Source organism: Malus sylvestris, chromosome 15 (genome assembly GCF_916048215.2).
Source record: "Malus sylvestris chromosome 15, drMalSylv7.2, whole genome shotgun sequence".
Classification (NCBI taxonomy): Eukaryota; Viridiplantae; Streptophyta; class Magnoliopsida; order Rosales; family Rosaceae; genus Malus; species Malus sylvestris.
Window position 1 is genome coordinate 53,928,216 of NC_062274.1, and position 72,089 is coordinate 54,000,304.

Here is a 72,089-nt window from a genome sequence, read left to right on the forward strand (position 1 = left end):
AAGTCACTCTTGAGGAGGGTTGACCGAAGGAGTTTGAGGATTGGGAAGATAATTGGGTGTGGCTCTGTAGTCATTTTCAGGAGCCCGGCTATGTGGTACATTTTTTTTATATTAAGTCTAAAAGTATTATACGTTTCTTACTAATGTTTATTGTTTTTATTATATTGCATTTAATTAGAACTAATACGTTCATTTTTTGTATAACAAAAGAAGGCGAAAGCCAACAAGATCAATCGGGGGAAGAAGACTCTTCTCCACCATTCGGGTTTGAGGCCCTTTTCATATAGGATGGAGGCACGGCGGTAGGTAATAATAAAGCTTTTCATATTCAATTTTTAATCTGATTTTTTTTGTACCAACATTTTTTTTTTATCTTGCTCTATTTGGGGGGGTTCAAAATTCCCGGAGATCGATGTCTTTGGAGACGTTTATGTTCGACCCGGGGATGAGTTGGCCGAGTCATTTCAAGTAAGTATTCTTCAATTGTAATTATTATCTTACGCATTCAAGTATCATGGTCATTATTTGAATGTTATTATTAATATTTCATGTTATATTACATAGGCGACGATGATGGCGAATAGGCCGTTGGTTCTTTAGAAGTCCGCCTCTTGACTTCCACCCGAGACTCCGCTCGAGTCTGTGGATCCCTCTGAGGTTGTGGGGTTTCAGATTGTTACAGAGACCTTGGATCAGACTCTTGGGTGGAGGCTTGGGACGTATTGTAGGGGGATGGGGAATGCCCAGCAACGAAAACCTAGAGCCTCTTCCTCATTGTAGTTGAAGGGCAAGGTGACAACTTTGACAGCAGAGGTGGCCAGCCTTAGGATTGAGCTCACCTTGTATAAGAGCCAGACGTCATTGATCGTACATGCCCTGAGTCAGTCCGGCATTCGTCTTCCGGATCTTCATTGCCCGTCGACGTCTAAGCCCCTCCAACCCGAGCATGCCCAGAACTCTGCCCCTTCGACCTCTGAGCCAGTCCCTACCCTCGAGACCTTATTGCCCCAAGATTTCCAGCCGCCTCCTAATGATGACCACGTCGATTATTCCACATTCTTTTCTTAGTTTTTTACTCTCTTACATTTTAAACATTTTCCTTGTACACACATTTTATATTTATTTTAAATAAATTTTTAATATTTTTCTTTTTGCACGATGAACGTCTTTGTCTCGCATAATTCTAGCGACTAACCAGATTTCATTGTCCCATGTATGTATCCTGGCATTTTGTGCGACGAAGGCCAAATCATCGCATCTTTTTCTTTGTGACCAATATATTATTCGTCACGCAAAGTCTTTCTTCACGATCTTTGCACGACAGATTCTATGTGACGGATTCTGCGCAATGCGGTTTCTGTCATGCAGATGTTTGTGCAATGGAAATACACTTTGTGCGACCAACTTGTTTCCTCGTGCTAATAGTTAAACGTAGTAGTGTTAATAAAGAGCTTAATAATTAATCATTTTGACCCCTTCACAATATTCGTAAGATTCACACTATTCTTTGCCTTTGTGTTTGGAATCAAGAATAAGAAGGGGGGGGGGGAATTGGGTGAGATATAGTAAGTTATACAAAGCCAAACTAAGTAAGCTAATGTTAAGTTAGCAGGTTGGAAGGGGAAACTTTTATCAATGGCAGGCAGAGTTCAGCTAACTCAATCAATTTTTCTGAGCATGCTTTTGCATAGCTTTTTTGTTTACCAATGGCATTTTCCTTGTTGAAGTCTCTTTTGTGCTATGCTTGTAACTTCTTTTGGTCAGGTGAAGTGATGACAAAATAGATTGTAACAGCTTCTTAGTCTCAAGTTTGTGCATCGAAAAAGGAGAGTTGTTTGGGCTCACGATATCTTCCCTCTCAAAATGATACGTCTCTTTTAAAGCTTGGATGGATTGTTCTCATCTCTGATTCTCCATGAAGCGTCTATTCAAGAGCGGTTTCAGCTACATGGTCATTTTTGCTCTTCTAGCTACAAGATATCATCTATATGGCCTAGCGTAAACTCCATTCTCCATATTTTGTTTCAAAATTATCCTTGGGTGATTGAGAATGGACATAGTATCTCTCTTTGGGTTGATAAGTGGTTGGGTGTGCTTACACTAGTCGAAAAAAAATCATTTGTGCACTTTATGCGACGGAGAAAAAATCATCACGCAATAGTGTTTTGCGTGATGAAACTAAGCCACTGTTGCACATAGCGAGACAGAAGGTTTTGTCGCGCAAATGAGCATTGCATGATGAATAAACCACCCCGTCACGCTTGGCAAAAACTGGGGGTAAGCCCTTTATTGGCATCAAACAATGCGCGACGAACAAGTGTCAACATTTACGCCAGACGGTCAGTTTTCTAAGTCAGAGGAATCAATGCTTTTGAATTAGAGGAATCAATACAATATTTAGTGCAGGGTTTTGCGTGACGAAGCTTAAGGTCCCCAAACTTCCTTTAAATATGCAATTTTGTTGTCCCTATTCTTCACAATTCATTTTGGAAATGCTTTACTTTTTTCCGGATTACAATTCTAGCTGTTATTTGAATTTAAGTACGATGGTGGCACTTGGGCTATCGAAGGACTTGTTTTTTAATGTCAAAAGTTCAAATACCAAAACTTTTTTATTGAATTGGACGAAATGAGATACAACTAGGTAACCATAATAGTTTTTTTCAAACAATGAAACCAAACCAAAACCGTTTAAAACCAAACCGAACCGAACCAAATGGTTTGATTTTATTTCGGTTTTAGCCTCAAAACCACACCGAACCAAACCGCAAAAACTTGCGGTTTTGGTTTTGGTTTCACTTAAAACTGCACCAAACCGAACCGCACCCACCCCTAGAATCGAGGGTGAATTTTTTGGAAAGGGTCATACATACTAAATTTTGTGTTTTGTATAAAGTACATATTTTGCTTTACTATTTTAAATTTATATTTTGTTGGTAGACACAAAAAAGAAGAGAGTTGTGCCCCGCGTCTGATATACTTTTGGTGGGAGCCGCTACCAAATCACTTCCGAAGAATTTAATGGAGTTCAGAAGTTGGATATGCGCACCAGGTTTACGTGCAACATTGGGGTATTAATGTTTGACAAGTGTGGTGTGGATTGAGAGTCTTGGAGAGCCGTCCCTGAGGAGAAAGACGCACTTGATTGATGAGTTAGAAGTACATGTTAATTAATTAGTTAAATAATAATTATGTTCGTTAAATTAATATATTAGTGAGATTTATAATTTATTAGTTTTTGCATTACGGACATTGACAAAAGTGACCAAATCTAATGAAGTGCATTGACAACATATTCAAGTTCTCTTTCTGGGAGTGGAAGTTTGATGCTGAACATGAGACAGAACTGCACCAAATACCTGAACCACAATGGCAGAATATAATTGTTGTTTTTTATTTTATTTTATGATTAATTAAATAATGACATTTAAAAAAAATAATGACATTTGACTTTTAATTTTTTATTTATGAACGGTACTTTTTAATATGCCCTTAATATTTTGTTGAATGAAATAAAGTTGTAATAAATGATTATATTAATTAAATATGCATGAATGCTTTAATTTAAAATTTTGTTGATTTATTTTGGTTCGGTTTCTTAATGTCTTTATTAAATATTTATGTGGTTTAAAATGAATAAATTAATGAATGAAAAATAAATATTTTTAAATAAGGAAAAAAAAACAAAATTAATTGTTGTGCGACGAAATTCAATCGGCCATTCAAAACCGGTTTGCGCGACAAATGTCGAATTTTGTCGTTATAATAGCATGACGAAGAAACGAAATAGTCGCGCAAAGGTTATCTGAAAACATGAGGAATGATCATCGAGTTGGCGCAGTGCCAAAATGTGGGAATGCATATGTTTTACGCAGCTACATGTTCGTCGCACAAGGTTGAGGTAAAAATGCGGTAAAGGAGCACATATTTGGCGCTAAGGATGACCTTTTAATTTAGTTTCTCAAACGTAGAGAGACAGAAACTACAAATTCATTGCAACTCTGCATCTCTACTCCCTCAGCTCATTGTCTCTCCTCTCCCTTAGCTCACCGCCTCTTGTTCTCCCACTACTCATCACCTATATCATTTGGCAAGCAATTTTTTTTTGAATATTTTTTTAATGAAACTAACAAACATAAATTTGTTGTGTATAAGGTTTTTTTTTTATACAACTATCATTGAGGAATGAATTAGGAGGTATATTTTCTTCAACTATTTCATTAACATTAATTGTAGTTAATTTATTTTTTTTAGCATTTATGTGATATATTTATTTGTATGCAAACATTTTTGTACGAGTTGTATAAAAAATGTTTTTTTTGTCATGAAAACTTATATTCTCGTTTAAGAATTAGTTTGATTTCGCGCATGGATGCGAAAGCACGACTGCGGTCCAATTAATCCTTGAATGGTCCCATTATTTAGACAGTTTGGGAATGCATAATTATGTGTTGTAGTTTGCGGTGCACGGATTAGATTTTGATAGTGAGAAATTTGGTAGCATGTCTTTGTGTTCTTCAAGTGCTACGACTGTAATTAGTACGTACGTGCTGCACTTGAAGAACTACAGGGATATGCTGCCAAATTTTCGGACGTCGAAATCTGATATGATAGAGTCGTAAAATACGACACATAGGTGTGCATCCCTAATTGGGATATGACCCTTACCGGAGGCATAAAGTGACATGTTATAATTGTTATTTTATTTTTTTAGTAGGCGATACAGTGGATACAAAATCTAACAAATGTGCAGACGAATACCTAGATGAAATAAATCTATTTATTGATTTCGCAATGGCACACGACCTAGGGTTACATGGTGTCTGTGTAGGAAATGTAACAATTCAGTGGTTGAGTATTATGAAAATGTTCAATACCATTTAGTAAGACATGGTATGATAGAGACGTATACTACTTAGAATCATCATGGGGAATGATTGGTACATGCTTCATCTTCATACGTGACCCGATCAGTTGTCAAATCTTATGTGGATCCAAACAAACAAATTAGGGATATCTTAGATGATGCTTTTCCAAACTCCTTGACAAATTTGGATTAGGAAGGGGGATATGACGTCTCCCCAATCATGGATAATGGAGCATTCGAAAATTATGAAAAACCATTAAAAAATGCCAAACAAAAATTATACCCCTATTTGCAATGACTTTTCGGTACTAACAACTATTGTGGAGTTGATGCATGACAAAATAAACTTTCGTATGCTGAACTAGTGCTTTGATTATTTTTTTGGTACTTTTCTAGATGATGCTTCCAAAGGACAATTGCTTGCCTAAAGATCATAAAAATGTGAAGAAGGTGTTGAATGGTGTGGAATTGGTCTATGAAAAAATTCACGTGTGCAAAAATAATTGTATATTGTTCTATAAGGAGAATAAAGTGCTTGATCAATGCCTTGTATGCAAAGAGTCGAGGTTTAAAATGACAGCTCAAAATAAAACGATGAAGATTTCAAAAAAAAGTTATGCGTTATCTTCCACTAAAGCCTAGGCTTCAACATTTGTATATGTTGACACATACTGCTAGCAACATGAGATGGCATAAGGACAGACGGGTAAATGACGATTTGATAAGGCATCCTGCTGATGGCGAGGCATGGAAATATTTTGATTGGTTGTACCCCGATTTTGCTCAAGAGGCGCATACGTAGGATTGGGACTTGCCACATATGGATTTAATATGTTCGGTGTTCTAAACCAAAATCGTAACATTTGGCCAATCTTTGTAATTTCGTATAATTTGCTGCCTTGGAAATGCATGAAGAAATAATATATGATGATGACTATGTTGATAACTGAGGATCCGAGTAAATTTATCAATGTTTATTTGCGGCTGTTGGTCGATGAGTTGAAAGATTTATAGGAAAACGAAGTTTTGACATATGTTAAAGCAACTGGGCAGATGTTCACCTTATGAGCAACAATGATGTGGACTATAAATGATTTTCCCACATATGCTATGATGTTCGGGTGGAGTATTAAGGGTTCTTTAGCATGCCTAGTTTGCAAGGAGGATGCAACGTCTTCTTGGAATGCGGGGAAAGTTTGTTACCAAGGGCATCATATATGGTTGCTGTGGAACCACGAGTGGTGATAGAATGAGACATCATTCTTCAATGAAACATAGATTCAACCAAGACATAGAGAATGGTCCGGAGATAATATTTTGGCATGGTTGAATCGTTTGGAATTTGGTTCGTTTGGCAAATTGGTAATTAAGACCAGACCAGACACCCATATAAATTGGACACACAAGAGTATGTTGTTGAGTTATCGTACTGGTCTAAATTAAAACTGCGTCACAACCTCGGTGTTATGCATGTTAAGAAGAACGTGATTGATACACTGGTTGGAACCATATTAAACGTTGAGGATAAAAATGAAAGACACGATCAAAGCTCGCATCGATTTAGAGCGAATGGGAAGAGAGCCACGTTTATGGATGACGAAGGAAGGTGAGATAGCCAGAAAGGGTCTATCATCTTTTGCGGTAAAACTAGAAAAACGGAAAGAATTTTTAAACTTTTTATCCTTCGTAAAGTTTTCAGATGGGTATGTTTCAAATATTGGCCGATGAGCAAACATCGACAGTAGCAAATTTTTTGGATTGAAGAGTCACGATTGTCATGTCATATTGCAACGCCTGCTCCCGGTTGGTATTCGATACCTCTTACTAGAAGATGTGGTGAAGCTGATTATGTTGTTGGCGAGAATTTTTTTCTCAATTATCTTCTAGGAGTTGCGAAAGTCCAATGTTCAATAGTTACACGCTGACATTGTCGAATTCCTATGCAAGTTTGAACAAATATTTCCTCCATCTTTCTTTACAAGCATGATTCACTTGATGATTCACTTGCCAGGCCCGTCAGTTATCGATTGAAGTTTGCAATAGAAAGGTATAATATCCTTAGTCATTTATTAATTATAGATCGATTGATGATTTAACTTATCTGAATCATAACAATTTTATTTTTGCAGACTACTTGGTGAGTTAAAGAAAAGTGTAAAGAATAGGGTGAAGCTTGAATGAAAATTTTTGTGCTATGTACCTACAAGATGCTGAGATGACGTTCAATCGACCATAGTGCAATAATGACGGTGGTGTGCGAAAGGAAAAACTTTTGGTTTTTGCCCAAATAGCAGGTGAACCAGTACGAGGTTATTCGTTCATCGAAAGGGACATGCAGGTAGCCTATTGGTTTGTACTTAATAATCGTGACAAGATAATGGAGTACCTGGACGAGCATGAAGAGTTGATGAAGTGGGAACATCCTTTGCATTTATATGCTGTGAAGTACCGTGAATTGTTTCCTCGTTGGTTTCATGAACAAGTAAGTTGTTTAGGTTTTTCTTTAAGGTTATTTTGAAAAATATAATACCATGTCACTTTTTTTTTTTAAATTTTGGTAAAACCAACATGTTGAATGTTTGTTATAAATTAGTTGAAGAAATTGACGGAAACCAATTCCCCATGTACACTGAGGAATTATACAATTTGGCTATCGAACTCTAAGTGTGGAACTGTAGTCAGGATGTCATGTAAACGACATAAAGTAGGAGTTAATTACGATGACAAGCTGTGTACTCAAAACAGCAGGGGACATGTACCAGGAACGGGGATATTGTAGACATTGATTTCTATGGCAAACTAATAAGTGTTGTGCAATTGCTTTACAAGATCGTTGCCAAGTCATCATTTTTAAGTGTCATTGGTTCGATATAGACCTTTGTAGGAATGAGAGTGTTCAGCGGGACAATGATTTACTGTCGGTGAACACTAACCGATGTTGGTATAGTGAAGACCTGTATATTTTGACAACGATGGCTAACCAAATTTTCTACATCGATGACCCAAAGGTTGAGAGGAGATGGAAAGTTCTTTAGAAGATTGATCTTAGAAAGGTGTATGATATTTCAGACTGAGATCCAGCTGACGATGACGATGATGACAACTTTGCTGACCAACTCCTCGAAACTTCGACATAAATTGGTGCAGAAACACTTCGGCAACACAATTTACCAAAATTTGGGTTCTTCAAAATTGGTGCAGAAACACTTCTCAAGGTTCTTCAAAATTTACCAAAATTTGGGTGGGTTTTAGAAAATTGTTTAAATAAGCATGACGGATGTTGACTTTACACGACAAACACCTTCCTCGGGTAAAGTGTATCGTATTAAGAGTTACAGAGGGCTTCTCTTTCTCTCATTTTCCAGAAACTCTCACTTCCTCTTGAACTCACCTCCCTCCCTCAAACTCACCTCTCTCTCTCAACTCTCTCTCCCCCTCGAACTCTCTCTCACCTCTCTAAGCGCAAAATTTGTGTTATGTTAATTGTGGATTAATTAGGTATTTAGGGAATTAGGCGTTGGGGGTTAAGGATTTTGTCAATTTGGGGATTTGGGGTTTTTGTCAATTTAGAGATTTAGGGATTTTTTAAATTGGGGGTTTAGGGATTTTAGAAATTGGGGATTTTGGCAATTTGGGGATTAAGGCTCGGGGTGGGGATTAGGGATGGGTGGTGGGGGGCAGTGGTGTGGGGTGGGGGTTGGGTAGGGTTTAGTTTGTTAATTTTCTTAATTTTTTGCAAATTACGTTTAATTTGGAAAAATTTCAATTTGTTACTATGTTAACATTTTAAATTACTTCAGTTTCTTAATTTGTTAACTTTATAATTTTGCGGTTAACTTGATAATTTTTTGTTTTAATTTTGTAACTTTAGGGTTTATTTGATAATGTTAGGATTAACATATTAGTGTTAGGATTATTTTATATTTTTAGGATTATATATAACATTAGGGTTTACGGTTAATTTTATAAGTTGGATTAAGTATTACTTATTAGGATTAATTTGTTAAATTAGTTTCCTTTGTTAATATGCTAACTTTTAAATCCTAGGTTTAGCATTTTAGTTTAATTTGCTAGTTTTAGGATTAAGATTTTAGTTGTAGGTATAATTTTAGTGCTAATCTTATAATTTTAGGGTTGATTTTATAAGTAACGGGTTAATTTTATAAGTTTAGTGTTAAATTCATAATTTTAGGGTTCAATTTTTAAAATTTATTTTAAATGTTTGTCATTCAATTAGTTTTTGTAGATTTCGCAGTTGATTAGGCAGCATCGGTCAGTAAGTAGGTCCCCTCCGACACCTCGCCCATCTACTACTACTGCTGCCAACACTCCACCGGCACTTGCCCTGACATCGAGGTCTTCGTCACCTCCGCCCAAGCCCCCGATGCCTTCTATGTTGGAGTCATCGGCTTCTTCAGTGACTCATCCATTAGTGAGCGTTTGTTGGTCTCATTGACAGCCCTGGAGTGGCGAGGAGCAAGAGGAGTCTACAATAGCTTCCACCGAAGATGGAGAGGGATTTGAGATAGGTCCTAACTATTTAGTTTCAACTATTAAATTTAATCATTTTTATTGGTTTGATATGTGAATTGTTCCCTTTATGTGTGAATTGTTGTTGTCTTATTGTTTGAAGGTTTTGGGAAATGTTATACTTTTAAAGGAATTTCTGGCCAATTTTTCGTAGATTATTTAGTTTGTTCTAACACTCACTTATTTGCTTTTGCAGCTCGTAAAAACACTAGGGGCCATGCAGACTCATAGGCACGGCACACGCGCACCACATAAGAGCTGATCAAGATCACGTGGGATGGATGACATCGGGTGGCTAACAACAAAGAAGCAGCACAACTGCTTGGTGGGTGACATTGGCTTTGTTGTGTGTCACCACTGCCCAATGCAGCGGGAGTCTTGGAGAGCCGTAAGGATAAAGACCAAGGCCTCCGTTCTTCATGAGTTATTGGTACCGATTGTAGATTTTTGTTATTAAATTTTTAATAAAGTAGTGATAATTAATAAATTTTAACTTCATTAATATTTTTCCTATTTGCAGCATCACTATGATCTCTAGGATCTCGATGTGAATCAATCCAAGTACATACAAGAGTTTTTCACAGGTCGATTCACTCAATGGAAGAGCGACCTCCAAAAGCATTTCGAGACATAGGAGGATCTTGTTGTCGCTCTACAATAGGGGTGCCCCATGGAGTTGCTGAAACACCTTGAAGATTGGGTGTGGCTCTACACTCATTTTCAGGACGAAAAATACCTCATAAGTGAATTATATATATTATTTTATGTTAATAATATTTTATTAATAATTTAATATGTTTATTAATTTATTTGAATAATTTGTAAATAATATCGAGACTAAAATGGTTTGTTTCTTTTTAACAGAAAAGATACATGGCCAACGTAATAAATAGGTTGAAGAAGAAACTTCTCCACCACTTCGGCTTTGGCTTTTGACGCTTCTCCTATAGGATGGAGGAGCTACGTCAAGTAAACACATTTATTAAAAAAAATTATTAGATTTACTCTCTATTATAGAACTAATAAAAATTTTGTTCTTGTTTTTTAATTCAGACATGGTCGAAGTTTCCTGAGGTTGATACGTTCAAGGAGGTGTATGTGTGGACTGGGGATGAGTTGACGAAGGAGGTCCATGTAAGTTTTTGTAATTCTTAAATTTATAATTATTATTCATTTTAAATAAATGTTATACAAGTACTAATTAACGTGTTTTTTATAATTACAAGCTACTATGGTGGAGAAGAGCCAGACTGTCCTTAAGGAGTTAGCTTCCCAGCTCCCCCCTGACACCCCAATTGAGGAGGTGTCTTTTCCTCCCCTAAGATGCAAGTCTTCATATCATGACAGACACCTTGTACCAGAAAACTCCGTCCTAGGCTAGGGAAGGTGTATTAGGGCATATAAAATGCCCGTCATAGTAAGATGGGAGCCTCTTCTTCCACCTCAACCTCGGGATAGGTCACATCTTTGACAGAGCAAGTAACGGAACTCCAGTAGCAGGTGACGGCCCAAAATGACCACCTTGCAACCCATATTGCCAACATCGCCACCCAGAATGCTTATATTGCTGCCCAGGAGTCTAGGATGGCCAAAATCATCTCCACGCTTTAGATGTCTGGCTTCAACATCCCTGCCGCTACACACCTCTTACTCATACACCTTCAACCTCCCAGGCCCTTGACCTAACACAACCGACCGATGGACTTGATAGTGTTGATTTCGTTTTGTAGTTTTTTTTTATTTATTTTTTTTAACATTCGTACTTAATTTTTTTTCCTTGTTGTACGTACATTTTCATAGTTATTTGAAATTAAATTGTTTTTGTTATCAATTAATGTGTAAACATGAAAATTCTGTAAGGAATGAAACGAGAACATGTGTACAAAGTAGATTTGTATTAATGAATTTGTAGGGTTACAATCTCTGTTTACAATTTTACTCTGATTCAGTCTTCAAATTTGATGTAGATGGTTGATTGTTGATCCAAGGGTCGCGATGACTTGATCTCGGATGAACGGTTAAACGATTGCTTTAAATTTTGAGCTTGAAACAATGTGTGGATGGTCTTCACCTCAGGTTTAGGGATGTGGCAAAGGTAGATTTGATGTAGGAATTTGTTGATTCAAGAGTCATGGCGACTTGATCTTGAATCGAACGTCGTTACACGTTTTGAGCTTGCAACTTGAAGGCATCGATACAAGTGCTTGTTGATTCTTCAAGGGAGTGCTTCAGCTTCGGTCAAATGAAAGCTTTAGCTTTGGTTATGCATTCTTCGAAGAGAGCTTTGGCAGCGTATTAGTCTTCAAAGATTTGGCAGAGGTTCTCCTTTTCTGAGAATTTTAGCCTTGAATGTAGAAATTGTCAACCCTTTGTTTGTCCTGGGACCTCATATTTATAAACTTCCAATGCCATGCCTTTGGGTGGATTTGGCTTTAATTTGTGTCTTGATTCGTCCATGGGAGAATTTAGGCATGTTTTGTGTCTTGTTTTCAATCACTTTCCCTTGCTTGGCCGAATTATAGGGCTTTCTTGCCTATTTTGTGAGCAATCTTCAATTCTTGCTTGTTTTTGTGAAGATGCTTTAGCTTTCTTTCTGGTTTAGGGAGCAATTTGGGCCCTTTGCTGACTTTAGGAGATTTCTTCCCCTTTGCCGCATTTTAGAAATGTTTTTGGGCTTCCTTTGCTTGATTTGTGCCACATGTCATTGATGACTTGTCCATTTGTGATGAGTCATATGCCACGTGGAGCCTTGTGATGTATCATTTGCATACAACGAAATTTACATGTCTACAAATACCCCCACTTCATGGCGTGTTGTAGGCATGTGCTTATCACATGTAGGAAACTTGTTTTGAAGTCTTGCAACAATCTGCATATAAAAATGCAAACACAAAAAATAAAAAAATAAAAAAAATAAAAAAACCTAACTCTTTCCGAACGAAACAAATTTGTCGAGCCAAATACGTTTTTATTGCCTCTAATTTTTCCCTATGAAATATTCGTCAAACAATGAATTTAAAGAAAAAAAAAGATACAATACATGCTCAACCAATGTATTTACCATTCAAAGTGTTTAGATATTTGTAAAAATTCAAAATTAAAACAATATTTGGGGGTCAATCCCTAAACCATTTAGGATTTAAGGTTTAATCTAATTATGATAATTTAAAAAGCTACAATAAATACAATATTAAAGAAATTTATTTAATTATATTAAAATAAAATATTCTTACAATTGTATGTAAAAAAATGTTAAACTAACTACAACTACTAAGGTGGCTGGTGGAATGGCGGTTAAAGGTCGCTCGGAAGATCGGGAAGGTGAATGTCAGAGGCTAACATTGGTTGGGCTATCCCAGCAATGTACTGCAAAAGGCCCTTCTTTCGTTGGTAGACGGCTACTTCCTTAGCTTCTTCTTATTGGCGCTTTTTTTTTCTCGGTAGCACATGACTGCTAGCTCAATCTCCAACTACTATAGTCTTGAAGATGTCTCGCTTGTAGTATGACAACTGGATGAAGAAGATCCCCCGAGGTCTCGTACCCTACTCGCCCTTAAACCTTGGAGTTCTTTGCCTTTCCGTTGCCTAACCCTGTCCATCAACAACTTTAGAGAGACCTTAGGATCAGGTGTTAGTTCGTCAATTGGCGTGTTTGGTTGCTTTTAGCAGAGGTTGGCGAGTGTTAGAACCAAATTCACATACCTTCGTGAGCGGTGGTTAAGCGCAAATCCGAGCAACCTACAAAATAGTGAAACAACTGTGAACAAGCCTAGGACCCGGGGAGGGGGTGTACCAACCAAAGGTTCTCCGACGATTAACTTAGTGAATGATTTTAGACTCAAGCAATAGGCAAGAGAATTCAAGTGGTTAGATTGCATTACTATATATGAACCCTAGATGTGTGTATTTAAATCGTGGAAGGGAAACCTTTTTAGGATAGAATCCTTGTTCTAAGCCGGGAGAATCCTAGAGGATATCTTAAAGTAGATATTGCATGCTTTTAGGAGTTGTGACTACTTGCAGCGCAACCAACTACTTGGTTGTAGGAACTCAAAGACTTATAGGATCTGATTGTATTTATATTCAGATCAGATCACATGTCTTGCGAAACAATCATGGTCATCTAGCAGAGTCACTAGAACTCTGCCTAGTGCCCCGGAGTAGAGTTATAGTGGCACATCTACTCCATCTAGTACATCTCTACTTGGAGCTAGTGAGTACATGACCAAACTTCTTAGGTAACTATATTCGGATCAGTTTTACTCCTGGCCTGGAAAATCATGGTCCCATAACGAAGAACTCGACATTTTTCTGCGACATAGAAGCCTAAAAAAAAAAAGAGAAACCAATTAAGATTATTGATCATAATTTCAAAATTTGTAAGCTTAATGAATTTTGAAATTAAAACTTTGAACGGAATACTTACATAAATGACCGCACAACCACTCTCACTTGTCAATCTCTCCTTAAACTTCGAGGGTGGATCTGTATGAGCTTTAGCAGGAGCATAAGTCTTGTAGTATATATGCAGCTCGTACTTTCACTCTCCGCTTAGCCCACAATCGGTTTATGTACTCTTTCGTACTTAGGTACTCTATATTAATGGAGAAGTTGGTCTGAAATAGAAAGAAAATAAAAACCAAGTGTAACAGTTAAAAAAAAAACATAATAAGTAATAGTTCAAATATCATAAATTAAAATTTCACTGAAATCTTTCTCATCATATCGTCATGCACCTGAGGGAGAGCTTCTTCCATGAGGGGTTGAGCATGGGGCACTTGGTGCAGATGGTGGCACCCATGTCATGAGTCAACAAGCTGCTGACCTTTTTGCTTGCTTGCTGATGAAGTGGGCTGTAATCGACAACGATCCTGTTTCGCGATAAGCGGGTGATCCGGTTGGAGGCCAAGCCTATATAGATCCTCCATACTTTGGTCTTCTTCCTGAGTAGGAGTTCTCTATCTCCCTACGATCGCATGGCCGCTAAATCGGCCTCCGCAACGTCAATAGGGTGGGATGGGAATACCATAGGCTCATGTCGTCTACAATTGTAAACACGCCTGATGGATCGAGGCACCCACGATGCATCAGATGTACCAAGGCCGGCTGCCAACTCGGCAGTGGCTGTTAGGTATCTGTAGTCGAGTCAATCTAACCCGAAGCGAAGGTAGAGCGGCGACCATTGGTGATCAATTGTGATGGCATCTATGAAGACGAAACATAATAATTTGTACAATGTTCACATATTTCCAACAAATTTCTCAAATTTTACAAATTTCCTACAATTTTCACAAATTTCACAAATTTCCTATAATTTCACATTTGTACATTTTTTTTTTACAAATTTCCCTATTTTCAAACAAATTTCTCAAATTTCTACAATTTTCAAATTTCCCTATTTTCCTATAAATTTGTACAAATTTTACAAATTTTCCAATTTTTGTATAATTTTTACAAATATCCCTATTTCCAACAAATTTCATATAAATTTCACAAATCCTAAAACTCTACCATTAGTCCTACAAGTTTCACAAGTTCCTACATTTTTTTTTTACAAATTTCACATAAATTGCTCAAGTTTCTACATTTTTTTTTTACAAATTTCCCTATTTTCCTACACAAATTTCCATGTTTTCATATAAATTTCACAAATCATAAAATCCTACTTTTAATCCTACAATCTTAAAATTTCACAAATCTTAATTTCACATTCTTAATTTCACCTAATTTCGCAAATCCTATAAATTATCTTACAAATATTAAAATTACAAACAAAAGGGAGAGAGGGGACTTAAAGTTTTCAGAGAAAGGACGGAAGGACAGAGAGCAAAAGGTTTCTCGAGGTGGAGGAAGGACGGGGTGGAGCTGGATGCTGGCAGAGAGAGAGAATGAGTAGAGAGCATGGAAGAAAATGCTGATAATATCGGCGAAATATCGCCGATATTATCGGTTTTTTGGGACATGGATATTTTAATTGGTATCCGAATGGTTTTCGTCCAAATATCGCGATATTATCGATAATATCGCGATATTTTGGAAATATCGCGATATTTTTTTGAACGGTGCAATCAGACTCCGAGCTGAACGTCAGAGAAGAACGCCGGAGACGGTGTGCCTATTCCCTAGCCGATTTCGTCCCAAAAACCTTGCAAAAACACGATTTTTAACTTCAATTTCACATATAAACTTCAAATTTCACGCATGCAAGAGGTAATAAACAATTCAACATATGTGATGTCGGTTTAGGGTTTAGGGTTTCAATGGAATCTCACCTGAAAACTTGTTTTCTTCGAGTCGAAGACGAACCAAATGACTGAGCCAACTCCTTGCTCAGCGGCGCACCGCCACAGACGACTGAACCAACTCTGACTTCGCCAGAGCCACGATCAACGGCGGTGACACCCAGATATCGAGAGGGATTCGAGATTGTCGGACTGAGGAGCAGAAGGTCGTGGTGTGTGTGTAGGGGAAGGGAGAAAAGAGATCGAGAGATCTGTGTATGTGTGTGTGTGTGTGTGGGAGAAGGGAGAAGAGAGATCGGAGAAGGGAGAAGAAAGATCGAGAGATCTCTGTGTGTGTGTGTGTGTGTGGGAGAAGGGAGAAGAGAGATCGGAGAAGGGAGAAGAGAGATCGGAGAATGGAGAAGAGAGATCGAGAGATCTCTGTGTGTGTGTGTATGTTTGGGAGAAGGGAGAAGAGGGATCGAAGATATCTGTGTGTGTGTATGTGTTTGGGAGAAGGGAGAAGAGAGACCGGAGATCTCTGTGTGTGTGTGTGTGTGGGAGAAGGGAGAAGAGAGATCGAGAAGGATCGAGAGAGAGAGAGACTGAGGTCGTGGTCTGCGTGTGTGATGTTTGTGTGCGTGCGTTGTGTGCGTGTGTGGTTGCGTGCGTTGTGTCATTTGTGTGTGTGTGTGTGGGTTCCTCCTGTCAGGAGGACACATGACTCACTCAGTATTCCCGACAAGTTTTACAATTATTTTGACAATTGACAGACTCACTCAGTATTCCCGACAAGTTTTACAATTATTTTGGCAATTTCATACCACTTTTACAATTATAATTTGTATTCTTTTCAGACCATGGATGGTGGTTTCATTCAAAACCGTGTGCCGATATTGTTTTAAAAGGTGGAGTATCAGAGCCATTGTGATATTCTTTCAAAGCTGCATACTTTCAAAAGGTCGAGTATCATAGCCATTCAGAGCCTTTTCGATTATTTTATTTCCCTTACCCCTTTCAAAGTCATTCCAGATCCATTCCAGAGCTTGAACACAAAGGGTTCCATATTTAAAGTAAGTTTACAAACTTATATTTATATTCTTATAATTTATACAACAACAAAAAAATTTGTGTGAACTCGTATGTTAATTTTTTTAAGTAATTAATACTTGCATGTTAGTTTTTGTAAGTAATTAAGTAATGTTAACAATTACATGTTAATTTTTTTAAGTAATTAATACTTGCATGTTAGTTTTTGTAAGTAATTAAGTAATGTTAACAATTACATGTTAATTTTTTTAAGTAATTAATACTTGCATGTTAGTTTTTGTAAGTAATTAATTAATGTTAACAATTACATGTTAATTTTTTTAAGTAATTAATACTTGCATGTTAGTTTTTGTAAGTAATTAATTAATGTTAACAATTACATGTTAATTTTTTTAAGTAATTAATACTTGCATGTTAGTTTTTGTAAGTAATTAAGTAATGTTAACAATTACATGTTAATTTTTTTTAAGTAATTAATACTTGCATGTTAGTTTTTGTAAGTAATTAAGTAATGTTAACAATTACATGTTAATTTTTTTAAGTAATTAATACTTGCATGTTAGTTTTGTAAGTAATTAATTAATGTTAACAATTACATGTTAATTTTTTTAAGTAATTAATACTTGCATGTTAGTTTTTGTAAGTAATTAATTAATGTTAATAATTACATGTTAATTTTTTTTAAGTAATTAAGTAATGTTGTATAATTATTCCCTAGGATAATTTTAATATGTTTAATGTTATTTATTATTTTATTTCCCTTACCATTTTCAAAGCCATTCCAGATCCATTCCAAAGCTTGAACACAAAGGGTTCCATATTTAAGGTAAGTTTACAAACTTATATTTATATTATTGTAATTTATACAACAACAAATAAATTTGTGTGGACTCGTATGTTAATTTTTTTAAGTAATTAATACTTGCATGTTAATTTTTGTAAGTAATTAAGTAATGTTAACAATTACATGTTAATTTTTTTAAGTAATTAAATAATGTTGTATAATTATTCCCTAGGATAATTTTAATATGTTTAATGTTATTTATTATTTTATTTCCCTTACCATTTTCAAAGCCATTCCAGCTCCATTCCAAAGCTTGAACACAAAGGGTTCCATATTTAAGGTAAGTTTACAAACTTATATTTATATTATTGTAATTTATACAACAACAAATAAATTTGTGTGGACTCGTATGTTAATTTTTTTAAGTAATTAATACTTGCATGTTAATTTTTGTAAGTAGTTAAGTAATGTTAACAATTACATGTTAATTTTTTTAAGTAATTAAGTAATGTTGTATAATTATTCCCTAGGATAATTTTAATATGTTTCATGTTATTTATTATTTTATTAATATTAGGTTTTATTATCAAATAGGATAATTATTCATTAATATTAGGTTTTTTTATTATCAAATTGGATTATTATTCATTAAATTAGATTATTATCAAATTGGATTATTATTCATTAAATTGGATTATTCATTAAATTGGCTTATTATCAAATTGGACTATTCATTAAATTGGATTATTATTAAATTAGATTATTATCAAATTGGATTATTATTCATCACTATGTTTTATATTAGGATTATTTTTTTATCAAATAGGATTTTTATTCATTAATATTAGGTTTTTTTTATTATCAAATTGGATTATTCATTAAATTGGATTATTATTAAAGTGGATTATTATTAAATTGGATTATTATCAAAAAGGAATTTTATTCATCACTATGTTTTATATTAGGATTATTTTCATGAAACATAATTATCATCATTTATAGTAGGATTATTTATATTAGGATTATTATCAAAAAGGAATATTATTCATCATTTATATTAGGATTATTTTTTTTATCAAATTGGATTATTATTCATTAATATTAGGTTTTATTATTCCATATTATTTTTTTAATTACTTAAATTTTTACAATCATTTTCTTTACTTCATATTTAATTATTCTGTAGAATAACTTTATTATTTAGGTTCTCTTATATAACCGTCATCACTACTATATTTTTTGGCCAAAAAATATTTGTCTAATTTTCCTGAAAAATAAATGTAGGTACATTTACGATGTCCAGTGGAGCTACTAAACGTGATCCAGCTTGGGAACATGGATACCCAATAGACGGAAACAAACATGGCACAATTTGCAAATATTGTGGTCGGGTAATGAAGAGTGGCGGAGTGACACGACTTAAGTACCATCTTAGTGGATTAGATCCAGCAAAAAATGTCCAACGATGCGATAATGTCCCCCCAGAAGTGAAGGCATTCATCAGCACATTATTAAAAAATAAAAAACAGCAGAAGGAAAAGATAACACAGGGAATGGAAAATATTCGAGCTGGGCTACGGGGAGAAGTCTATGGCCAAGAGCTTGACAGTGATGATGATGACGATGAGGACGAATGTGATGATGACATGGGACCTAAAGAACGACGCAGTTTGAAACAAGCATTACGTGCCTCCAAACAGTCAGCATGGGAAAGAGAACACCTTCATAAAATTCCTAATAGAGAACAAGGTTCCGGGACAAGTGGTGGTGCACAAATGAGACGGGGAGGCAGTCTTAGAGAATCACAACCAACACCACCAATAGCCCCAAGTTTATATAAGTCATCCAAAGCATGTCAAAAGAGTGTTTGGAGTTATTTCACTGGAGGTAATGTGAAGGAGGGAATGAGGCGTCTAATTAGCAAGTTCTTTATCTATGAAAATGTCCCTGCTGTGAAGGCATCATCACATCATTTCAAAAATATGGTAGTGGGATGTCAACAGGCCGGTGTTGGAGTACAACCTCCCACTCCCTATGAGATAAGAAACAAATATTTGGATATGGAGTATAAAGACATTGGCGAGTATGTTAACAAGTTGAGGTCAAAGTGGGAAACTAATGGTTGCACAATCATGTGTGACGGATGGACCGGCCCGACCAGATTGTCTATCATCAACTTCATGGTATACTCCAAGGGAAAGACAATTTTTTTGAAGTCTGTTGATGCTTCAGACCATATAAAGAATTACAAGTATATTTACAAATTATTGAGGGATGTAATCATGGAGGTGAGAGAGTATAATGTTGTCCAAGTCGTGACCGACAACGGTTCTGCATTTGTCAAAGCTGGAAAAAAGTTAATGAAGCATCATAATGTGTTTTGGACATCATGTGCAGCACATTGTATTGATCTCATGTTTGAGGCAATGGGGAAGAGAGAGAATGTTGCTACTGTGGTCAAAAGAGCTAGAACGATCACAAATTATATTTACAATCACGGTTGGTTGTTGGCAAAGATGCGTGAATTTTACAAAGGAGAAATTATTCGTCCAGCTACCACTCGATTCGCCACCAACTATATTGCATTAGACAGCATACTCAAGAAGAAAGCAGGGTTGAAGCAACTATTCACTAGTGACGATTGGGCCAACCACAATTTGAGCCGCTCAAATACAGGTCGTATGGTGGAAAGTATAGTGCTTGATCATGCATTTTGGACTCAATCAGAACATGTGTGCCAAGTGTTTGAACCTCTTTACAAAGTTTTACGGATCGTTGACACAGAGGTGTATCCTACTATGGGGGCAGTATATGAGTTGATGCGTGTAGTGAAGGATGAATTGGAAAGAAAACATGGTGCAAGGTGGGTCATAAAGATAATTGAAGACCGATGGTATAAAACATTATACCACGATTTGCATGCAGCAGGTATAAATTATGTCATAATTTGCAATTCGTTTCTTTAGTTGCATAAGTATTATTTCTCTTATTAGAGTATGTGTTTCTTTGAACAACATATTATTTGAATCCCCGATACCAATACAAACCCGGTGTTGGAGATGATGGTAACCTTATACGTGCTGTACATAATGTATACTTTAAATTAGACCCTGCATCACCAGCAGTTGGCCAATTTGGAAATGAGGTAGACAATTACTTAAATTATAATAATTACTTTGTTGGATTAAACTAACACGATTTATTGAATTCAGCTAACATGGTTTAAAAATGCAAGAAGAACTTTTGGAGAACCAACATCAGTTGCTGCTCGAACAAATATGTCTCCTAGTGAGTATAAACATATTTCACTCTAAGTTTATAATAGAATTTGTTGGAGTTATTAGGCTTATCAACATTGTTTTTCATTGTAGCTGAATGGTGGATCATGTATGGGACCGATGCACCAACTGTGAGAAAGTTAGCAATCAAAGTATTATCACAAACAGCTTCCTCATCTGCTTGTGAAAGAAATTGGAGCACATTTGCACTCATACACACAAAGCAAAGAAATAAGTTGGCTCATAGTAGCTTGGAAAAATTAGTTTATTGCTACTACAACATGAAGCTTCAAATTCGAGATAAGGAAGCAGAAATAGATCATGTCGACCGTGGGGACCCACTAGATGTGTTTGATATTGTTGGTGAAGATGATGATACAGAGGGTAACCAACTTTTTCAATGGATTAGACCTCTTCATTTAGATGATGATGAAGGCAACCCAGCTCCCAAAGTTGCTGAAGAAGCAAGTAATGAAGGGATAAATGTAGAAAGAGTATTAGAGGAGGAGGTGGGATCTAGCAGCGCTGACTCTTTGGAAGAACTTTTGCGCCCAAGACCAAGAAACACTGGAATTCCACCTTCTTCCAATCCTACACAACCACAACATCGTGCTGATACTAATGATAGCTCTAGTACAAGATCAGGAGACGCACCTACCACCGGAGGTGGGAATGATGAAGGACATAGTGGAGCTGGAGGTAGTGGTGGTGGATATGGAAACTATTATGGACCACCACCTCCCGGATATATGAGCCCCTTCACTGGTGAGGCAAACTTCACGCATGCAACACAGGATGATGACCATGGCAGTAGGCGGCCAGGACCAGGAATTAGTGCCATAGGGAAAGACTATACTCGCAGAGAAAGAGGCAAGGGGATTTTGTCAAGTCAAGAAGATGACTCGTTATCTAGAACTTCAGACTCTGTTGAATTGGGAAGTAGTAACTATGGTTATACTCGTAACCAACCATTTCCCTACCTTTCATATCCCATTCCTGTTGGGATGGAATCGAGCGACTCATGGAAACAATCCCAGACTCAATCTTCAAATGATTTTTCTTATGGACAACCTCAACCAATCTCGGATCCATATGGGTGGCATGTTAACAATTACATGCAAAACTATTTTGGGGATTTATCATTTGATAACTACTCTTCACAATACACTCATTCTACACGTAGAGATGATGAAGATAGTGAAAAATTTGAACCTCATAGAAACTCTATGTGGTACTAAAGTGTAAAATATTGTACTAATTCATTATATATAAATGATTATGGTGTATTTAGACTTATTTCATTAATTACTACATATTTTCTACACTTACAATGTTTGTCAGCTCGCTATATAATCAACTTGATAATGTTAAATCCATCATGCAATGCATTTATTTCCAATTTTTTGTGATAAACTAATATATAATTGACTAAATAAACATCCTACAAAGTTTCAATAAAAATTTCCAAGTTTTTCTTACAATTTCCGTGGTTTCCATGTAATTTTTATCGATATCGATATTTTACCGATATTTCCATCGATATTTCCGTGTTTTCGGACTACCGATATTTTCGATATTACCGATATTTTCTTCCTTGGTAGAGAGAGAGAGCAGAGAGAGAAGAGAGAGCTCAGCGCCACGCGAAGAGGAAGAAAAGGAAGACTCTTAGTGTTATAACATGACACGTGTCCATAACCTTAAAATTTGGTCGGGCAAACTAGGATAGCTAGCCGGGCAAAGGTCAATTAAACATGTCAACTTAGTTTAATTTTTGACGAAAAAATTGGTGGAATAAAGTTTGGCTGACGAATTTGAATTTTTGGTAAAAAGCAAGGTGAAATTTTTACGTCATCCTTCTGAATTAGATCCTTTGGCATATTTAACTTAACTCACAAATATGTCTTCATTCTCCTTGTATTGAACTTCAATTTTCACATATCCTTAAGTTCAAATGCCTCACTGAGATTTTGAATAACTATGTGCACTTTGGAAGAATTGAAACATGTCAACGTAATATCATCAACATACAGTAATAGCACTATCATATCATCACCATCATGTTTGTCAAATAGACTAGAATCTGATTGAGAAGCTTGAAATCCAAGAGAAGGCAAATGACTAGTAAACTAGGAATTCCAAGCCTTTAGTACTTATTTAAGTCCATAAGAGTGATTTGACCAACTTACACTCGTGATTTGGATGTTGAACAATGATAAGATCCTGAGGTTGCCTCATATAAACCTTTTCTTATAATTCACCATGTAAGAAGCATATGTGAAGATTCTAGAGAGACAGAGGACATCGGCATCAACATCGTCCTTCAACTCACATACTACCACATGCACAACTACTTGAATATTAGAGTGCGCAAAGAATGAGATTACATGATAATAAAAATATTATTAAACTAAGGCTACAAAACCCCAAGATGCTACATTGTGAATGACTTCCTACTATAGAGTTACAAAATACCATATATATAAAAAACTAACCCAACCCTAATAGGCAAGGAAACAAAACTCTAATACTAACGGGCTAAGCCCAAAATACCAAACATTAAAATAAATCTAAATAATAATATTTTCCAATACCTCTTGTCAAACTCATGGTGGTACACGACATGAGTTTCCCAACAGACGATGTGGATGCAAGCTTTGTTATGCTAACTTCTGATGCCAATTCCTATACAGAATTCCATCGGTGCAAAGTGCAAGACTCTAAATTCCTGTGCTAGTGCCAATGTCAATGCTAGTGCCAATATCAATGCCAATACCAACGTCAATGTTAATACCAATACTAATGCCAATGCCAATTTCCGAACAAACAAACAAAAAATCCAACTTACCATATTCACAACATCACTCAAGTGGTCACCAATCCAAGCACTCGAGTGATCATTTGTTCAACAGAACTCTTGCATACGCAACAAATGGTCCAACAAAACAATCCTCCTCACAGGTCAACAAATTTACTTTTCCCTTTTGTATTTGTCCTTTTTTTTCTTTTCTTTTTACCTGGGGTCTTCTCCTCATCACATAATACAATGCAGCAATCAATTCCATTTCAAATTGCAGAACAATTGGCACGGATACGGTGCGATTATTGCGGACGGGTGCAGAAAACGGATAGGGTGCTGATGAGACGGTGCGGTGTAGATGAAGGTGGTGTCAAGTAGGCCTGTAAATGGGTCGGGTTTATTGGGTTTGGGTCGTGTTTAACCCGACCCGTTAAGCTAACGGGTCACCCAAACCCAACTTGTTAAGCTAATAGGTCACCCAAACCCAACCCGTTACTGTTTTTTTTTTTTTAATTTTTTACACATTTCATCCAGTCAATATGTTTTCCTCACATTACTTCAACTATCACAAATTCAATATCAGTTAAAAAAAAATAGTACTAAATAAATAACTGCTACTAGGAAAGTCAACTCATGTGTGCAAAACTTATTTTAAGTATATGCTACTATATTTTACCACCACACGCTAAAAACAAGGGGTTCCCTAATGCCGAGTACTAAACACATATGAGCAAGAGGCGTTTTAACAAACAACTCCTCTGTGATCATACAGAATCTGGACTTCTACAAAACTCAAATAGAAGAAGCACTGCATTTTAACTATTAGATTATGGGTCCATTCCCAACCGACCAACTGGAGAACAAGTGCATGGCACGGTAAATACTTACATGACCGGGAGGGATGTGTTTTCCTCACCCAGACAATGTACGTGCGGCAATCATTTACAGCGTATTCATCAAAGGTTAAATGAGGATTGAACTCACAACAAACAACTTAGAGGCCTCAGAATTATATCCTGATTACAAGTACACTCCCATTGATAAGTTCCTTGATATTTGCTTGGTTGATCCTCCCAAGCCAAAATTAGCAGCATTCTAATTAGCAAACTTGGTAGATCCTACAATGTACTTTGTTGCCATTTTCCAACTGCAATAATAAAGAACACAACAATAAGGAAAATGGAGAAATGTTGAACGAGAATAGCCATTTTCCAACTACACTTCACTCATCACCTATATAGCCTTTAACACATTGTGCCTTAGCTTAACAAGATAGTATTACATGCAGATTACGTAGAAAAATGTCTTTAAAAGAACAAGTTAAAAAACATACCATACTTAATCAAGACCAATGTGCATGACATTAGTAGCAAATATTCAATCTATATATTAAAAATTCTGACCATATCTTGTATCTGCTTGGAAAGAAAGCCAATACATTGGTCATTTAAAGCTTACTTTTCTAACATGAAAACCATAAGAATCACCATACACCTTGTGATTGACATGTAATGATAGGAATCATCGTTGAAACATCACATAAGGCAAACAAAACTGGTTTGATGAGATGACCCCTCCCTCATATTTGATGTTCGCGCCAACAAACTCCAGACTAAATTTTAATAAGGGATCAGAAATGCTAAACGTTTGGAGTCTCGAAACATCTTCTATCTCCAACTAATTTAATCTCATAGCAAAAAAAATTCCTCTTCTTAGCAGTGCCTAGGTGACTATATTACTAAGCAAATAGTCCTCCGTTAAACATAATCGGTTCTCTAAAATTTATCGATGAAAGGAAAAATTTATCAATTGAGTCAGCAGCTGGCTGTCAGCTTACCTGCTCTATATATAGTATAGAGGTTCTAAAAGAACCTCAGATGGGGCTGTCGGAAACTCACATTTATACGTATTCATCATTTTTAGACCACGGTTTTGTAAGCCAACTTAAATCTAGAGACAGAGATATCACAATAGAGAAAATATGTTTTCTGCTAAAAAAGTGATAACGAGATCATGACAGTCATTCAAAATAAAATATACATAAGAAAGGAATATGTTCAAATTGAGATGCATGAAAATGAATAAAAAGTTTAGAGAAATTGAGATCGTCAACCATACAGCCCCTCGCGCTACTTGTCAAGTAAAAGAAATCCTTCCTGCTTGCAGCTGCATTCGACAATGATTGGGAATCATAATGTCATAAAGACCTGATGATTCCAGTAGTTGGTTCGTTGATTCCTACTCTCGTTGTATTACTCTCTTGGTTATATTTCTATTACATATTCATATGCACAAACAGGCAGGGAAACAATATCCCTCTTAAATCTTATTGACACTTGACTTCCAAACTCAACTGCATCCTATCTCAACTGTTGGATTTACCCAAAAAATGCAGAGACCTAATCAATCCAAGAAAGTCCTGCGATTTACCCAAAAATGCAGAGACCTAATCAATGCAAAAGCAACAGACACAATGCAAAAATAACAACCCAATTCCAATCCAAAAACCAACCAAAACACAGCAAACTCAATACTTTTAATTTCATGGGGGTGAATTAACAGCTCCAATTTACCCAAAAATAGAAATTTTAATTGGAGAATATACAAATGAACAAATTTTACACAAAACCCATGAACAAAAAGCAAAACCCAATATCCAAAACACAACAACAAAAAAAAAACCTGAAAAGGGTCGAATCTAATCTGCAGAGACCACCTAAAATCAAGCACAAGTAAAATCTGAGAAAAAAAAAATGAGTCTAATCTGCAGAAACGAAAAGTAATCGAAATGAAAGAAAAGGTGGAAGGGAATCAGAGCTTACCAGAGAGAGAGTGGTGGAGTTCAGTAAAAATTTTGAGGGAAGAAGATGAAGGAGATAACCAGAGCACAGTGATCTCTCAGTCTCAAAGAGCTAACGAACGGCGTGCGAGGCAGTTTGAGGGAAGAAGATGAGGGAGATAACCGGAGCACAGCGATCTCTCAGTCTCAGAGAACTAACGAACGGCGTGCGAAGCAGTGACTAGCAATTAGCGAGAGAGCTAGGAACATGAGGGTTTTGTAAACTATTGAAATTACACATAAGTCCTTACTAACGGATGTTAAAGGGTGGCTAACGGGTTTCGCGGGTTCACCTAAACTGACCCGTTATTTAATGGGTGATTAACGGGTTGACCCGTTAACCACCCGACCCGTTTATCACCCACCCAAATACTAATTTTAACGGGTCGGGTTAACGAGTTGGGTTGAAAATGCAAGCCCTAGTGTCAAGGCAGGTGGGAGATGTAGATTCAACAGGTGCAGATTTAGATGGCGATGCTGGTGCAGGTCAGCTGGGTTCATGGTTCAAGGTGGTGGTGGGGTTGGTGATGTGACTTGCTGCTATGATGTTGGTGCAGATGTGCCGGGGGGATCTCGGCTTTAAGGCGGAAGAGACTAATCCAAGCCCAAAAAGAAACCAATAAGAAACAATTTTGATGAACCTAACTAGAACCATAAGAGATAACAGAGGCGATAGACAAACAGATATCAAACAAGCAGATTAAATCCCGAAGGCGATAGACAAACGGATATCAAACAAGCCGATTAAATGCCAAATGATCAAACCTGCTCTGATACCAAGTTGAATATCAGAGTGCGCAACGAACGAGATTACATGATAATAAAATTATTATTAAACTAACGAGAATGCCGAAACGGCTACAAAACCCCAAGAGGTTACATTGTGAATGATTTCCTACTATAGAGTTACAAAATACCATATATATAAAAAACTAACGCAACCCTAATAGACAAGGAAACGAAACTCTAATACAAATGAGCTAAACCCAAAATACCAAACATTAAAATAAATCTAAATAATAATATTTTCCAACACAACTACATGTGCGGGAGTTTATTACAAATTGCCCAATGGTATTAAAACTAAAATCATTCTGACGTATTTCTTTTGATTAACTATATTTTCAGAGAAGCTAACATGACCACATATGGTTTTGGTAATTTGGCACATATCTATGGCCAATTTTGTATTTGGATTGATATTCCTACTTCCAGGTTACATTTTGACAAGTTCGGACATATCTATAGAGAAAATCCTCATTGTAAGTATTTTTTTTTCCTTCAAAAAGGAAAAAAAAGATGAACTTTAACGAAAAACTCATGGTACTATTTATTTTAACGAAAACCACATTTTTACACTAAAAAGTAAGTCATGATATTATTCACTTTATCCTTTATTTTGTCCTTATCATTAAAACTCAATGTTTTCAAACCCTTTTCATTAGTTTTCCTTTAAAAAAAAAAAAAAGCGAATAAAGAAAATGAGGAAAAAAAAAAAAGGTGTGGAATGTTACTAGTGAGGGTGCACGTCGATCGCATAGTAATAGCCAACAACATCGTTACATCGGTGCAATTGATGTAAGAGGTGTAAGTATGGTTGTAATCCCAGTATTTTCTTTATTTTTATTTTTTAAAATTTATTATTAAGAGAGAAAAATTCGAAATTATTATAATAATTTAAATAAGAGGAGAGTTTCAAACTCGAAACAAATTGGTTGAAATCCAAAACCCTAAGCTCGCAATATATTTTGGATATTAAAGATGAACAAAGCTTGACTGCTTAAAACAAAGTAGAAGCTTTTGCTCTTACTCAATAACAACTTGATAAGTATCCAAGTTGTTTGTTCAAGCTTTAATTTTTTAATTTTTTTAAACACTTATCAAGTTGTTGTTGAGTAAGAATAGAAGCTCTGCTTTTTTGTAACAGCCAACCTTTGTCCATTAAAGATTGTACAAGTTTTGCTAAGGGGAGGGATCGGTGAAGTTTGGTAGTATCATAATGGCATTTAATATATCGAAGTTTGGTAATACCAGTGGTCAAAGTCAACAGCTTGGAGCAGTCGCAATCCAACCGCGGTGACGAGATCCCCACTAGGAAGACCAGACCTGCTGTTGAAATATGTGTTTGCACAGTGCAATGGATGCACATATGGCCAACAAAACTGCAGAATTATTGGAACACAAAAAGACTTGTCAGTTAAAATCACTACTTTATATATCCGTACGTCCAAGTTCATCGCCATACATATATGTGCATGCAGTAGAGGAAGCATTCCGTGCACAGTAGTAGTAGTTGTCTCTTCTCTTTTAAGATACATCAATGTACGTACAGGCGTAGCTTTATAAATTATTTATCAATGATAACTGTAAATATCTGCCGACTAATAACTAGTGCACCTCTGCAATTGGACTGCATTGATTTTGTGCGGTGATCAGTGAGTGTGGGGGGTTGCGATTAGATACCCTGTTGTTGTCATTTTACGGACACATATACATACACTGATACAAAACCCGATCAAACAGAGGATGTGAGGACAAAAAACAAAAGACTGGGAAGGTGACTTGACAGGTTGATCGCGATCAAGAAAACATACGAGGGTCCACTGGCACCGTTTCATTTATCCTTCCATCCGTCCAAACATCCATTCATTTATTGGGATGTATACTTAATTAATTAAAAAGTCAAATATTTATTTGACCATCTGACCAGAGCCAGACCCTGACCTTGCGTAGACTTTCTGACAAACCATTGAATGTTGGTGTCTGGGTTGAAAGACCTGCGAGCAACCAAATTAAGGAGGCCGGGGATCGACATCGATCTTCTAGCTTTTCTCGGAACCCTAGTAAGTATTAAGAAAGTACTGGAGGGAGCGATCGATGGCATCTTTCTGTTGTTTGTTTTGTCTTTCTCACTGTTCATTGATGCCTTTTGTTCGTTTATTTTTTCTTGTGTCTTTTTTTTTCCCTTACGTTTGACATAATTTCCAAAATAATATATGCAGGCAGGATACCCGTGAGTTTCATAAACAGCCGTTCACGTTTATGTTAGGATATTTTTTGATATTTTATGGATTAGGGGTTTTCTACTATAATGAATGTGATATCTGTCGAGCCAAAAATAATCATAAAGCGATACGTAGATTTTTGGGTGAAGATGACAAATTTACCATCGAGACATACCGGGTCTCCTACACGCGAGCAGTGGAGAATCATCCATCAACCAATTTAGGAGTACCCAAAATAGGTAACAAGTTCAAATTTGTCTCATCCTTCATCATTCCATAACCTCCAAAAACCTCCCAAAACATTTCTTTTGTTATGATAATTAGCTAATTAATTATTTAATTAATATATTAATTGCTAATTGAATCACCAAATAACACCTCATTCCCTATATATATGACCATATTTCTTCTAAAAAGCTAAGTTGATACTATTGCAAACTCCCAAAAACTCTCTAAATAATTTTCTCTCTAAATTCTAACTTTGATATCGGAGGTTCTTCGGCCAAAGCCCCCCCCAATTCATCGTGGGCGCATGAGACTCTTGGCCTTGACCTAAGGTGTTAATTGTTTTGTAGGTGCAATTTTGTCCAAGAAAAAGAAGGCGGAAATTTGCATCCACAAATTGGTGCTTTCATTGAGAGTTGAGATCTATACTCGTAGAAGACTCTCGCATAAAAAGGTTTTTCTCTATTTTCTAGTCCATTTGAATATTTTTCATACGTTCTTATTATTAGAATTTTTTATTTGCAAAGGTTCTTTAATAAAATGTATAAGAAAAATATAATGGCTAGAAATTTAGAAAATTCTAATACTTAAGAAATGGGACCGCGCGATCCATGAGACTAAATGTGGTCATAGGTGGAGTGGTACCACCACTACGAGATTCCACCATGGCCTAAGCCGTGCCATCCAAGCTTGCACAGGCCCGAGCTCAAGCCTCACATTCGCATGCATCACGCACTGAGCAGCCTGCTCCTGCCGAGCAGCTTACTCCCATGGCCCAGCCTGCTCCTGCTGAGCAACCTGCTCTCGCGGCCCAGCCTGCTCCCGCCGAGCAGCCTGCTCCCGCCGAGCAGCCTGCTCTCGACGAGCAGCCCTCTCCCAGGCCTACTCCCGACGAGCAACCTGCTTCCGTGGCCCCGCCGAGTAGTCTGTTCTCGCGGCCCAGCCTGCTCTCGATGAGCAACCTGCTTCCGCTGAGCAGCCTGTTCTCGCGGCCCAGCCTGCTCCCACCAAGCAGTCTGCTCTTGCGGCCCAGCCTGCTCCCGACAAGCAGCCCACTCCCGTGGCCCAGCCTGCTCCCGCGGAGCAGCCCACTCTCATGACCCAGCCTGCTTTTGTGGCCCAACTTGCTCCTACGGCCCAGTTTGCTTCCTTGGCTTTCCAAGTAGCCCAAGTCGCCCAAGGTTATCTTAACCATCCGGACCTACCATCGAGCTGGGGACATTCTCACCACATTTTTCCTTGGATCTGACATTTCGCAACTCAAATCTGCGCTTGGAGTCTACCACTCTTCTACTGCCCAAGGAGGCATATTCCTTCCAAGCTCTTCAAATCCAAGTGGCGAACAACACTTATCTCGACAAGTTATATAGTTGACGAGCGCCCTTACACAACAGACGACTTTGGTGAACCAACTCTTGCAGCGTACCAAGATGCAACATGCCCCAGACAAGGTCTTCCAAAGTAGGACAAGGGTAGACGAAGAACCTTTCCAGCAGCGTCTCAGTAAGCAGCCACTCGACCAGCTACGAACCAAGGGTTCGGGCAGTGTACACTCCCAATTGGGCCATCGAAATAACGTATACTCCCGTCTTACCGCGCGGAGGAGCGTGCACTCTCGATTAGGCCCACAGACGAACATACACTCACGGTTGGGGTCACACTCCGATAATCAACATGAGCAACCTTCTAGGCTAAGTGTTCATTTGTGGCAAGACCTGCAAGGAGCATGCTCCACCTCACATTGGAGTAGGCAGCATAGCGGATGGAGATAAGCAATCACTCAATTCGGCTCAAGTTCAACCAGCAGCTTGCGAGTTACTCGCTCTTCTGCTAGAAACATACCACATCGACCGCAGCCGCAGCATAGACGAGCCGAACACATGGAAGAACAACCTAGACCAGTAAGTCACGATCGGGGGCAACCGAAGGCTCTGCCACCCCAACAAAGGCAAATTCAGGAAGAAGTAGAAATACTCCTGACTGATTACACGATTTCTAGCGTAACGAAGCTCTAGACAAAGCACTTTGATGAGACATGACCAACATAAGGAGTCATCTTTCAATGACAAGATCGAGCAAACGGGACTACCCCATATAGATTGTCGGATATAAAGACTTTTTTTGTTCCAACAAACGAAACAGCTCAGCCTAATGGCATGCCGAGGGCAAATAAGCCAACCCTATCTCTGATTTCACAACCACGCCTGCCTGCTCCACGGCTTCCGGCAACCATTGATCTATCACCATAGCTCATAACTGTGCCAATCTTGCACCTTGGCTCCCAGCCATGCTGATCTTGCCATGTAGCTCGTGCCAACCAAGCCTCAAAAAGGCATATGACGAAACACCTAATGAGGCTCACTGCTCTTACACCTTTACGCGAGATCCACAAGCAGTTTAAAGTCTTAAGCAGGTTGCCAAACATGACCTCGCAGGCTAAGGATTATTTCGGTTGTCCCAGCAGTCCAGTTTTCCTCAGCTGCACTCACGACAACGACTTTCTTGCTCTCCAGTGCGAGAGGGTAAACCAATTCCCCGACACCCATATGGGTCTGCTCTCCAATGCGAGAGGATAAACTAATTGCTTTCCAGTGCGAGAGGGTAAACCAATTCTCCAACACCCAAAAGGGTATGCTCTTCAGTGTGAGAGGGTAAACCAATTCTCCGACAGCTATATGGGTTTGCTCTCCAGTGTGAAAGGATAAACTAATTGCTCTCCAGTGAGAGAGGGTAAACTAATTCTTTGACACCCATATGGCTTTGCTCTCCAGTGCGAGAGGATAAACTAATTGTTCTCCAGTGAGAGAGGGTAAACTAATTCCCCGACACCCATATTGGTTTGCTTTCTAGTGCGAGAGGATAAACTAATTGCTCTCCAGTGCGAGAAGGTAAACTAATTGCTCTCCAGCACGAAAGGGTAAACTAATTGCTCTCCAATGTGAGAGGGTAAACTAATTTCTCTCCAGCGCGAGAGGGTAAACTAATTGCTCTCCAGTGCGAGAGGGTAAACTAATTCCACGACACCCATCTGGGTAAGCTCTCTAGTGCGAGAAGGCCACATAACTTAAAAGATCGAATGCTTGAAGATTAACTAGGCAGTAAATGGTCAGGGGCAGTAGCCACTTTTGCACTTAACAGTTCACTCATTCAACACTTCATCTTCAACAGCTCCGATCTTGGCAGCTATATCCTTGACTGCTCCATCTACGATAGCTGAGAAATCAAACTCAAGCAGTTTCCTCATTTTTGGTAAGCAGGCCAGACATGGCAGCTTAAATTGTTGCCCATGCCACGCCACCTCCTTGGCCCATGACAAGCTGACTCCTGGCCTCTGCCAGCCGACGTGCTGCACCACCCCGACGACTGCCCCGTGGCAGCACCTCCCATAAAAAGACAAGGAGAATTAAGTTTTTCTTACATTTGTGCGGCGCGGAGAAGACGAAGAAAGCAGCGAAAGACGATCATTTCACGGGCAAGATGTAGAAGATTGTTAGAGGAGGGGGAACAAATATCCTCTAAGCTCTCTCTCTCTCTCTTGTAAGGTAGAATAAATCACTCTCCAAAGTTGATTTAATAACCCACTTAAGGTGGACTTAAATAGGCTTTGAGAGAAATTTATTTCTCTTTCCTAGAAGGATCTAATTTCATATTAAAGAGGGGATCTACATCAAAATAGGAAGTAGTCCTAGGTTTCCTAGAGCAAGAAGATCTCTACACCTGCTGCACTTTCCTACGAGCAGCCCAGCAGGTGTGGGGGCATTTGTGGAGCCAAAAATAATTACAAAGTGACATGTGGATTTTTGGGTGAAGATGACAAATTTACCCTCGAGGCATACCGGGTCTCTTACACGCGAGCAGTGGAGAATCATCCATCAACCAAATCAGGAGTACCCAAAATAGGTAACAAGTTCAAATTTGTCTCATCCATCCTCATTCCATAACCTCCAAAAACCTCCCAAAACATTTCTTTTATTATGATAATTAGCCAATTAATATATTTATACCTAATTAATATATTAATTGCTAATTGAATCACCAAATAACACTCCATTCCCTATATATATGACTCTATTTCTTCTAAAAAGCTAAGTTGATACTATTACAAAACTCCCAAATACTTTTCTCTCTAAATTCTAACTTTGGCATCGAAGGTTCTTCGGCCAAAGCCCCCCCCCCCCAAATTCATCGTGGGCGCATGAGGCTCTTGGCCTTGACCTAAGGTGTTAATTGTTTTGTAGGTGCAATTTTGTCCAAGAAGAAGAAGGCGGAAATTTGCATCCACAATATCTTTTCCATTTTCTAGTAGGTTTAGGCTTGCTTCTCTATTTTTCTTTTAATTTTTAATATTTTAACTTTTAGAATTTGGTCTTAAAAAATAAGTATAAATAGCTTTTTGTAACTTTGTAGTAATAAAGTATTGATCAAAATGTAATTTTTTTTTTGTTATACATCCGTGTGATGAACAAATTTTACATAAAAGTAGAATAACTCTTTTTTTTTTTTTTTGGTCAAAGGATAAACTTCATTACCAACTAGAGAAGTACAACAAAGGCCCAAAACCATATGAACACAACAAAAGAAAAAGGGCCACAACACACAGAAGACAAAGGCCCAAGACCAACCTTGGAGCCCAGGACAAACAACCAAACCACACAGAACCCTACACAACTAGGCTTCCTGTTGCAAACGATACTGTCGCCGATAGAGAACCACAGCACAATCGGCCACCTTCCACGATTACCTGAGATCAAACCATCAAGAAACCTAGAATTGGTGAGGACAGAGGTCACATCATCATCTCAAGACCAGCACTGGAATAGTAGCCAAGAGAACAAAGAAGCACGCAGGTAGAAAGAACCCACAAGCAACATCGTCGACAAGGGCGAGCAACAACGGGAGTGACTAGCAAGGGCCAACAAAAGTGGTGGTGTGGACACCCGAGCTAAAGCTCTACACACCCTCCCAAAGATCCATGAAAAAACGTGGTAAGTAGAGACGGCACCCGATCAAAAGTGAGGAGAGAGATGATTGAGCCAATTGAGGAAGATGATGGATGGGAAAGGGTCAAGGAGGAATGGGGAAACGGGGGATTTGGGAAAAGGGACTAGGATGGTGAAATCAAAGGTGAAATGAGAAAAATGAGGAGTGGATTGTGAAGAAAGCATGGAGATGGAAGGAAAATGAGCAAGCACAGGGAAGAGGAGGAAAAAGATGAAAAAAATTGAACACAAACCATAAAGATAATACATGGAATTGTCACCAACCCTAGCCAAAGCTAGGGCTAGTGCCAAAACAAAATGGAGAAAATGAAAACTAGTCACACGGAGGTGAGAAAGCCTCTCATAGAGGAGAGAAAAGCTCTATTAGGGGAGAGAACAAAGAGCTCGTAGAATAACTCTTTGGTACCTTTAAAATCAATAAAGAAAAGAAAAGACCTTGTCACACCTATGTTGTGTAAACCAAAGACCCTTTGATCTATATTTCAACTTAACTAAAAAGCTATAGGTTTCATGGTTAAGAAACATTATCCCTCTTTAGCCAACAATAGTTGACCATAGGAATGTGATTGTGTAAATTCTAGTGTATCTAGGAGTATCTTGTATATTCCCTTTAGTAGTTTAATTCATATTAGAGATGTAATCCTATTAGGGTAAGGATTCTACCTATCCTACTACTATAAATAAAGGCATAAGGTGTCACATCTCGGTCCGGGTCCCTACCACATCCCGGGCTTGACTCTGCCGTAACACGGTATTGTCCACTTTGGTCTCCAACCACGCCCTCACGGTTTTGTTTCTAGGGAACTCACACAAGAACTTCCCAGTGAGTCACCCATCATGGGATTGCTCTCGCGTGAACTCGCTTAACTTTGGAGTTCCGATGGAACCCAAAGCCAGTGAGCTCTCAAGTCCTTGTGCTAGGTAGAGATGGGAATATACATACAAGGCTTAGAGGATCCACTCCCTGGACGATGTGGGATGTTACAATCCACCCCCTTAGGGGCTCGACGTCCTCGTCAGCACACATTTGGCCATGGATTGGCTATGATACCAAATTGTCACATCCCAGCCCGGGTCCCCATCACATCCCTGGCCCGATACATAAGGGGGTGATACAACACACACCTTAGAATTACATATCTCTCTTCTCTCTCTGTTGCCACTGGTCATTCTCCCTCTCTATCCTTTAAACAGTTCAATCAAATAGGCCTACAACACGTTATCAGCATACTCTTACCAGAAGTTAAGGAACTGAAGGATCGTAGGAGGATGCTTTCTTCTACAAAATTCAAAGGTTTTCAATTGTTTTCTGCCAATCAGGTTCGTCTAAAATAAATTAAGATATTTGGAAAAACCTTAAAGCATGCAAACATTCCCCATGATGCATGAATCCCTTATATTTATATTTTCCTTCCAATTATATATATATATATATATATATATATATTATATATGTTCATATATTTTGTCAATATATATACTTCTTCATGCATTACGCATTTATGTTATGTGGAATTTATGAGTCAAGGCATCAAAATTAATTTAGAAGCAATTAGGGTTTTTAACCCTAGAAATCGATGAAAAAAAAGAAGAAAAAACCTGGGATTATTTTTTTTGCGACACCGCCGCAGCACCACCGTGGCACTATAGTCGGACCATCGTGCTGGCTTGAAGCCCAGCCACATGGGGAACTTGTTGTTTTTACACCTTGGATCATGCACGTAGCCTTTTTGGGCTTGTTGCCTTTCGAACCCAACCAGACTTCGGCCTAGGTTGACTACCACATGAGCCTGAAGCCCCCGGTCTAACCCAAGTCCACACCAGCTTAGCCTGTCGCCGTCTGTTGGGTTTTTGCCTTGCCTCGGCCCACATGCTCCAAGCCTTTGGCTTGTTGGGCTTGTCCTTGCAGCCTGTTGACCTGAAACCCAGCTTCGGCTGGGGCTTCCTCGCACCACCTGTAAGCCAGCCTTAGGCTGGGCTTGCCCCGTGCACTAGTCTCGGCCCATATCGCCAGTAGCCATGTTGCTGGGCCTTCCATCTCTTGGCACGTGGCTTGCAACCATGTTTTGGGTTGCTTTTCCAGCCACCCGAGCCCAATATGCCCTTTAGGTCTTTGCCCTACTCACGGCAGCCAAGCCCAATGCTATTAGGCTATGGTTTTTTTAATCCAATGCTAATTTTTGGTATTTTAAATAATTTTAACCCGGATGTTATAATTATTTTTGCTTCTACGATCGACCCCGAGTGGTCCCAATCTATTGAATTAATTAAAGTGACCAGCAATCCACTAATTTAACAATTAATCCAAAATTATTGGCCTGAAATCCACTTTTTGGCAATTAACGATTTAATAAATTATTTCCTCTATTTTAACTGTTGACTATCTTTTGTAGTCTCGAAGCACTCACACATGGGTTCCTGAAGCAACCCACAAATCCACTACACTTTATTATATATTGTATTATGTGTTCTTGTAGGTACACCTATATGAACTGAACGTTCATAACTAAATCGAACTTGTAGTTTCGAATTTAGTGCCTTTGAAACTCGAAGTTTTCATTCAAAACTTACCACATGAAATCTATAGCTTTCATGCTTAAATTAAACCAATACATGTTTATAGAACCTGAATGTTCTATGATATATATATCTATGGCTTTCCATATGACTAACCACATTTTGGTGTACCCTCTGTTTAGGGACATGTTGAACTTCAACAAGATCGATTTCACTGCTCTGGAAGTCTCTGGAAGAAACTACCTGAAGTGGGTTCAAGACATGAAACTCCATCTTACAACAAATAGTCCTAGAGTTACTATCAAGGAACCTACCGATGATGCACCTGTCGACGAAGCTCAGAAAGCTACTACTACGTTCTTCATCAATAGACATATCCGTGATGCACTGCAGATCGAGTACCTCGCAAAGGAAGATCCACGTACCCTCTGCTTACTTTGGCCGATCGCTTCGATCACCAGAAAGACATTTTCTTGCCTGAAGCAAGACACGACTGGCAACATTTACGCTTCAAAGACTTTAAGTCTGTGAATGAATACAACTCTGAAGTTTGTAGAATTCGATCACTACTTAAGTTCTGTAATGAGAACTTAACCGAATAGGATATCCTGGAGAAGACATATTGGACCTTCAATGCCACCAATATTGTCCTGCAGAAATAATATAGGGCTTAAAAGTTCACCAAATTTTTGGATTTGATATCTGTTCTTTTTCTCACTGAAAAGAAAAACCAGCTTTTGATGAAGAATCATCAAGCTCGACCCACTGGCTTGAATGCCATGCCTGAAGCTTATGTGACCAATTTTAGTAGGGAAATCTTGTTGTGGCCGTGGAAAAGAGCGGCAAGGCCCACCACAGGCCCAAGGTCCACTGAACAGATGCTTATCCGAAGGAGGAAATTTGACCCAGAAGCGCCAAACCCTTGCCCTGAAAACCCAAAACATCAAGAACAAGGGAAAAGCTACCGTTCAAATAGATTCCACTGAACTGGACATGTGCTATCACTATGGATCAAAAGGATCATTGGTCATGCGTATGCCGAGTTACCCCTGAGGCTATTGCCAAGTATCATTCCCGTTATGAGTCTAACTTTACGCATGTAGTGCAACCACGCACACCATATTGCGCGAGAAACACTATTTCACTAACTTCGTACCTAAGAATGCACCTCTAACAACCTTCTTAGGCCTATCCAACCTGATAGAAGGATACAGAAAGGCCCGTATTATGTTATCCAATGGCATTGAATTAACCATTAAAGAGGCACTCTATTCTCCACATTTCGAAAGAACATTGCTGAGTTTAAGAGATATTCGAGATAATCAATATCATGTTGAAACCTCTGAAAAGAATGGTTCTGAATTTCTTTATATCACTTCTTACGAATATGGCCAGAAGCGTATTCACGAGAAGTTAGAACATCTCCCGAGTGGGTTGTACATAACAACCATTCGAGCCCTTAAGACACACCATGTGGCCGACCCTATGGCTGGGTCCAGGACACTCTTCTGCTTTGGCATGATTGAATGGGACACCCCGGACAAGATATGATGTGCCATATCCTCAAAGCATTTTATGGGCATCACTTGAAATCTTATCTCGGCCATTCGCTTTGCAAAGCATGTTCCCTGGGGAAGTTGAATACTCAACCCTCAATTACAAAGATTATTCATGACCACCCTAAATTTCTTTAGAGGATTCAAGGGGATATTTGCGGACCTATCCAACCAACTTGCGGATCTTTTAGATACTTCATAATGTTGGTTGATGCATCGACGCGATGATGACATGTCTACTTATTGTCCACACGCAATGTTGCATTTGCGAAACTCCTAGCACAAATTATAAAGGTTAGGGCTCACTACCCTAATTATCTGATCAAGCCAATTTGACTAGATAATGCTGGAGAGTTTACATCATAGACTTTTGACGATTATTGCAGGTCCGTTGGGATTGAAGTTGAACATCTTGTACCCCATGTTCACACCCAAAATGGCCTGGCATAAGCTTTCATAAAGCACATTTAAATGATAGCTTAGACTTTGGTTATGCGAACCAAATTTGCTGATATCTGTCTAGGGCCACGTAATATTGCACGTAACTATGTTGGTTTGCCTGAGGCCCACAGCTACCTAACCTCATTCACCATTACAGTTGGTTACTGGATACAAGCCTGACGTCTCGCATTTACGTGTATTTGGGTACACAGTCTATGTGCTAATAGTGCCACCACTACGTACCAAAATGGGTCCTCAGAGAAAAATGGGAATCTATGTTAGTTATGATTCGCCATCCATTATTCGCTACTTAGAACCTTTGACATGAGATCTCTTTACCGCATGTTTTACGGATTGTCACTTTGATGAGACAGTCTTCCCATCGTTGGGAGGAGATAAGATCACTAACGTTCCTATAGAAAGCTATGAATTGACGTGGATTACTCCCACAATGTCTCATTTAGATCCCTACACACCTCAGTCTAAACCTGAAGTGCGACGTATGCTAAATATTCAGAGCATCGCTTAAAGCATGCCATATGCTTTTACTGATCTAGTAAAGGTGACGAGATCACATATACCCGCTGCAAACACACCTGCAAAGATGAATGTACTTAACATACGCCACAATACCGCCTTGGAAGGTCGGATTGTACCTGAGGGTGGGGGTGGCCGCACCTCCCACACGGTAAGGTACACTGACGGCTAGCCAATCACCTACTTCTACCCTGAAGCATGGCAGACCTCTTGGTTCAAAGGATTCTCAACCCCAGAAGAGGAAAACGACACAAACTAGTGACCTTAGTTTGAATTCAACCATTGCTTGCTCATCTGTTCCAACGCATAAGGTTATTTTGGATGAGGTTTGGAATCAGAATGAGATGATTGTCGATGATGCATTCGCGTATATAGTTGTTTCCGACATCTTGCTTAGCGATGACATTGAACCACATTCTGTTGATAAATGTCTATGTAGAACGGATTGGTCAAACTAGAAATAAGCAATCCAGGTCGAACTCAATTCACTCGCAAAACATAAGGTGTTTAGGCCTGTAGCTCCTACTTCACCACATGTGAAGCCTTTGGGCTACAAGTGGGTTTTTGTGAGGAAGCGTAATGAGAAGAATGGAATAGTGCGATACAAAGCACACCTCGTAGCGCAAGGCTTCTCCCAACACCCTAAGATTGATTATGAGGAGATGTATTCCCCTATAATGGACATCATAATGTACCGCTACCTTATTAGTTTGGTAGTTTAAAAACAAAATTGAATATGCAGCTTATAAACGTGGTAACTGCGTATCACTATGGGGATCTAGATACGAAAATGTATATGAAAGTTTGAGAAGGACTTCCATTGACTGGTTCAAATAGTTCTACACCATGGAACACTCTTTTGATTAGATTGAGGAGATTACTCTATGAATAAGTCTTAAGTGTCTAGTTTTGTGTTTTTGAGTTTAGTTGAGTGTTTCTAAGTCTAGTTTGGTATTTTTGAGTCATATTTGTGTAGATTAGCAGCCATAGTTAATCCCCAGTCTAGAACAATCCCTACTTACATCTGTGCTACAATTGTCAACAATAGGGTTTAATTTATGTGTCAAGTTAATTTTCAATTTCTCAACTTGACCATGATACAATTTTTTCCTCTTTTATTTTGCATGTCAATATTTCTATTCAAATTAAATTTTGATTAATTTTTTTAACAAAAAATTTGATTATTGATTGTATAAAGAAAAACATTTATATATTATTTAGAGAACTCACATACTGAGTATGTGTCTGATATTCAAAGAGATCAGCCATTGGCTCACTCGTAACCACATTGATAATGTCCTAACCTAACCACTCATTGCTGGTGTTGGGTTTTATCAAAAGGATAAACTCGCATTTCGTCTTTCAGGGAGATAAACTCATTTTTCCCTTGCCAATAACATATCTTGATCATACAAATTTTTTATAATTTACATATTTTCTTGTAGTGATCGGCATGATATTCACATCAACACAATCATCTAATTTAGTTTTAGGAAATTTTATTTGAATGAACCTATATATATAACCTCTCTCCACATCCAATTAACTCTTTACATCCATATTATTTTTAATTAAAGGAGAAATTAGAATCCCCTGTATTTTTTTCAATACTTTTTAGATCAAACATTGGTTCATTTTTAAGATTAGATTAAAAGGCTTTGACCAATTGCCACATCAACATTTCTCTATTTAAAAATTCCTTATAATTAGTTTGAAGGCAGCTTCACTTCACCTTGTAACGAATTGCCTACAATCTAGGAAAATAATTTCCCAGTCCTTTAAACTCCTCCGTTTTAATGCTCTTTCTATAAAAAATAATTAATTAAAGTAATTTAAACTCCTATGTTTTTAATGACTCTTTCTGTAAAAAAAAAAAAAGTAATTAATTAAAGTAATTCCTCATCATTAGTGAAAAAAAAGCAATGAAAGCAAACGTACCAAAAATTCAAATGTACCACAATTAATCAAATGTACCAAGAAACCAAATGTATCAAAAATTCAAATGTACCAAAAAACCAAATGTATTCATCTTATAAGTAACCAAATGTACTGATATAATCAAACGTACCGATATAACCAAACGTACCTAACAACGAGTTTTTTTTTACTTTCTATTTAATTTACTAACATAAATATTTCAATAAAAAATAACATGAATAGACTTCTAAGAAAATAAAATGAAATGATAATGAGCACCAAAATTTTAAGGAAAATGTTTAATCAAATTTTCAAAATGAATGGATGTTTAATCTATGACATTTCAAAACGAGGCGTGTATATGAAAACGCCTCTTAATTAAACTATCAATTTCTCTTTAAACCAAAATTACTCTCACAATCCCAATTCAATATTTAACTTTATCCTTACACCCGTTTAAAATAAAAAACCAAAATAAATATAAAAACATCACCTTAATCTTGTACTTAAAAAATTGACAGAAGTGCATTCGGTGGCAAATGATTGAAATGAGCATCGGTATTCTGTGAAATCCTGGTAAAAATTAAAATATTTTCGGTGGGATCCTGATGAATAAAGCAGAATTTTTCAGTGAAGTCATGTTGAACTGTTAAGAAAAAATTCAATGATTAAGCAAAAAAAAAAAAAAAAAAAAAAAAAGAACAAGAACATAAACATAAAACTGTATTGCTAATCAAATTTTTAATAACATGAATTTTACACATGTTACTAACTTACCACAAATTCAAAAAGAAAGAAGCCAAATTCCTAAAGTGAAAGCTTTTAACACTCAACGATGAGAAGTTGACTGAAGCAAGTGTAATAGAGCTTCTTAGACATTGGCTAGATTTTGCTTTGACCTCATAAAATAATTGAAATTAAACAAAAAAAAACTAGCATAAATTGATTCATATCTTAGTTGGAGAATCCAAAACTTCAAAATCTTCATCCATTCGTCAAAAAGAGTTGTTTTTTCTTTATGAGAAGCGTCTTAAGGTTTCTACCAGAATAAAATGTAGGTGAAAGATTGTGATGGTTAAAGTTTGATTATTGGGTGTGAGTTTGTAGATAAATATTAATGTTATTGTTGATTTCATCTTCTAGTTAATAGTAATTATGCAATAGAGCAATAAAGACAATTCGTATTTAAAGTTTAAATCAGATATAAATAGAGGTTATATGGCCCATATAATATAGGTTCAAATAAAATTTTCCTTTCACTATTCTATAAAAAAATCACTAATTAAACAACTGCCTAAAAGGTTAGTCAATTCATCAGCTCTATATATTAGGATTTAAATATGACATTTTCTGTCAAGTTGATATTGCTATTACAAATTAACAGAAGGAGATCCTCTCCGAATCTCTTCCACCATGGCCACCAGATCAAGTGATTTGGGCCTTTGAAATTTTATCCAATGACCCAAAATTATTATAGCTTTTAAGGGATCAAAACAGGTGGGCCGTTAGATGAAATTTCAAAGGCCCATATCATTTGATCCGGTGGCCTTGGTGGAAGAGATCAGTAGAGGATCTATTTCCCAAATTAACCACACCTTGCATCATGAGAAATGACATAAGATTGATGAAGTAAAATTAGTAAAAATAGAGGAAGCAAAGCAATGCAGCTGTATAGGAGTACCGTCCAAGTGTTTAACAAATCAATTAAATATGACTTTTTGGCCACGATGGTCTCTGAGATTGGCATAATTCTTCACTTTGGTCCTTGAGATTTAAACTTGATAGAAGTGATCCTTGAGTTTGTCCACCATCAATCATAAAAAATTTCCATTAAATAAGAATAAAATGACAAAAATACCCTCAATTTTTGTCAAATCGTTTTGGGCCATTGTTTATTAAATTGACGAGATATTTTTTTTTTCATTTGATCATTATTTAACATAATTTTTCACGGAATGACAAAATATTTGATGATGGACAAACTCAGGGACCACTTTATTAATTTCAAATCTCAAGGACTATTGTGGCTAAAAAGCCAATAAATATAAATAAAAATTGATTACGATCTCTTTCTTATTCTGTTGACACAAATGAAAGATGCTAAGGCAAATTGTGGCAACCAATTTTTACCAGTATAAGAGGGGATGCCACGAATACGTACTCAGTTAACAAATTTACCCCTAGGATTTCGTCAATACTTAACCTTCGTGTTGGTTGAACATTAAATGCAAGACGGGATGTCTTCCCATAAATCATGCCCAACAAAGGTGACATCTCTACTGGGTCAACGTGTTCTCCACACCTCACTTGATGAAATCACGTAAATCAAGGCACTAGGCTACCCCCACTCATCATATTTTGTGGGTTCAGCATGCCAAGTAAAGCCCAAAATAGCCTAAAAAGGCTCGTAAATGAGATCAACTCAGAAATGCCTAATAAAGCAAGATCTGGTGTAGGCTTGTTTGACTGAACTGTATGAAGGACAAAGAGGGAGAGAGGCCGGGGACAACAGAGAGAGAAGATAGATATGTAATTTTGAGGTGTGTGTTGTATCACCCCCTTATGCCTTTATTCATAGTAGTAAGATAGGTAGAATCCTTACCCTAATAGGATTACATCTCTAATAGGAATTAAACTACTAAAGGGAATATACAAGATACTCCTAGATACACTAGGATTTACACAATCACATTTTTAATCCAATAGGACTGCAACACTCCCCCTTGAGTGTGTAAATTCTCAAATAAAACATCGCATCAGATCTTCAGCATATAAGGTAGAACAATTGATGAAGTTGTCGGCATAACGGGTGAATGAGAGTCTCAAATATAAGAAAGCAAGTATGCATTGGTAGTAAAACTCACAAAACTTCGCTATGGTAGAACCCAAGGTGGGGAAAACCCATAGACTAAGGAGAAAAGTGAGAAGTATCCATAATGTCTTAAAATAAACGTCAAACAGAATGAAAGTAGTGAACTTAATAGAGTATGATCATCCCAGGATGGATGCCTCATGAAAACCTCATTAGGTAGCAAAAACCCAGTGGGAGAAATGCTCATAATCATAGGAAAAAGAGTATATTAAGATCAAGTGAGTATGCTTCAGGATACTTCCCCTGAGTTAGATATAACTTCCAAATAAGAGAACTACAAGCGATTCAACTCAGATAATTTACGCATACCGATTCCTTGGACGAGCTTCTGAAAAGTAGACTTAGGCAATGACTTAATGAAGAGATTGACCACGTTGTCTTAGGAATAATGTTCTGATGTTGTTGTTGCTAGTGAGAATAAAAGAACTTCGACCCTATGTGCTTGGTGTTGTTTCCCTGGATGCATTCCTTCTTTAACTACTCGATACATGCTGCATTGTCTTTAAAGATCGTCGTAGGAAGGTTAACAACTAAAGAAAGACCACTAGTGCTTCGAATATGTTCTATGACTACTCTCAACCAAAAGCACTCACGCGATGCTTCATGCAGGGCAAGAATCTCAGCATGGTTCGAAGAAGTCGCAACTAGCATTTGCTTGGTAGACCTCCAAGATATAGTAGTGTCTCAACGGTAAAGACATAACCTATTTGACAATGTGCATTATGTGGGTCAGATTGAGAACCAGCATTTGTGTAACTAACAAGGCGGGAATCAACCCGAGGACCTAAGTGGGTGATGGCTCATCTCGAGGATTCGTGGGTGTAGAACAAGCCCAAATCCGTCTTACCCTTGAGGTAGCGAAAAATGTCTTTAACACCATTCCAGTGTATGCATGTAGGCATATTGTTGTATCTGGCCAAAAGATTAACAGCGAAGGAGATGTCGAGTCTAGTGCAGTGAACCAAGTATAATAAAGTACCAATTTCATTTAGGTATGGAACTTCAGGCTCCAAAATCTCTTCCTCATCCTCATTTGGATGTAAGGGATCTCGTTTAGCATCTAGAGTCTGAACGACCATAGAAGTACTTGAAGGCTTCACTTTATCCTTATTAAAATGTCGCAACACCTTCTGGGTGTTCGATTGATGTATTAGGATTCCATCTGAACAATGCTTGATCTTCAGGCTGAGACAGTATCAAGTTTTCCATAGATATTTCATCTCAAATTCTGATTTCAAGTGCGTGGAAATTTCCTCAAGCTCTGCGGGGGTTCCAATAAGGTTCATGTCATCGACATAAACTGCAATGATCATAAATCCAGAATGTGACTTCCTAATAACCACGCATGGGCATAGTTCATTGTTCACATAACCTTGACTTGTCAAATATTCACTCAGACGGTTATACCACATCTGCCCAGATTGTTTCAATTACTGACTCAAACTACTCAGAACAGTATAACTAAGTTAAAAAGACTCAAAACAAACTCTAGGGAGTTATTTGGATGAATTTAAGACTAGTAAGACTCAAAACACTAAATTGGACATATGTAAACACTTTTCTAACTAATCTAAGACACTAAATTAAAAGGGGGATTGATTGGGACGAAAATTAACTAAATTAAACAGATTGCAAAACAAAGTAAATTAGGTGATTTGAATGGTGAAAACTTAGCCAGATGATCCTTCTTGACACATGACATATGCATATAAACAAATTTCCAGTATTGTTCCCTTAGACTATGAATGACAACACCCCAAGTTAACCGTGACAACACAAATTTACCATCAGATTTTCCTTAAATCATTGAATTGGACGGGATACGCATCACAACCAAATTATCCTTATCAAGTTCCCTAACTATGAAAAGCATGATAGAAAGACATATCAAAGGTCATTAAATTCTTTGAAAACCATAAGAATTGACGAGGCATTCGTAACTATGAAAAGCATGATACTCCTGCCAAGGATTTACTTAATACAATCATGACTAGTGACTTCCACTACTTGTGAATATAAGTTTGTAACGATTAGGTGAAACTCCCTTATACTCTAGCATCAAGTTTATGCATGCAAACTAAGTATGCATCCTCAATCAACATACATAAACAAGTTTTATTAACTCAGATAAGCAAATCACATTCAAGACTCAAGAAACAATAATTGGATGAATCAATTCATATAAAACATATAATCATGGCTTTGAATTCACCTCCAACTATAAAGAAATTAGTTCCTCATGTTAGCAATTAAACAAAGATAACTTAAATTAGACATTGAAAATAAAAGATAGAAAACACCTAAGAACGCTCCAGCAATCCAATGTTGAATGGCAAGGCACGACAAAGGGCTCCAAGAATTCTCTCAATTGTATCTAAATATATGGGTGTGTGGTGTAGGAAAATATGGGAGAGGGTGGTGGTTTGAATTGTGGCAGAAAATATGTATTTATAGGCTAGGGTTTTGCGCAAAGTAGTGGAGGAGAAGGATTACACAATCCTAGAGGAATAGGACTAGGAAATTCAGCACAAAGCTTCTAAAAAGGGATTAAATTCGTTAGATTTCTAGGGGAAAAAAGGATCAGGTTATTTGCATTGTTTCAGGGCTTCTAGAATAAGATATTAGGTATTCTAATATGATAAGGAGTCCCCCTTGCAACTGGAACTGAGGTAGGATAGGATTAGGATAGAATAAGATAAGATAATGTTAGTTTGGATGAGATAAGGTTGGATAAGGTTTTTGATAAGATAAGCTAGTTTGGATAATATCTCATTCTTTTGAGCTGATTCCTTATCTTCAATGTCTTGAATTAATTTCTTCAACTCTTTAGCACATTCCTAGCCTCTCTTGAACTTCAAATTCGTCCATTCCTTGTGCTCCAAATGTAAGCTATCCATTCCAGCCCAAAACTGCTCTAAAATGCTTCAAAATGCACTTTCTTGCCAACTTTGTCATTTGGACCTACAAACACACGAAAATAGCTTAAAACACTATAATAAGTAGAAACTAGCTATGAAAATGCAAGAAAACAAGCTAACTAAGTCGCATAAATATGCTGCTATCATAAATCTTTCAACTAATTAGTTTAGAGCCCTTACAAGTTTATGTAACTTGTGATCGTTTTCAAATGAACGTATATGTACGTAGTCTCTTAGTCGCAGCTTAATTTGCATGTAGTGAGTAGAGGAAAAAGATGGCGATGATTAATGCATTAATGCTTTTTCATCCTGTGATATTGCTGGTAAGCATCGATCATGATGATGCTGATGATTCATAAATGATTGAATCATCATTAGCCGAATAGAAATGCTTCACTGTTGCAAATTGAATACAAAGCATGCCTGGTTTGACAACCAAACAGCAGGAGCATTCATTTTTTCTCCTTGCAGTGGTGGTGGTAGTTTCATCTCTTAAATTAATGGGCCTAACATGTGATGTGAGGGACTAGCAGTACGTTTTTACTTTTCCATATAAAGGTCATTAGTTATTGCTGACCTAGACCATAATACTTGACAACCATTTGAAAGGTAAAACCAAATTCTTATATAATAATATGTATAAGATATTGGAGATTTATACCAAAGTTAAACGCGAGAGTCGAACATAAGATTTATGTTGAGGAAAAATTAGAATACATAACTCTAACATAAGTGTTGAAGAGACAAAACAAGTAAACAAATTCATTGTATTACACTCATAAAATATTACAACATAAACTCTCAAGGACACTCACTCTTTCTAGAGACACACTCTAGACCACTCACACCAAGACTATTCACTTACAAGGCTTCTCACGCTCTTACTTAGTGTTGAGTTTTGGTTTCAATATTTGTTGTATATTTCATTATGAATGTTACAAGAGAGTGAAGGCAACTCTTATAAAGAGCCAAAAGAAAGCTACAATAGATTGTAGGATAACTACACAAACACAATCCTTAAAATCTACCCTAACAAGTGGAAAAGAAAAAACCAAATTACAAGTAAAGAAGCTTTTACAAGCAACTAAGAAAGGTTGATGTAAGGTGAATGACAAGCTATGGAAAGGTTGATGTAAGGTGAATGACAAGCTATGGAAAGTGAGGTTGATGTAAGGTGAATGACAAGCTATGAAAAGGTTGATGTAAGGTGAATGACCAGCTATGAAAAGTGACTTTAGCCTATGACTTAGCTAAAGTAAGGATGACAACTCATACATACAACCCATCCATACAAATCGGTTTCAATACTTAGCTCTCTCTTCTTGGCTACTTGCTTGATTACTTCCTTCTTCTTGATTACACGCTTACAACGTCACCCCCATATTTATAGGCAATGTTTGCCGACTTTAAGCATGCTAGAACTTTCTAGTGCATTTTTCAAGTACTCCACCATAGCATATTAGCTAGCTTTTAGTATATTCTTTAGCTTAGATATTTTAGGAGGATAACCAATTTAGATTGCTGGAATTTTCCAGCTACTATTGCCAACAGAGATTGCTAGATTTTTCTAGCATTTGCATGCATTGGCTTTGGGTTGGATCACTTGTCTTGGCCAAGACAAGATTACCGTTGTTGCTGCACTTTGCTAGAGTTTTCAAGCATATTCCAAACAACAATTTGGCTGTTGTTAGTCTTCACAACTTCTCATTTATGAAGGAAGATGAATATTAGCCTAGTACTAATGGTATAGTTACTTAAACACTGGGAGTATATGTCCCGATCAATAAAAAAAACGTAAGAGTCGAACACAAGACCTCTTATTTACCAAGAAAGATGAATATCAGCCTAGTATTAATGACATAGTTACTTATACACTAGAAGTATACATCCCGATCAACCAAAAATTAAAATTGGTCAGATTGTAGTTTTGCTTCTTCTAGTTAATAGATTGTTTAGTGTGACTATCACAATATTACATGGCGGTACAAATCCACATATATTATAAGGAAGAGGATCCTCTCTAGATCCATTTTGTAAGGATTCCTAACCGTTTATCGTACATCCTGCGGCCAGTTTTCGTCAGATTCTATTTGCATTTAATTTAAAAAAAATCAAATGATTTATGATTGCATGATACATGATGAATGGTAGGATCCCCACAAAGTGGATCCGGATGGGATCCTATTCCATATTATAACACATATACCTATATACTCTTGTAAACATAAAAATTCTGTAACGAATGAAACAAGAACATGTGTACAAAGTAAATTTGTAGGGTTACAATCTCTGTTTACAATTTTCCTCTATTCAGTCTTCAAATTTGATGTAGATGCGTATGTTATTGATCCAAGGGTCGTGATGACTTGATCTCGGATGAACGATTGAACGATTGCTTCAAGTTTTGAACTTGAAACAACGCTTGGATGGTCTTCACCTCAAAGTTATGGCAAAGGTAGTGTTGATGTAGGATTTCATTGATTCAAGGGTCTTGACAACTTGATCTTGAATCGAACATCGTTACAAGTTTTAAGCTTACAACAAAGTCTTTAAGGAATCGGCACAAGTGCTTGTTGATTCTTCAAGGGAACGCTTTGACTTTGGTTGTACGTTCTTCGAAGAGAGCTTTAGCAGCGTATTAGTCTTCAAAGATATGGCAGATGTTCTCCTTTCGTGAGAATTTCGGCCCTTCAATGTAGAAATTGTCGACCCTTATGTTTGTTTGAGAACCTTGTATTTATAGACTTCCAAAGCCATGCCTTTGGATGGATTTGGCTTTGATTTGTGTCTTGATTCAGCCACTTTCCCTTGCTTGGCCGAATTATAGGGCTTTGTTGCCTATTTTGTGAGCAATCTTCAATTCTTGCTTGTTTTATGAAGATGCTTTAACTTTCTTTCCGGTTTTGGGAACAATTTGGGCCCCTTGGCGATTTTGAAGGAGATTTCCTCCCCTTTGTCGAGTTTTGGGAAGATTTTGTACTTCCTTTGCTTGATTTGTGCCACATGTCATTGATGACTTGTTCATTTGTGATGAGTCATATGCCACATGGAGCTTTGTGATGTATCATTTGTATGCAATGAAATTTACATGTCTACAAATGCCCCCACTTCAGGCATGTTGTAGGCATGTGCTTGTCATATGTAGGAAACGTGTTTTGAAGTCCTGCAATGTGAATGTTCTAACTTAAGGGTCGTCAAGACTTGATCTTGAATTTGTTTGCTTCTTCAAGGGCCGTAAAGGTGTATTTCTTGAATGAAACATTTCTTCAAGGGCTGTTGAGGCTTGGTCTTGAATGAAATGAAAGTTTTCTTTAAGGGCCGTAGAGGCTTGATCTTGAATGAAAATTTTGAAAATGGATAAATCAGCACATACTTATTGTGCGCATTGATTTTCCATAATTTTTCGACAAAATACATTTGGTGTATTTTGAGACTTGGATTTTTCCTTGTGGTTGTGGGAAAAAAAAAATGATTTTCCTTCCTTAGGTAGGAATCTCCTTCAATTTTGGTAATGAGGGTGACTTCCTTCAAAGTGTTGGAAAGCTTTGGTGATTTCCTTTAAGGTTTTAGAAAGATTTAATGCTTGTCCTTCGGTAAGTAGGATTTACATTTTTTCTTTTCTTCCCCTTTCTTTTTTTTCACGGCAATGAGGGTATTTTTCTCCTTGTTTTGGGAAACTTGAAGACTTGTCCTTGCCTTGGAGGGATTTTCTTTTGTATTTTGGCAAGGAGAGGTACTTTCCTTTGTTGTTTTGAAAATTTTGAAGCCCTTTCCTTATTTTTTATTTTTTTTATTTTTTTGTTTCCTTTTCTTTTCTTTGCTGATTTTTGTTGCGAAAAAACAACATTTTTTTCCCTATTGTCGTGTATCACCTTACCATTTGTTTGCTTGGAATTTGCTTCCTTGTTCCAACTGGAATGTGCTTCCTTGTTTTGATTTTCCATTTGCTATTTGGTATGTATTTTCCCTATAGCATTAGGAGGAAATTGACCCTTATTTATAGGGCAATTAGGTGTGTGTTTTTTGTCACACAATCCTTGCCGTGGACATTGACTTTGCTTGCTGTCGTGTGTTATAGCTGCTTGAAGCTTGTTGTAGTGCGTCACTTTTTACCACATGGTTTTGTGCAAAAGACTACAGCGGGGTTACGCTGTGTAATGCCTTTTGGTTGCAGTTTTCCCTCGGTGGTGAAGTTGTCATGCAGTGCAGGAAATTGTTTGCGTAATTGTTGTAGGGTTGCGTAGTGCGATTTGTGTAGCACTTTGGTTTTCTTTGCTATTGTTGTAATCTTTGAAGGACCTTGTAGCTGCCCTTTTTGCGGTGTTGCTCAATCTTTTGTGGCTGATTTCTTCTCGTTGTTGTGACTTTGTCATCGTCATTCTTCAACACTTACAAGGTTTGTCTCGCATGTCTTTTGCTTTAGCGAAGCAATTTTTTTCCCTTCTTGCCGCCCCACTCTATGCTTATGTTGCCTCTTTCTTTTTTTTGTTGCAGCCATGGTATTTTTCAAGTGCTTTAAAAGCAATACCAACACTATTCTTGCAAAGGAAGGTGATTTGTAAGATAGAGGAATGACATTGAAACTTTGAGCGCCGTTGACTGGCCATAAAGCGATTGTTCCTCCTACAAAAGACAACTTGATGCATATCAAGTTGTGGTCTTCTGAAGTGTCTTGGGAGGTGACAGATTTTGGTTGACCGAATACAAAGAAGAAAGAGTGTACGTCGAGAATTCTTATCTTGAATCCTTCACACTATGTTTGTGACAATTCACCGGCTTTGTTTGAGCTTCTTGGTGATCGTATCCGTAACAGAGCTATGACTTGGAATGGCATCTTGTTGACTACTGGAGAAGCCGTCTTTGTTGAGATTTATTAGGAGTGGCTTGAAGACGTCTTAAGCCGATCCAAAGATATCAATTTCACTTTGGGATTTCCACAAGATAGAAAGCTTGTCGAGCTAGGGTAAGTTTTACGACGAGGTTGTTCCTAGCTTGGATGAATTTTCTCATCGCAATAGTTGAGGATTGCCAGTGAGTTGCCGCTATTTATTTTGGGCGTATCACAAGCTTTCCCAGGAGGCTCAGGGTGAGTCAGGCATGAAGATAACTTCATGGATTCGATTTTGGTATTGGGATGCCATGAAGTACAAAATGCCTTCGAAGAAAAATGGCCGCAATAAGAACACTAAGTCAAAGGGAGACTCAGACCCATCAAGTGCCATTGGTTTAGCTAGGCGTTATGCCCCTGCTGAGTTGAAAGCGTTTGACGAACTTGGCGTAGCGTCAGAGCACGTAGAAGAATCTTATATAGTTGCTTTCTTAGCTTGTTGGCTTTGTAAGTTTGTTTTTCTCAAAGATGACATCAACTTTATCCATCCCGAAGTTTTCAAAGTGGCTAGCAAGATAGTTGTAGGTGAATCTTTCAGCCTTGCTATTTCGGTCCTAACTAATATTTATGACGGCTTGATCAATGTTTCAAACTCGGCAAACACTGAAGGTTATGCTGTAGTACTGCCTTACCACTATGTATACAGTTGGTTGGGTGAATATTTTGGAACTCATTTTTCTTCTTCGACTTTAGACAAGTCAGGACCTTCTTCACCAACTTCAGTCAAGCTGGGGCCTGTGATGACAAAGTACTATGTCGTGCTTTCTGCAAAGAGCCTTGATGATTTGTAAGCGCAAGCGTTGTTTCGAAGCTGTGAAGGTTTGAGAATAGACCATCTAGTAAGGGTTGGCTTAGCACGACGAGGCCTCATAAATGATTTACAGTTTCGTTTCTCATACTTGTCTTATCTTACAAGTCTTCATTTGGCGTATGTTTTTTTACGGCAAGGAGATCGATGTATTGTTTAGACATATAGTCCTTACCATTTCAGCAGGCAGTTTGGTTTTGTCCAACATGTGCCAGGCATGTACAAATGCTTACAAGCCGTGTATATGTATTGAGAGTCGTGTACCCGTGCATGTACAAATGCTTCTATCACCCTCTCGGCGAAGGACCAGTTCAAGAGTAATCCAGTGACTTGTGCCTACGTAGATTGGTGGTCAAAGGTACACCATGAAGACTTGGGGATGGAAAGTGGCACCAATTCTTCTCGTTCCAGCAATGATGTGCCGAGAGAGGGTTGATCTACGGTTTCTATGTAGCTGGAACCTTTTGATTAAGCGAGTGCAACTCATTTGCAAGATGGACCTATGGTTTTAGCTCCTCAAGGCTTGTGCTTGTCTTCTCAACATTCGGATGCTTCTAAAGAGGCGGATGATGAAGTTGATTCGTACGAAGATGAACATGTTTTGTGGCGACGTCAACAGGTTTTGAACAAGCGGCCGCTTGAAGGTACTCAGGATAACAGTGACGTCAATTTTTGTCATAAGAAGAAGAAAGTGTTTAGACCTCCTTAGTTTGACTGTCGTGTGTCACTTAAGAAAGATGTATGCATTTCCTTCTTTCTTATGATTTCTTCTAGTTTTATTGGTGTAGTTCTTGTTTCTAACATCTTTCTTTGTCTTCTTTAGGCTGGGCCTTTTTGTTCTTTTGATTTGACGAACGCGGACGTTCATTCGTTTACGGAAATGTTATTTGGAGGCAATCTACCTCCAGACGAGGAGATTGGGGATCCGTCCGGTGCAGAGCTTGTTTCAAATTCGTCAAGTTGCCCAAGTTTTCCATGTGTAGGTGAAGGTATGCATAACTTGTCATGCATTCAACACCTTTGACAGTTAGCTCCGAGATCTCTCTTAAAGGCTGAACCTTAGTGGCACTAAGCAGTTTATCCATCACATCAACCTTTACGCGGCCATGGATATCAAAAGCCACATTGAGAAGAGGATTTCAAAGTGCCTATTGGAGGACCTTGTGTTGCTCAAGGAGAACTTGTCGAAGCTTGTTTCTGCGATTGACAACCTTAATGTTGATTCCTCGCCCTTGAGAGTCAATATTGCCGAACTTATGGCTGCCTCAACTGAGTATTCTTCCTTGTATGCTATTTCCTTGAAGAAGTTGAGTCCAGAGTATAGATCTCAACAACTTGCAGCAATAGACTTGTCAATTGCCTAAGTGTGTCTAGTCACAGGGACTTTTTTAGCTTCCATTCAAGTGTGTCTAGAAGCGATGGCGCGAGAGCGAGATCAGTTGGAAATCGAAGCATCATGACTTTAAGGTGTTCTCTTGGAGCAGGAAGCTAAACTTTCTCAGCATCAAGAGGAGATTTTACGCCTAAAGTAGGAGAAACGTGCGGCCATGGAAGTGCCCACCTTGTCTCCCACCATTGTAGAGACTTTGAAGACTTGGGAAGGCTTGCTTGAAGATCGTCGTCGTAGTTTTAGGGACATAGCTTTCAAGTAGTGTCTTCCATTTTTGTACTTTTAGCCTTCTTTGTTTTTGCTCTTTTTGTAATAAGGCTTTGTAGCCAAATTCTTATTTAAAAAAAATAAAGTATTCGCATTTTGAATTTGCTCTTTGTTCTTTAAAGTGTTTGTGTTTTTGTTGATGATGTGACTGTACTTGAAGTTTTGAAGTTTCAAGTTGCTTACATACCCTTGGTTGAGGAGGGATCAAGTGATGACATAGTTCAAAGGAATGATGGATTGTTTTTAACGGTTTTGGTGGTGATTTTGATGATTTTTCATAAGGATTCGACGTGATCATGGAGTGCCGGCTGTCGACTACCTGACGCCCTCCCCCTCCTCCTTTATCCGGGCTTGGGACCGGCCATGTAAGACATAGGCGAAGTTAGTGATTTTGATGATGATTTTGATTTTTTGTTTTGTTTTGTTTTTTCGTACGTAGTTTATGTTCTTGCGGGCCATGAGCGTTAAGTTTTGCCTTTTAAGCTCGTGCGAACAAGGAACGTTGTGCTGTATGCAGTTTAGGCTCATGTAGGCGAGGAGGAGCATTGAGTATCTGATGTGGTAAAAACAAACACACAAATTAAACCCTATTAAGACAGTTGTAGTATGAGCAAGTATGGATCGTTCTAGGCCGGAGATTAGGAGGGATGCTAATCAACACAAATTAAACTTAAAAATGGAAAACTAAGAAAAATTGACACTAAACATAAGGGGGGGAGGTTTTTGGATGAATTCTAACTTAAAACAAGTAAATTGAAGAAACAAATTAAATTTGGTATGAAAATTGGGTGAAAGGCTAGCTAGAGGATTCTTCTCCACACATGAAACATATGCATACAAATCGATTTTCAATTATTTTTTTCTATAAACCATGAACGACAATGCTCCAAATTAATTGTGAACTACACTAACTAATTAACTCTTAGATTTTCCTAATTTCATTGAATTGGACTCAGCAACGCAATCAAATTATTCTTATCAAGTTCCCTATATGAACAACATGTTAGAGATACATATCAAAGATCATTAAGTTATGTGACAATCATAAGCATTGACAAGGCATTCATAACTATGAACTGCATGATACTCTTGCCAGGAATTTACTTAACACAATCATGACTAGTGACTTTTACTACTTGTAAATATAAGTTCATAACGATTAGGTGAAATTTCCTTATATTCTAGCATCAAATCCCTGCATACAAACTAAGTGTGCACCCTTAATCAACACACAAGAACATGTTCTTAATAAAACAGATAAGTAAATTGCATTCACGATTTATGAAACAATAACTGGATGTAATCAATTTATATAAAACATATGATCATGGCTTCGAATTCACCTCTAGCTAAAAAGAAATTTAGTTACGCATATTCGTCATAACTAAATGAAAACAATCTAAATTAAACATTGAAATAAAAAAAGGATAGAAAGAACTCTGAGACACTCCAACAATGGCAGATTCGGCTCCTCCTTTAGATGGTAGAATCGGCTCAAAATCTCATTCTCTCCTCCAGAAACCTGCTCCACTCTCACCAATTTTCTCTCTAAAAACTCCTTTGAAAGCTGGGGCAATAACTTGAATTTATAGGGCTAGGGCACGACCTACTTTGTAGTGGAAAAGGATTGAGTTGTTTGCAGTATTTTAGGACTCCTTAAATCAGATTAGAAGTGGTTGAATGTGATAATGAATCCCCCTTGCAGCTGGAGATAAGGTAAGGTAGGATTAGGATATGATTAGATAAGATAAGATAAGGTTGAGATAAAACAGGACTGGATAAGATAAGGTAAGTTTGGATAAGGATAGGATAGGATTAGATAAGGTTTGTTAAGGATAAAGTTTCCCTTTAATTTATGATTCCTTGTCTCCCAAGCCTTACTCTTAATTCCTCCAGATTGTAGCACATTTCTAGCATTATTTAAACACCAAAAACGTCCATCCAAAATGCTCTCCACGCATGCTATCCATCCAAGTCCAAAACTGCTCCAAATTGCTCCATTTAGCCATTTATTGTCATCTTTGCCAATTGGACCTACAAACACACGAAAATAGCTTAAATCACTATAATAAATAGAAACTAACTCACTAAATATAAAGAAGTAAACTAACAAAGTCGCATAAATATGCTCCTATCAAATTCCCCCACACTTAGCTTTTGCTAGTCCCTGAGCAAAACAAAACAAACAAAACACAACCTAAACCTTCCAACAATTGCCTCAAGGATTTCCAATGAAACATGACATGTTAAAAATCACTACTCATATAGATTTTAGCTATCACTGATAAGCTCATGTTTATATATATTTTACATCAAATTCACTTGTCTTTTCTTAGTTAGTTCCTTCTATTTTTGAGCTATATACTTTGTTTTTGTGTTTTGTGGGATTTGTCAAGCAAATAAAAGAAAAATAGCACAAGTGGGATTTTAAGTAACAAATTTGTCAAAAATGCCTGTGCAGATCAGCTGCCTTTGGAAGCAGGTTGCAAATAGTTCAGAATGAATTAGAAAATGAGCCTTATATCCTTGGAAAGCTATGGATATCTATTTTCTGGAGCATTTCGAGGATTGTTAATATCATTTTTCTAGAAGAAGTTATGGCTGTTTTAACACTGAAAGGTTACCAAGAGGCTGAGCAGTTTGTAACTGCAATGAAAGCAATAAACCCAATAAATCTAGCAGCCAAAACTGATGCAGCCAAGAACAAGTCAGCTGACACTTATTCAAATATAAAAGGGAATGGAATTGAAGATGAGGATTAAGAGGGAGTAATTGACATAAAGGCTACCTAAAGAGTTACAATTGTTTTACAATTTCCTCACTTATTGTCATCACTAAATGGCTAATAATGGGTGAGTTAAGGAGAAGAAAATGATGCAGCAAGAATTGGTTTAAAAGCAGCGTTGGGAAAGGAAGGAAAGGAAGAGGATGCCTCGGTCGATTTCTTTCGGTTCTATCTTCTCAAACTCATGTCTATCTTTTGTTTTTATTTAAGGATTATGTGTAACTAATTTTTAGTAGTTAGGGGCTGTTTTGAAGCCCCGAATATGATTGCAAGTTTGTTATGACATTTCGTTTGAATTACTTTTATGAATGGATGAAAATTGGTTCACTACTTGTCTCATTGATGAATTCTTTATTTGTTTTCTATGGATGCATACGTAGTAAGCATATCTAGGATTCTAACACTATGAATATGTGTGTGCCTGCCCTTGTCGAATGAGGACCTACATATGTTCTAGAGTAGTACTTGTTAATTGCGATTAACATGTGAACCAATTTCTAGGATAAGTAAGACAACGCCAGTACTTACGATGCCTTGTGATGACTTAAACTCTTTTTGTTCTTAATGATTTCTACTTGTTAAATCTATGAACATGCCATTCTAGATTGCATCCATAGTTTCATCCAAATTCGTTTTAAAAATCTGTTTTCTTTGTTTTCAAATTCGTCAAAACCAAACCTCCCATTATTTTGAAGTGTTAGATTAGTTAGAAATCAATTTAGTTTGTGTTTTTAAGTGTTTTGATTCAAGTTATAACCCAAATTCGTCCAAGTTTGTGTTAGCATTCAAAACTGCCCATAAAGTGTTTTTAAGGCAGTTTTGAGTGTTTTTGTGCTGTTTTGAGTCTTTTGATTTGTTTTAGTGTTTTAGAGTTTAGTTTTGCATTCTTTGAGTCTAGTTTAGTGTTTTAAACTTTGTTTTACGTTTTTGAGTCAGTTTCAAGTGTTTTAGCAATCCCTCCTAATCCCCGGTCTAGAACGATCCCTACTTACATACTTTACTACAATTGATAAAAAGAGGGTTTAATTTGTGTGCTTATATATTTCGCAGGATAGGATAAATTTTACTTAACATGTTGTTGTCCAAAATTAAATGAACTAGTATAATATTTGTATAGGCAAGAACTAAGAAGATATACATACAAGTATGAAAAATGTGAAAGAATATATAAACACTCGTGATTCATCATTATTCCTCCATGAGTAGATAATGGTTACACTTACATTATAGTTTAGATTTTTAACCTCCAAACCCTCTTGAATAATGTTTTTTATTTGAGGGAAAAATTAATAAAATTAATAATAAAAATGTAAAAAAAATATACAATCACTCATAATGACAAACTTTACAACTTTTATAAGGGGGTCAGCTTCGAAATCCAACATTATAATCTATAAACCTTAAATTTATATTTAACCGTCGATTGTCATTTACATTTTATTCTTCTTACTTAATTTCATTTTTTTAATTTTCTTTTTTGAAAACATGATCATCTGGTAGATGTAAGAAGATGAACGGTTCAGATCTTTGATATCACGTTTTGATATTTACAGTTAACTGAAATATGAGTCAATGTCATATAGTTTGTAGAAACTTTATAAACATCAAGCGATATTTTCACTAACTGTAAAACTCTGAATATAATATCAACGATCCAAACCGTTCATCTTCCTGTATCCTCTAATAGATCATGTTTTCAAAAAAGAAAATCTGAAAAAAACAAAATTTTAGGAGAACAATGAAGCGTAAATGTAAACAACAATCAACGGTTAAATTTTAATCTATGATTTATATGATTATAGTGGCAAATTTCGAAGTTAAGTTCTTTATGAAAGTTGTAAAGCTTGTCATTACAAACATTTATATATTTTTTTTCTATATTTTTTACACTTCTACATTAATTAAAAAACGATTAAAGACTTTACTTAAATAACAACTGTAAGATAAATGAGAGTAAATCTGTACTGTTGGATTCTATTTCACTTATATTTTAGAACTTTTTTGGACGAAAAAACCCCTTCTCTATTCCAATATTTTCCAATTTTACCATTTGATCAATTTAGGTAAGCGAAAATATACTTAAAAGAAAAATGTTTTTTTATGTTTTGAATTTGACAATATGATATGTATATCTTTACTAATTAATAAAACACTTATTGTCAACCAAAACCTTATAAAATTACCAGTTTAACCCTTTAATTAAAACAAAACATGAATAAGAAATATGGGGCAGAAATGTAATTTCACACAACCAAACTTTGCTATGTTTTTTTCAAAGCCTCACATACATATGATGTTAAACTACCTCCAATATTTATTAAAAAAAAAACCAAAAACAAAAACCTTTTACTCCCCCCACGTTCTTTCTCTCTCTCTCTCTCTCTCTCTCTCTCTCTCATTCTCATTCTCATTATCTAAAAAAATATGTTCATACACACAAAGCGTGTAGGCAAATGCTAGTACTTATTTAGTATTATATTTTTCATTTGATTATTTATTGGTTTAAAATATATTTTCCTTAACATGTAACGGGTCTGGTCATATTACCTGTTAATATTATCAGATCGATTTTAGGTCATGTTATTTTACCCGTTTATTTTAACGGGTGTAACACAATATGACCCGTTAAGATATCGGGTATGACACGAAAACAAAAAACACGACACGAACGCCAGGTCTAGACTTCAGGTTGTAATTAATAGAAAAGGGGAGCTATTTTCATCACGATTCGTGGTTGGAAGTATACCAGTCATATCTTAATTCCCAAAACTGTAAAGCAAAAAAAACTTAAATCATTCATGTCTCCCGGTATTAATCAATAACCATCTTCAACTTCTACAAAGAATGGGGAAGTTGGATCCATTCTTTTTCCGAAAATGTATGGAGAGCATGACCACTAACAAATGCTTGAGACGGTATTTTAGACAGACTGGAGATTTTGAAGATCCTATGTATGGTTGCTTTCCTGCCAAATGCTTTGAACTGAGACCACCACAACACTAGCAAAGGATTTTCCCTTCCAATGAGTCGATGCCCAAGCATTATTTTCTAAGATAACTTAGCTGAGTCGATGCCCAAGCATTATTTTCTAAGATAACTTAGCAAAACATCCCTCGTCATCCAACAAAGCAAACATAGGTCAAAACGCTTGATAGCATTATTTACCAAATGTCTAAAATCAAGTTACCGCGAAAGTGAGCCTTTCTCAAGTTTTGGCCAATGCCACCGGATTTGTGTGGTTTCGAGAAAAACGTTACCTTAAATATACATCAAACTTAATGGCAGTCTTGGCAGAGCGATCAAGTCTTTAGAAGTTTTCATCCCAATTCGAAGCTATTTCACATAACGTACTGCTGTTAAAAAGAGAGAGGCGATGTAGGAATCAATCACCAAGATAAATTATACCGACAAACATAAACATGCTGAAGAGCAGTACATGTATGTTAAGATTTCCATAAACTAGTGCAAATCCCAACACAAAACTTGTTCGGGGTAGATCTGTCTCTCGCATAGCTTCTCGGGATCTTGCCTGTTAAGCAAGGTTTTGCTGCTTGGTGTGCTGCAATATGAGTTTGCTATTAGTTTGAATGGTGCCTTTGTGGGGCCTTTATTAGACTTTGAGGCTCACAATCAAAACTAATATGGATTTGAGCATGCCACTGTTACCTTCGTATAACATATTGTTCTTTTTGGTTATTAACTGGGTTGATTACTTGCGCCACAAGTTATTTAGACTTCTTGATCTTACTAGATTGTTACAGATGGGTTAAGTCTGTATAAGGTTCTTTTTCTTGCCTTGTAAACAAGAACTTTTATTCATAATACTTGTTGATGCACAACATCAGTGAGGACTTTGGTACAACAGAAAGTGTTAAGTTTGTGACCTTCGCTAGATTGCTCCGGTCACTAGTATGGATAAGTATGTAAATGGATAGAGATAGGGAAGCAAACACAAGATGTACGTGGTTCACCCAGATTGGATACGTCCACGGAGTAGAGGAGTTCTCATTAATTGTGAAGGGTTTACACAAGTACATAGGTTCAAGCTCTCCTTTAGTGAGTACTAGTGAATGATTTAGTACAAATGACATTAGGAAGTATTGTGAGAGAATGATCTCTACTTATAGAAGAGAGTTTCTAGTTTCATTCTGACATTGACACGTGTCGTGTTGTGATTGGTTTCTGATGTTGACACGTGTCGCGCTATGATTGGCTTCTGATGTCGACACGTGTTGCGTTGTGATTGGCCTCCTGGTTGTAGGGAAACTCTTATGGGTCCTTAACGGTATAACATTAACCTGTGCTCAGTAGTTTCGGGATTGGTTAAGTATGGTACAAACAGTGCTCCCCTAAGTTTTCGAGTAAGGGAAGCTCCTCGGTTGGGGACTTGCAAGATCCAAGCCATTGAGGAATCACGAAACTTCTAAGTATCGAAGTGTGGTATCAATTTCACTTGCCTTATCTGTCTCATACGTAGATGTGGCATCTTTACTGGAAGTACTTTTCCTCCATCCAGGGATCGTATCTTTAACCGATGAAGATGCACAAGGTAATGTATCAATTTCACTTGAAGCTTACTTGTAGTTTCGGGCTTGGTCAAATGCGATACAAAGCCCTATAATAGGAGTCCCCCAAGTCGTCAAGCTAGGAGATTTGTCGAAAGAGGTAACAGACAAGGTAAGCAATCAGACTTCCAAGCAAACAACTTGGATCGGAGGTTCGACTTCGGCTTCCGGTTGATTGTTTTCTTTCTCCTTGTGTCGTAAACAGCAACAAGAATAAGAAGAAGCAAATGGAGAAGAGATGATATGAGATACTTTTGCTTTTGAAGAAGTAACTTTCCACAGGCTTATTCTTGAACTAGGTTGAAGGGTTTTCTGGTTTCCTCCAGAGTATAAGGCCGACTCAAGAATTTGAGGGTCAAAACAAGTCCATCAAATCAAGAGTGCGTTCGACCTTGATGATATGGGATACTTTTGTTATTGACGAAGTAATAGATGAATCGGCATGTGTTCTGTTGCGCTTGTCTCCACATGCTTCCTAGTATCCTTCTCACTTGCCCTATCTGTTCCTCAGGCAAATGTGGTATCTTTTCTGGAAACATAAGATGTTGAAGATGAGTACTCGAGAGCAATGCCAGGTAATTAATCAGGCAAGGGGTTCCAGGCAGCCAGTTCCTGACTGGAAGCTTGATTCCAAGTGCTGACTGATTGCTCTCTTTTTCCTTGTCTTGCAGGTAAGAACAAGGGCAAAGGAAAAGACAGGGAAAAAACATGATATGGGATACTCTTGCTTTTGACCCTGATGATATGAGATACTCTTGCTCTGGTGTGGCTGGTTTGCATAGGTATTATTGGGGGGGAAGAAAGCTGAGTATTTCGAGAAGCTTCGTTGGGAGTGCCCTCTCAGATATGAGGAAGGGTTGAGCATTTTTGCAAGTCTGCCTGTCCGTGGAGGATGAAGGTCAACATATATAGAAGTCTCCCTAACAACAAGTAGTAATGTTATTCCTTTACCGTTCTTGATCGTAGCAATGTAGTGGGAGCTGCAAGCTTCACGTGTTTTAACTTTGTCAGAGCACTTTGAAAAACTGGTATGTGGTATCTGGAAAGCTGATGTTGCGTGTGAAGATTGCAAACAAGTTTTATCCAAGGAAATTTGGCTCTCGAAGTTCGGAGAGCGACACCTCTTTAGTTTTTGAACAAGCAATCATGTCGGGGATCTAGCTCTCGAGATTCGGAGAGCGGTGCCTCTTCGATTTTTGAGAAAGTAATCCTGTTAGGAGTTTGGCTCTTGAGATTCGGAGGGCGGTGCCTCTCCGTTTGGAAGGTCGAGGTCTTGAGTGGAATCATGTACCACTGGGATTTTCTTTCGCAAGTCTCCATCGCCTCTTGGAAGTAGGAAAGTTTGAGCAAGGGCGTGTGATTTTTCCTTGGACTCGCCGTACTGACTTCTAGAGCGAGTCTGTAAGAATACCTCAGAATCCCCTGTATCTTCATGTTCCTCTAGGACATGTCGTTCCTTCCCTAGATTGGCAGCTGTCCTGGGTCGTGGGAGGGGACCAAGTCTTTCAGAAACCCTTGGGTCATTGATCTTCGAGCATATGTAGATGGGATTCTCTCGACGTTGCTTTAGGAAGTATTGACAGTCACGATAAACAGCTTTCGATCCTTCTAACCCTTGTGCAAGGAAGTGTCTTCCTCTATTTCTCCTTCTTCAGGTCGAAGTATCTGGGTTGAGAGAAGTCTCATGTTGATCAATTTTTTGATGATTAGCTCGCTCCTCATCAGGGATACCCATGTCGAAGGAATATGACCCTCCGTGTTGGGGGGCAGCCAGATGATGGTTGATGTCCACAGGGGCAACAAGCTTGCGTGTTTGAGTACGCATAGTTTCATGGAACGTCTCAAAGAGCTTCTCATACTGCTCCTGGAGGACCTCATTCTTCATTGCTATCTTGTTGTTTTGAGCTTCTAGCTCATCGACTTTAGCTTGAAGAGCAACCCTCTTTCCTTCATTCTTTCGTTGCTTCGCACTAGGTGCAAGAGGGGTGTCATTTTGTGTGCTGTGGCTTCCTTCGCTCCCCATGTTGGAGAGGGATGCTTGGTCAAAAAAGAGTGTACGAATGGTGGAAACCAGCTTGACAAAGCTGAAGAGAGTGGGAATAAGTGTCAATAGTATGGAGTTTGTGACCTTCGCTAGATTGCTCAGGTCAATAGTATGGATAAGTATGTAAATGGATAGAGATAGGGAAGCAAACACAAGATGTACGTGGTTCACCCAGATTGGCTACGTCCACGAAGTAGAGGAGTTCTCATTAACTGTGGAAGGTTTACATAAGTACATAGGTTCAAGCTCTCATTTAGTGAGTACTAATGAATGATTTAGTACAAATGACATTAGGAAATATTGTGAGAGAAGCACGTGTCGTGTTGTGATTGGCTTCTGATGTTGACACGTGTCGCACTATGATTGGCTTCTGATGTCGACACGTGTCGCGCTGCGATTGGCCTCTTGGTTGTAGGGAAACTCTTCTGGGTCCTTGATGGTATAACGTTGACCGGTGCTCAGTAGTTTCGGGATTGGTCAAGTATGGTACAAAGAATACTATATGTCCAGATAAAGGGAGTTCAGGGCCATTCCAACTATTTCTTTGATTACAATTAAAATTAAAGAAGCAAGGTTAATTAGTTTAGCCCGATTAATCATCAAAATAAAACTTTGAACTAAAAGCCATTGAAAATGATTTAAAACATAAAGAAAAATGCATTAAACAACAGATCTACTTTACGTAAGTACAAACAAAAGAGGCTCGGGCAATATTATAACCTTGTCGGGCAAGGTTTATCTTCTTGTAGCTACTTTTCTTTGTGTTTTAAAAGGGTTGTAATATTTGGAGAATGAAAGGTAAAACTCGTTTTACTAAAGGGATTCGATACTACAACGTTGGGGAAAAGTAACAGAGCTTCTAAATCTTGACATAAGATGGCTTTCTATGGTGAATCTATGACTAAGAGAACAGAGTCCGGACAAACTAAAGCTTTCTGTTTCTTGCTTAACTGAGAGCAAAGTGGGATGTCTTTTGATTGATTTGTTGAATGTCTTTATTTTTTGTGTCCCTTGCTGCTTTTATAGACTTTTTAGCCTGACTGTCTAAGCCTTGCCTTTTGGTGATGGCCTTCAGAGCATGGTGAGTCACCACTTATTTACCTATCTATGCTCTCTAAAAGTGTTTTTTTTACTGAGGGTGAGCCGCCCTCTGTTGCCTATCACTTCTCTCATAGGCTTGTTGCTTATTGCATGCCAAAATGATGTTTTAATTCTTCCTGGGTTGTCGACTTGTCCGAGCCAAATCTTCCATTTGCTTTTTGTGTTCTTGGGCCTCCCCTCTCACTAAGCCCCGCATTAAATATCCACTCAAACAGTGCCGCCTTTAATCATTGTCAAGTAAGCTACTCTAGACATTGATAATGATTAAAATAAATTGCATGTCGAAACTGGGTATTAGTGCCACTTAATTAGCCTTTTTAAACAAACCTTTGCACTAACGCACAATTTCCAAAGTTAACTGCCTGACCATTAATTAACTTCCATTTCGTTTTTCTCGGCCACATCCTGATAGGAGCATATTTATGCGCCTTAGTTAGCTAGTTCTTATGCATTTTCGTTATGTTTTCTTCGTTAAAGTAGTCTTTTAAGCTACTTTCATGTGTTTTCAGGTTTAAAGGACATATTACATGAAATGATGCAATTTGGAGCTTTTTGGAGCAAAAAGTGAGCTTGGATTGAAAAGTACATGCTTGGAACACAAGGTTGGGATGAAATTGAAGATTTGAAGATTTGAGGATTCCTAGTACAAGAAGGATTCCTAGTCCGAGGAGGAGTCCTAACTGAAGAAGGATTCCTAATCAACGAGGGATTTCTAGTTGAAGATGGATTCCGAGAAGAACGAAGATTCCTACTCAAACGAGGTTTCCTACTTGAAGTAGGAAAGCTAAGCCTAAAAGTTTCCATTTTGGGTTTATCTTTCCTAAACCTAAATGGCCTTGCGTTTTAGCAACATTAGAAGGTTCCTAAGCGTTGAAAGACACGAAGAGTGGTTCTAGAACATTTTCTCATCCTTGCCGTGGGTTGGGCTTATTTCTTCTTGGTTTTGGGCTTTCTAGAAGCCCTATCTACAAACCCTAACCCTAGCCACTAATCAGCCGCACCTTTCCCCTTCTAGAACACCTATTTCCTTGCCTTGCAAGGCATTCTAGAAGCCCTAACCCTAGCCCACTTAAGCAGCCGCACCCTAGGCCTTTTCCCATGCAAAAATCTGATTGTTTAACCTAATTCCTTGTGGATTTTCAACCCTAGCCGCACCTAAACCCTAGCCCATTGTCTAACCTGATTTCTTTAGGGTTTGTGGTGCCTATATATATGTGTTTTTACATCCTTTGGCTGACTACCACCTCCCATATCAACCATTCACGCCAGAAATTCATACCAAGACTTTGCCGCAGCCTTCCACCCCCAAACTCCCAACTTTCTGCCCAAATTCAACCTCTGCCGCAACCTTCTATCCAAGTAACCATTCATCCACCATAGCCGCACCTTTCCATCACCATAACCACCTTGTGCAGCCACCATCGAAGGAGGAGAGGAGTAGTGCCGTGCAAACCAAAGGAAGGAAGAGACCTTGCACATGCAATCTGCAACTAGTGGAGTGTTTGGAGTTCTTTCTTCTCTTGTTTCTGTTTTCATGTTTAATTTAACTTGCTGTTCAATTATGTTAAACATGTAGAACTAATTTCTTTTTAGTTAGAGGCGAATTTGAAGCCATGGACATATGTTGGTTATGATTTGATTTACTCTAGTTATGAATTCATGAACTTTAGATGTGGTTTACTTTTCTGTTTTGATTGATAGCATGTTTATGTATGTGGGTTGAGGGTCGACACTTAATTTGCATGCCTAAACTTGATGCTAGGATATAAGGGAATTTCACCTAATCGTTATTAACTTATATTCATAAGTAGTAAAAGTCGCTAGTCACGATTGTGTTAAGTAAACCCTAGGCTGGATTAACATGCGTATTCCATAGTTATGAATGCCTAGTCGATGTTTATGATTTCCGTTGAACTTAATGATCTTTGTTGAATGTCTCTATCATGCGTATTCCATAGTTAGGGACTTTGATGAGGAATAATTTGGTTGTCATGCGTATCCCATTCAATCCAATGAATCTAGGGAAATCTGAAAGTTAATTTAAGCGAACCTAATTAACTTGGAGCATTGTCATTCATTGTTTGTTGAAGTCATAACTGGGAATCAAATTATATGCATATGTTCATGTGTGGATAAGGAACCCTCTAACTAAGTTTCTCATTATTCTATTTCATCACAATCTGTTTTGTTTGAAGTTTGTTTACAAGTCTCTGTTTTAATTTCAATTTCGTAAAAATTAATCCCCCATTTATTTTAAAGTGTTAGATTAGTTAGAAATTAATTTAGTTTGTGTTTTTAAGTGTCTTGAGTCAAGTTATAGTCCAATTTCGTCCAAATTAGTGTTAGGTGCTCAAAACTGCCCAGAAAGTGTTTTTAAGGCAGTTTTGAGTGTTTTGAGTGCTGTTTGAGTCTTTTGGTTTGTTTTAGTGTTTTAGAGTTTAGTTTTGCATTCTTTGAGTCTATTTTAGTGTTCTACATTATGTTTTTACGTTTTGAGTCAGTTTCACATTGATTAGCATCCCTAGTTAATCCCCGGTCTAGAACGATCCCTATTTGCTCATATACTACAATTGTCATCCATAGGGTTTAATTTGTGTGTCAAGTTAATTTTCACATCACATCCTTCAGCAAACTTGACTCTCTAAGCTCCCTAATCTCTTGAATTTTCAGCCCTTTCTTGATTTCTTTTCTCCCAAGTTCAACAATGGCTCCCAAATCGCGCACTGCATGTGAGTCTAAAGAAAGGATTATCACCAAGCACCGTCAGCTCAATGGCCTTCATCGCCCTTGGGTTGGCCTTAATCTATCTATTTTCTTAAAGGAAGAAGAAGTACATTCCCTGGGGCCTGCCTGGACTGCCCAAATTCCTGTTGCAATGGAAAACAACATGCCCGCTGCCAACTAGTTCACTCCCAATCCTTAAACAATCAAGGCGGGAATTTTGCCTCAAATTGGTCCAATTTCAAGAATGGTTTCCCTATACTAAAGGATGAAACATGGTATAAGTGGGTTGATGAATTGGAGCCCATCTGGAAGCAGAAATGGATGGCAAATAACATCTATGAGCTCATTATGATGTCTAAGACCACTATCCACATCAAGCACAAGCTTCTCTCAACAACTCTTCCTTTTTGGAACACAGGGACTAACACCCTTAACTTCAGAGTGGGCCCTATGACTCTTACCATTCTAGACATGGCTCAGGCTTTTGGTTTAAGGCTATCAGGCAGGTGTGTAAATATTACACATGACTGGTCAATCCTCTCTCATTCTGATACTGAAGGCTTAGAGGCCTCTCAGTCCATCACTAGCCTGGAGTACAACTCCACTGCCTTTAAGAGCTATGAGACCTCATTCGCGGGCTTCATTCCATTTACCAAGAAGATGTTTAGCCCGTCTTCTCCCACTGTTGACCCAGCTCAGGAACACATGTACTTTCTCCTCTACTGGTTGAATAAGCATGTGTTCCTCAATAAATCTAATGGTGTGAAGCTAAAGTGGATCCCTCTGGTGAAGGCATTGAATGTCAAAGGACCAACCATTCGTGACTAATGTCAATGTAGCTACCTGGATGGGCTCTGACTTCAATGTACTTCCCAGACTTTCGGGCAGCCAACTTGGAGTTTTAAGGGAGAAGCTCTTGCCTGAATCCTGGAAGAGGCTCCCACCTCTAATCACTCTACCTTAGCCTATCTATACTTCTTCAGAATCTGTAGGACTTGGGCTGATTTGGAGTGGGGTGCCTCTGTGCTCAGGAGGTACCCTTGGTTTTTGGACAACCTTTTTCAAGATTCATTTGGGGATGATGCCAGTAGATTTTTTAAGGAGAAATTTATTAGTTGCATCTAGCACATGGACTTGGAAGGAGTCCGAAGTGACTAAATGGGCTACGAGCACGGGCTGGAAGTCTACCACCCCAATTTCTGTGGTAGGAAACTGAGGTTTAGCAGGCAATTCCAGTCCATTTCTTTGACTTCGTCTAGTGTGGAACTTCCTATCGCCCTCCCTCTCCTTCTGAGGCTGCATTTCGGGCATGCAGGCATAGCTTAGAAGTGATGAGCAAGATAGCTCACAAGCCCAAAGCCTTCAACTTTGAGTGTACATCTTTGTTCACCACTTGGTGGTAGGCCAAGTGGTCTAAGAAGTATGATGAAGATCTTAGAGAAGCCCATGATAAGATATTCGGGTAGGTCTTCTTCAAGTCTCTTCCCAAGAAATAAGAATTTGAAAGCTGGAAAGAGGCTATCAACCAGAAAAACCAACTTCTGCTAATAGGTAACCTACATTGCTACCTCTTACTTCACTTTATAGTTTCATAGTTTGTCGTTGCTAACTCATTTCTTGAATTTGCAGCCCAAGGCAACCTTGATGAAGTGGATGTCGGGCCAGGAGAATAGGTTGTTGATGCATTGGTTCTTCAAGAGGCAGCTAAGCAAAAAACAGGCTCTAGCCATGTTCTTGAGGATGCTGGGGACATTTTTGCAATGTTCAGCAAGTCAGAGACAAAAGCTGGGCTTGAAGCAGAGAGGAGGGTTCCTCGTCAGGCAAGATCTGCTGTTGTAGAGTCTTCTAACTCTGAGCCCGAAAGGAATCCCCAGGCTAGACTCAATCTTCCTGCTCCAAAAACCACTTCTACTAAGAAAAGAACCAGATATTAGACCTCACAAGCCTCCAAATCTCTTTCTGCCTTTCCAACTGAAATGGGTAGGAAAAAGAAGAAGACTACCAGTAAGTGATTCAAACTTAGTTTTTCTTTATTTAGTTTCATTTCCTTAAGTTTCGAGCTATTCCTGTTCTTTCTTGTGATTAGGACCTGTTATCAGCAAAAAGCTTGATCCTTCCCCTCAGGAGATGCAGGTGGATGAGGAAGGGCAGTAAAGTGACAAGGAAGTCCTTGCCAATATTTTGGAGGAGTTGAAGGTAACCTCTTTAAACTTTAAGTACTTAATTAATTCTGAAGTTCACTCCTCTTGTACTTAACTAGTTTTATTACTTTCCAAACTAAGCTTCCAAATCAGAAGAAACTTCAGAAACCGAGCCTTTTTCACCTCCAGTCCGACTTACGCATCTTTCTCCTCCTCAGGCTAAGCTTTTAAAGGTAAAATTCTTCTTCTTAAAACTTGTCAACCTTATATTTCTAAGTCCTAGGTGTTGGCTTTGCTTTTACTATTTTCCAGGCAAAGGGAGGCATTTCAGGACCTCAAGTCGGGCAAAAACCAGCTACTCCTTCTTCTATTCCTCTAGCACTAGTAGTGATTCCCACCTCCCAGTTTAATGCAACAATCGTAGAGGATGACAATGCCTCTGTAAGCCTTCTTTCCTTAAGCAATTTTTTAAGCTTTTCTCAATGTCTTTTCACTTTGAATTTATGCTCTGTATTCTGTCTTTACTAGTCTTCTCCTTTAGAGACTACCACTTAACCAACATCAGCCACTGATGAGCCTATAGTCCCTATGATACCAGTTGTTTCAAAGGTGACTAGTCCCAAGGCTGCTTCCGCCCCTACTCAGACAAACCGACCAACTCTCTCTAAGGCAGCTGCAGCAACACATCCTCTTCCCAAAGCACAAGGCTCCTCTCAGGTACAAACATACTTGCAATCTTGTATTTTCCTCATTCTGGTCTAGACTGTCCTATTAACTTGTCTTTTTTGTGTTTCAACAAGTCTCTGCTAAGGGCTCGGGCAAGTTTCCTCAGCCCTTTATGAGTAGGGTAGTCCTTACTCAACCTTCTCGAACTTATGGAATCTCAGGGATCCCAATCCCTCAGCCTAGAAAGAGTGATGTTGCTAAGTCTTCCCATTCCATATCTGTCGATGTTACCATTGTTGTTGCTGCCTTTTGTGGTGCCGTCGTGATGCCTCATCCTCTGGCTTCTCTTCCTGCTACAGCCTCTCTGCCCGAACAAGTCAGAGAGTTTGAGCAAATTTGGACAAAGCTGAGATCCCCAAAACGACCCTTTGAGCCTCAGCACCTTTAAGATCAACACATTGTCTTCAGAGAATGGATACAGAGGGACTTTTCTGCCTCCTTCAGCCTCAACGCTCTTCAAGATGCTGAAAAAGCTCTCACTGACTTATACCAAGCTCAATAGATGACAAAGGTGCAATATGAGTCCTTCATCTCCTTTTTTGAAAATCTGAAGGCTTTGCGAGATCAACATCTCAAGGCTGAGAGGCAAGCAAATAGAATGAGGTGCTGCAAAATGAAGCACACTAGGACCTTCATTATTCTGCAGCAACTGGTGGATGAGGGCTTAGCCATGGAGGATCAAATAATGGTGGTAGCTGTTGAGATTTAGAAGCTCGAAGAACAACTCTCTGTTTTAAAGGCTGAGCAGACGACCTTCTCAAGCAAGCTATACAAGAAAATCAAGGAAGTGAAGAGAGTCAACTACGAAGTGGAGGAGTTTGAAGCTCAGTTAGCCAATAATAATATAGCCTTAGAAGAGCCTGCTCGCATTTTCACCATTATGCAGACTTATCATTCTAAGATAGCTGCCTTGGCTAAAGATATGAACCTGTTAGGCTAGGGTCTTTGTACTTCTCCCACTTATTGAATAAAATGAACTCCCATTGCTTCACTAATTTGCTTATTTATTTACTCTTCTCTAATAGTAATAATTGCTTCAAACACACAACAAGGGCCCTCACTTATTCTTTAAGTATTAGACATCACTAATATAACAGTCTTTAACTTCCCAAATAGTTGGGTGGTACTTGTTTAGAAATTTAGCATTGATTAAATGTCTCCGTAAGTCTCCATCTAAATCCGCCAAGTAATACCCATCCTTTGTCTAATACTTTGGTAATTGTAAACGGGCTTTCCTAAGTGGGACTCTACTTCCCAAAACCTCTAACTTGAGCTCCCAAGGGCAAAACTGCTTTC

At 37.9% G+C, this 72,089-nt stretch overlaps 1 protein-coding gene, 1 long non-coding RNA gene and 1 pseudogene across 2 annotated transcripts; 2 read left to right on the plus strand and 1 right to left on the minus strand.

Annotated features, from left to right (window-relative positions):
* The first annotated feature begins 20,559 nt into the window (after positions 1–20,559).
* LOC126603107 (uncharacterized) lies at positions 20,560–23,905 on the plus strand. The gene is made up of 3 exons (XM_050269854.1): positions 20,560–20,740; positions 20,824–21,600; positions 23,805–23,905. Exons 1-3 carry the CDS (start codon positions 20,731–20,733, stop codon positions 23,903–23,905), a joined length of 888 nt encoding a protein of 295 aa, XP_050125811.1. The 5' UTR covers positions 20,560–20,730.
* Positions 23,906–24,267: 362 nt separating this feature from the next.
* LOC126605507 (uncharacterized) lies at positions 24,268–26,759 on the minus strand. The gene is made up of 2 exons (XR_007616975.1): positions 26,350–26,759; positions 24,268–24,674 (listed from the first exon to the last, which is right to left on the minus strand). It is a non-coding gene; the product is annotated as an uncharacterized LOC126605507 (long non-coding RNA).
* A 44,094-nt stretch (positions 26,760–70,853) lies between these two features.
* LOC126603109 (uncharacterized) lies at positions 70,854–71,733 on the plus strand (annotated as a pseudogene).
* The last annotated feature ends 356 nt before the right edge of the window (positions 71,734–72,089 follow it).

What these genes read in the sequence shown, in the direction of transcription:
- LOC126603107 (XM_050269854.1), top strand. An exon ending in CTATACTCGCAGAGAAAGAG is followed by an intron (nt 21,601 to 23,804) that starts GCAAGGGGATTT and finishes TTCAAATTGCAG; the next exon opens with AACAATTGGCACGGATACGG.